This window comes from Phyllobates terribilis, unplaced genomic scaffold (genome assembly GCF_046119375.1).
Source record: "Phyllobates terribilis strain yellow unplaced genomic scaffold, ASM4611937v1 Scaffold_211__1_contigs__length_3443825, whole genome shotgun sequence".
NCBI lineage: Eukaryota > Metazoa > Chordata > Amphibia > Anura > Dendrobatidae > Phyllobates > Phyllobates terribilis.
In genome coordinates, this window is record NW_027362971.1 from 957,279 (window position 1) to 1,029,367 (window position 72,089).

General features: G+C 44.1%; 1 protein-coding gene across 1 annotated transcript; it reads left to right on the forward strand.

Moving 5' to 3' along the window:
• Positions 1-3,778: 3,778 nt before the first annotated feature.
• On the forward strand, positions 3,779-59,248 carry LOC141213730 (uncharacterized). The gene is made up of 4 exons (XM_073665318.1): positions 3,779-3,978; positions 50,376-50,595; positions 52,848-52,958; positions 54,868-59,248. Exons 2-4 carry the CDS (start codon positions 50,436-50,438, stop codon positions 56,220-56,222), a joined length of 1,626 nt encoding a protein of 541 aa, XP_073521419.1. The 5' UTR covers positions 3,779-3,978; positions 50,376-50,435; the 3' UTR covers positions 56,223-59,248.
• The last annotated feature ends 12,841 nt before the right edge of the window (positions 59,249-72,089 follow it).

The following is a 72,089-nucleotide window of genomic DNA, read 5'->3' on the forward strand; positions in this document are numbered from 1 at the left end:
GATTTCTGAAATCTCATTGACTTTGCTGGTACTATAAAAGTCAGCTTAAATTTTCATAAAAAAACTCAGCAAAAAACGCAGCAAAAACGCAACGTGTGATCAAAACCTTCGAGCGGGGGGATGTCAAACACACAGTGGGCCAAAATTAAAAACTTGGACTAAGTCGTGGGCCAACCAGTATACAGTATAATGGGTCCAACATAGTCCTCCATACAGAATAATGGGCCCCACATAGTCCTCCATAAAGTATTATAGGCACCACATAGTCCTCCATACAGAATAATGGCCCCACATAGTCCTCCATACAGTATTATGGGCCCCACATAGTCCTCCACACATTATAATGGCCTCACATAGCCCCCCATACAGAATAATGGCCACACATAGGAGTAGTGGTTCTGGTGCCACGGGCCAAATAAAACCATACTGTGGGCCAGATTTGGCCCACGGGCCAGAGTTTGACATGTATGCCTCAGGCCATGGCCCCACTATCATTATTTGGTCAGTATTTGGTCAGGATTTTTACTCAGGAGTGGGTGATAAATGCAGAATTGGTGACTTGTTTCTATTACACCTTTTCTCAGATTGCTCCTCACCTGGTTTTGACTCCCACTCCTGAAAAAAAATACTGAATACTGATAGTGGGGCCCTGGCCTTTGAGTGACTGTTGTTGCCTGCAAAGAATAAAAGGACACCCACACCCACCACCAGCCTGTGTAAATGGAAAGATAATTAATCGCGTTTTAAAGAGGACTCGTTCATGATTATCTTTCATTGTAAATGCAGCTTTAGACTCTTCCAGTAAATATTTTTGAGTAGATATAAATCTAGTGTACTGGCTAGATAACCCCTTTAAGTTTGTCTGGCACTTTTCCACTGATGTTCTATCCGTAGTATAGGTCATCAATATCTGATCGGCCGAGGTCCGACACCCCCGCCGATCAGCTGTTAGGCTAAGTGCCCACGATGCAGAAATGCTGCAGATTTTCTCCGCATCTCCCTGGCAGGAAAAACGCATGCGGATTTTACATGCGTTTTTCCTGGCAGGTAGAAGCGTTTGTCAAGTGTTTTTGCATGCATTTCTGCATGCGGGCTGTCAAGCGCTTTTCCAATGATTTTAGCATCACTTGGAAAAGTGCTTGACAACTTGGTCACACTATATAAATCCATGCGACCGGCATGGATTTATATAGTGTGACCAAGTTAATAGTTAAAAAAAAGAATAAAAATGGTAAAAAATAAACATTTTACTCACCTTCTGATGGCCCCCGGTCTCCTGTAGGCTGCGTCCGGTCTCTTGTACGGCTCGCGGTGGTGTAAAAGGATCTTTCATGGCGTCATTTAGTCATGTGACTGGTCACGCAACCGCCGACGTCAGAAGACGCGTGCCCTGTCACTTAACTAAATGACGTCATGGAAGGTCCTTTTAGACCATCGTGAGCTACCAGGGAGCCAGGACGCATCGCTGAGGAGACCGGGGGCCATCGGAAGGGGAGTATAATGTATATTTTTGTTTTAAATTCTTTTTTTTAGCGGCAAAAACGCTTGAAAAACGCATAGTGGGCATGCAGCCTTATTAGTGTTGGCGCGGACCGCCGTCTGGAAATACTCGCTGAGATGCTCTGTCTTCTGGTAATGGCCAAGACTGGGTACTACACATACGCCTCATACTCAAATAAATAGGAGGCGGATATGTAGTACCCTGCGGCGGCCACTATCAGAAGACTGAGCAGCTCCGCATTTGAGTACTTCTAGCCGGCGGCCGCCGCCAACACCAGTGACAGCTGATTGGCAGGGGTGCCGGACCCCGGCCGATCACACATTGATGACCTATCCCAAGGATAGGTTATTGATGAAAAGTAGCGAACAACCTCTTTAAAGATAATTATATAACTAATATAGTAGAATAAATGTCACATAAATATGTAAACTTAAGATAGTAAGCATATAGAGAATATGCCTTCCACTGTCATCGAACAAATTAATGTGGATATTTAATATGTTATTTGCTGAATACGTATAATTAACTACAAGCCATAGATTTAGTATCAGGACTCAGGAGTTATTTTAATATTCTTTCATTCATTTTGTATCATTATAGGCCACGCCCCCTTGGTAAAGACCCCAAAAAATATCTAAAAAAAATGCCCATATCTTGGTAAACTATATGGCGGATTTAAAAAAAAACACAACTGAAAATGCATTACTCAGGGAATAAAATAAGAGCATAAACTGTCCCCTTTCGACTTCATGCCAGGACCTCTTTAGGCTACGTACACATGATGACTATTTGATGTTGCAGATTTTCTGCATGTAAATGGCGTGTTTTTTTTGTCTTTTTGCTATGTCATGTTTTAAACAAAGCTACTTTGCTTTTGATACTTCCTGATATTTGGCTTTGACAAAAGTCTATTGACCGTCATATGTGGATTGTATGCAGCTTTTTTTTAAATTAATTTCCGCAGGGGAAATGCTCTTAAAACACGTGCGTTTTTTCTTTACCTGCAGATTTTCTGCATCTAAGGCTATGTTCACACTATTTTTTCAGCGTTTTTATGCAAATTTTCAGCTGTGTTTTACAGTACCAGTAAAGTCTATGAGAATTCAGAAATCAGTATTTTGTGGTTTGCATGTTTTTTTGGACAATAGAGCATGTCACTTCTTTCAGCGTTTTTTACCCATTGAAAGTAATGGGTGGTGAAAACCGCGTAGTGTGAACATAGCTATCAGGTTTTTAGTGAAAAAAAGCAAGTAGAGCAGTATGTGAAACTCATTTATTTTTGTGATTTTACCATCTTGTCTTGGTCACCTATGATGGCACTTTGGATTAGAACAGTTTAATTAAATTAGTGATGTGTAAAATGTAAACATTGGCTAAGTTAGGTGTGAGATTGAACAATACCTGTGGCCCACGGAGGTGTGAGATTGAACAATCTCTTAGCAACTCAATGGCAGACCATAGTGTTAAAGTAAATAGTGTCCTACAAACTCAATGCCCTGCCAGTGTCTTAAGTAAACTATTCCTGAACAATTCACCTCCCCCCACTGTTACATTTGTAACTCTGGTTAATATGGTTTCACATATGTCTTGCATTGGAGACCTGTGTTCATGCTTCTGTGCTGCAAGCAAAGCTGAACTTTGGGAGCCTGAAAAACGCACCAAAACCTGCGTTTTTGATGCAGCTTCTTTCCTGCCAAGAGATCAGATTTTGCTGCAGGAAAAAAAAAACGCTGAAAAAAAAACGCCTAGTGTGAACATAGCCTATTCGTAGCGCCACTCTGAAGAAAATTTCAACTGGAATTTGCTCCAAATATGACAGCAACTCAAAAGACTGCAAAACACCGCGCGGAAACGCTTCAAAAAACATCTTATGGGAAAAAAATACATATTTCTTGAAATGAAAAAAAACTCGTCAGATTTTTTCCGCCTCAGGACAGATTATTATTTTGATGCTTAGTGAGGCCGTTTTTTTTTTTGAAGAGGATGGATTTCTAAACCCACATAAAAAAAGAAACTGTGACCATAACCTAATCTACATTTCCATAATGATTTTTTTCCTGTCACCGAGTTTTTTCTCTTCTAATATTTACGCCCTATTATCGACAAACACAACTGGTGCTTAAATAAAAAACGTTCTCTGAGAGAAACCCCGAGGACGCCATTCCAGCTCGACCAACAGTCGCAGCCGCCGCAGTGATCACACGAGCAGTCGAAAAATCCGCGAATTTATAGGCGCAGAGCTGTGTCGGTCGTGACGTCAGCGCCCCGCCTCCTTCCCGCTCATGCATAGGAATGAGGGCGTGTCCCGGGTCGCGGCCGTGGTGGTGACGTTGCGTGTGCGGTGTCGCTGACCCGTTTTTTGTCACGTTGTCTGATTCACACACAGCGTCAGAGCACAGACTCCGGACTCTGCCTCGTGATGTGACGCCCGTGCTGCTCGCAGCCATCTCCATGAGCAGTTCCTCTGCCGGAACAGGGTGAGTAGTGACTGAGCTGCTGTCACTTGCAGTGGGAGGCATAATGCTTTGCATGGGTGGGAGGACTTCCTGCATAGAACGGGTTTCTATGGAAGATCCTTCTTCACAGGTGTGAATGGTGACCAGGAAACCTTCCCACTATGTCTCCTTACATGGGACTGCAGACACCATACATTCAGCATATCTGTGCCATGTTAGCCAAAACTTCAGAAGTTTGGAAAACTTCCAACTTTCATGGCGTACCTCCTGCAAATCTGCGAGACCCCTATATACTTGGGGCATGTGGGGGGCTGTGACTGTAACGGTTTATCCAGTCTATACCCTGAATGTGCAGGTGGACGGGCTCTGTCATCAGATCGAGCGTTGCGACGTCACACAGAAGAAGCCAACTAAATTTGGCAACTCTTCTAGGAATCTGATAGATGCCCCCCTTTTTCTCGGAGCGTCTTCCAGGGGTTTGGCAGATGTGCCCTACTAAATCTCTGATGTTAAAAAATCTGTTTCACCATAGGGATGCTTTTAAAATATTAAAGGGGTTTTTCCACTTTTCTAAAAGTGAACCCCAAATGCTTAAAGGGGTTGTCCAGGACTATTTTATTTATTTTTTACTATGTGATTAAGAACTAACAGGCAGGTAGTTGCTAAGTATTGGTCTCAGCGGTCACAGGCCACTTCCGCCATCGATTCACCGACTTCTCTTTTACTCTGTTCTGTTGATGGGGTGTGATTGGCGACGTCATACTAATTGACAGCCGGCTCCCCGCTGCCTAACTGCGGGGAGCCAGTTGTCAATCAGTATGATATCAGCAGTGACGACTCATCGACATAGTGGGAGAAGAAGAGGTGCTCTGTTGACGTAGAGAAGATGAATTGCTGGCAGGAGTGATTGGTGACTGCCGGGCACAACAGACAGGTAGTTGCCTCTATTAGCATCTACCTACCCGTTGGCTTATAATAAAAAAAAATAGTCCTAGACAACCCCTTTAAGTAACTCACCTTCTTGGGGTTCAGTGCCGTCTCCCAGTTGTTCCTTGGGACTGTTTGGTTGCATCGGTGATGTCACATCCACAGCGCGTATGAAGCTAATTGCTGAGTTTGGCAGCTGAGCCAAGGTTGACGGTACGAACCTCTGAGCTCAGTGATTGGCTACAGCGGTGGTGCACACTTTGAATGTGACATCCTAACTGCAATCGAAACACTGAAACCCGAACAATGGCAGTGAGCCGTCACTGGACCCCGGGAAGGTAAACACTTGCTCTGTTTTTTAGTTAAGGCATTTTAGAGTATTTGGGGTCCACTTTCCTATGTGAAAACCACTGTGGTCTGCACCAGGAGCTGAAGCGATGACCTCTCATTCTTCCTTCACCTGACCAGGATTGATAGCAGTGTTCAGGAGTTTTGGAACAAAGCATCGACATGGACAAATTTGATGACATGCCCAGTTCCAGTTACCTGAACGCTGCAGCCAATCACAGGCATCAGCAGTCAGATGAGTGAAGCATGGGAATGTCACTGCTGGCAGTCCTAGCACAGACCACCGGCGCGGCCTCTGTTGGATCCACTTGGGTAGCACTAGCAGCAGGTGAGTTTGGTTTCGTTTATTATTTTGTGCAGTTGCAAAGTTTTTTAACCGCCCCTTTACTACCTACGCTGCGGACTGGTCTTGGTCGCAGATTGCATTAGTTCTACATCACTTGAACTTACGCGCTAACTTTTGCCAGAGGAAAGCTCTTCAGGAAACGCTGATTTTTTTTTTGTGGCGTCTTTTTTTTTTTTCATAGTTTTCACCGGTGTTTATTTGTGGAATTTGGTATAAATTATTGAGCAGCTTCCAAGCAGAAGCCGCCCTGAAGAACAGTCACTTCTTTTAGCCACTTTGGCTCCCACTCCTGAGAAAAAATACTGACCAAATACTGATAGGTGGGCCGTGGCATTCAACTGGTTCTAGCAGATCTCAACTTTCTTCTCCTCCATAACATAAAAGTTGCATTTGTTACCTGTTGCAGACACATTAGTGATGTGAAAATGCAAAAGCTACTCCGTTGATGCATACAGCAAAAGATAATCCTCTGTGATATGCATCAATAGAGTGGCAAAAACTCGTTGGTTTCGACCACCTAAATAAAAAACTCTATGTGCACATTCCCTTATACCTTGTAACTTGTTTACCCTTTGATCTATTTCTTTGATGCTTTTTCACAGAGCTTTGATGTTCAGCACAGATTAGAGAGCCATTTTTAATACAAGAAGAAGTCTTTTTTTTTTTTTTTTCATAGTTTTCACCGGTGTTTATTTGTGAAATTTGGTATAAATTATTGAGCAGCTTCCAAGCACAAGCTGCCCTTGAAGAATGGTCACTTCTTTTAGCCACTTTGCAGCTTTTGAAGCCTAAAGCTGTTCAAAAAAGCTCAAAAAGACTGAACATATTCACAGAAAATCCATTTAGCTTTTTTTTTTTTTTAAGCGCTATTGCAGGCTGAATCTGCACGAAAAAGACATTGTGTGCACAGGCCCCTTGGTACTCTGAGGAGTTTTCACTCCAAAAAGTGCCTGGAAAAAAATTGCTCTAAAACAAAAAAGCGTAAAAAAATGTTCTTATTAATTTTTATTGTAAAACCAGATTGATGGTCATATGTTCAGTCTTTGGAGTGTTTTATTTTCCCACTTTAGATATTGCAAATCACCTTGGTGGATGAAAAGAAAGTGCATGTCACTTCTTTGAAGCTACTCCTGATGCAAACTTGAACTGTCCAATCAAAAAGCTTAAAAAAAAAATGTCAGGAAAAGGGAATCTTTAAAACTGATCCAGGAAATGGTTAAGGAAATAACCACCCCCTCCAAGGGTATGCGCATACGACATCTTTTCAAGGTGGGTGAATTCGCCATGTTTTTCAAGAGGGAGACGCTGGCATTTTTTGGGGGGGCTGCTGGTGTTTTGTTTTTTTTTTACTTTTTATTTAGAGAGCGTTTTTTTTTTTTTTTTTTTTAAATGCCATTTTTTGGACATTTTTTATAACTACATTCAGTAATGGTGAAACGCTGACAAAACACTCAAAAAGACGTCTGAGTGTATTCCGTGCGTCTATTGAGCTTTCCCAGTGATTTGCATTGTAAAATATAGAGCAGAAAATGCTTGAAGAATTGTCGGGTCACTTATTTTAACCGCTTGACATCTTTGGAGACTTGAAGCTGTTAAAAGACCCTTAAAAGACTAAACATATGCAAAGCAAGTAGTTTTAAGTTAGAAATGCGTATGTTCATTCTTTTGAGTATCTAGCTTGTGCTTTTTGACACGGACCCACCTGGAAGAGACTTTGTATGCACATATCCAAAATTTCTCCAAAGGAGCATTTTCCTGAAGGGTTTTCATGAACATCAGCATAGCCACAATGTGGTTACATCTTTAACTGGTTCTAGCAGAGTTCAATTTATTCCCCTCCTCCTCAACAGCAGTGCAAAGCTGTGTTTGTTGCCTGCTGCAGACACATCAGTGATGTAAAACTGCAAAAGCTACTCTGTTGATGCATATAGCAAAAGATAATCCTCTGTGATATGCATCAATAGAGTGGCAAAAACTCATTGGTTTTGACCACCTAAATAAAAAACTCTATATGCACATTCCCTTATATATTGTAACCTTTTTTCCCTTTGATCTATTTCTTTGGTGCGGTTTCACTGAGCGTTGACGTTCAGCACAGATTAGAGAGCCATTTTTGATACAGGAAGAAGTCGGCTAATCGGAGGATGGCATTCACTTTCTGCTAAATATTCTTACAGAACTGGTTTTGAAAATATCAAAGAAAAATTCACTACAAGTTTTTCCAGTTCCCCTACAAAGTCTGTGTTAGAATATCACACTAAGGGTGATGTTTTTTTTGTTTTGCTATATTTAATGTTGCTGTTACTTGCAACAAATGAATCTAAACTGTTTCAAGGAGGCTGATACATTTGTTGTAACTTTAAATACCTCTAGAAAAGTTTGTTCAGTTTTTACGCCAACTCCTTACCAGATTGAGATTGAACAAAAATGTGATATTTTTAGAGTTATGTTCATGATTAAACCATCCAGTTTTAAAAAGTGACATGCATGATGCAAATGGCTCTAAATTCTGGCGCAAATGGTTAAAACATACGTCTTACAGCAGACAGGACTTTATTTTGGGAGAAAAATCTGCCGCAAAATGTCACAAATACATGGAGAAAAGGTTTAACTATATGGCTGTATATGTACGGAATAGTGGCGTACATATAAATCATGGATCCCCATAGCAGAAGTTCTAATTGCCCCCACCCAAAATTAAAAAAATAAATATTTGTCGAGCGTCACAGAAGAGCAGATCTCACAACTTTCCAGCCTTTACATAGTAATTTTCCTCCTGCTGAAGTCTTAGATCCCTCTTTCATTGTCCTAATAAAGTATTATGCAAACAAAAGTGCCCCCCAAACACAGTATGATACCCCTGTGGTGAATTCCTCCACATGCACAGTATAATGAGCATACTGTACCCACCTCAGCTCCCAAGGCAAAGTATGGTGATCACAACACAGTATGATCGCCCACTCAGATCTCCATGCAGTATAATGGGCCTACATAATGGCTCCACACTGTATAATGGCCCGCATTAGCGCTCCACACAGTATAATTTCTTGCATACAGCATAATGGCCCCACATAGCCTTCCACAAAAATGCACTCCCCATGGTCCTCCACACAATATAATGCACTCCCCATGGTCCTCCACACAGTATAATGCACTCCCCATGGTGCTCCACACAGTATAGTGCTCTCCCCATGGTCCTCCACACAGTATAGTGCTCTCCCCATGGTCCTCCACACAGTATAGTGCTCTCCCCATGGTCCTCCACACAGTATAGTGCTCTCCCCATGGTCCTCCACACAGTATAGTGCTCTCCCCATGGTCCTCCACACAGTATAGTGCTCTCCCCATGGTCCTCCACACAGTATAGTGCTCTCCCCATGGTCCTCCACACAGTATAGTGCTCTCCCCATGGTCCTCCACACAGTATAGTGCTCTCCCCATGGTCCTCCACACAGTATAGTGCTCTCCCCATGGTCCTCCACACAGTATAGTGCTCTCCCCATGGTCCTCCACACAGTATAGTGCTCTCCCCATGGTCCTCCACACAGTATAATGCACTCCCCATGGTCCTCCACACAGTAAAATACAGCCCCACATAGGGTAAAATGCAGCCCCAGTCCTCCAGTATTATTGTTACCACGTGCTCACTGATTTAAACAAAAAATAAATACAATACTCTCCTCTCCCCCGCTGCTCTGGTCTCTGCAGCGCATCTCCTCACCTCAGTAGTTCCACTGTCTGACACAGCGTGGAGCATGATGAAGTAACACCATCGCGCCCGCTGTGTCAGAGGCAGAGGGAGAATGATGGAAGAGAGAGTGTCACATCTTACTCCCTCCTCCATCATTGCTTTCAACTGTATCGACATCTGCCGATACAGTTGAATGCGGGGCGGCGCTGGCTGGCCGGAGGGTTTGTGGGGGGAAGGGGTGGGTAGGCGTTGCGGGTGCTGACACTGGCCCCATAGCAGTCGCGTGGCCTGCCGCCATTGGCGGTACGCCACTGGTACGGAATTACAACAGGGCTCCCATGAAGGTGCGTGAACTGCTCACTATACCTCCTACACAGGTTTTTCTCTTTTGGCATGATTTTTTGTACTCCCTGTGCATGGATGTATTCACCCCGTGAAGCTTTGCACTTACTCTAAAAATCCATACTTTAAAATTATTGTCTAGCTTGCACAAGACACCTATTCTTCTAATGATAATCTCCATGCTGCGCTTTGTATAATTAGTCCCAAATCCATTTAAAGGGAATCTGTCATCAGGTTTTTTCTATGTAATCTGAGAACAGCATGATGTAGGGGCTGAGACCCTGATTCCAGCGATGTGTCACTTGATGGGCTGCTTGCTGTCACAGATTTATCTGCTGCAGATCTAGCAGTTCTCTGAATGCAGAGCTCTGTATAACCCCGCCCACACCACTGATTGGCAGGTTCCTATGTACACTGTGAGCAAGCAGCCAATCAGTGGTTGGGGCAGGGTTACACAGATTAGCTGGACTATAAGGCACGAGACACCTAGTCCTGCAGTAATAATCTCTTGATTGTATTGAAACTGCAGCAAGCTGCTGAGCAAGTGGCACATCACTAGAATCAGGGTCTCTGCCCCTACATCATGCTGCTCTCATATTAAATAGCAAAACGTTGGTGACCGCTTACCTTTGACTATAAATGCAAGTGCATCAGGCTGTGATTTAGTACACAAAGTATTACTAAAAATAATGTATTTCACGTGGTACGTATTTTATTGCAATGTGTTCTTAAGGTGGACAAATACCTAGACATTCATCCAGTCTGTGACCATTGGGCATCTACCTGTAGAGCGAACATGCCCGATAGTAGCCACAAAACCAATGTGTCCTTAGTCTCTATCCATCCGCATCTACATGCAGTGGTCCTAATAAAGCTTAAAGGGGTTGTCCCATCTTAAGATACAAGTTTGCAGTCACTCTATGCGACTGCAGACTTGTGAATCCTCACAGCATGTACAGTGCGCACTGTGAGGATTCTTCGGTGTCGGCACCAGGAGCAGGCGGTCATGTGACCGCAAGTATTTGATTTGCGTATTCCCGGCCACATTCCAACTAGACGTGCATGGTTTCGCTCAATGCAAGTGTATTGACTTAGGCCGGACACAGTCTAGTCGGAATGTGGTCAGGAGTATACAAATCACATACTTGTGGTCACATGACCACCAGAACCGGAGAATCCTTACAGCACGTAGGGCCGGACAGCACCTTTAATTTAAAGACACATATGCTTGCGACCAAGAAATGACTTCTATGAGCTCTCTTGGCCATTTTAGTAGAACAAAGGCACCAGAGTCCTGTTGGCTTGGGATTGTAGCTTCTGACTGGTCTTCAGGGTCGATTAGCAGATGTCATTACTCCCATAATTTAGCTGTAGGACATTTGTTAGAATCTTATACTACTGACAGGTTGCCCTTTTAAATGAGTGCAGAAAGCATAGCCAACAGACTGCAATCTCAATATCGCGGATGACTAATTATATCTTGTTGCAATAAATGAATCACCAAGCTCCAAAGTTTCATTTTCTTGGAGCATATTCAGAAGTACGATTTATGTTCTTGAATCTCTCCTCACCTTTTTAGCTAATTTTCAATTGCATGCAACTAATTTTACACTGGTGACTACCAGCCACCTCATTCTCTGCAAGCTTGATGTTTAAAGCGAACCTGTCAGCAGGATTTTGCTATAGTAAACTACAGGCAGTGTCATGTTGAGGCTGCTATACTGATTAATATGATGCCTGAGGTGCAGAAATCAGTCTTGTGGTTCTTGTGTAATCAGTGTTTGCAGTTTTGAGTTAATGAGATGCTCATGCTGCGGGGCGGGCCTGTAGGCAGGTCTTATCCTGGTGCTCTAGGCCAGATCAGCAAGAAGAGACCTGCCCACAGGCCGCCCCTTTCTCTCTGTTTGGCTGTCTGTATGATGAGGAACATGCTTGTGCTTCGGGCAACCTGTGGGCAGGTCTCTTCTTGCTGATCTGGCCTAGAGCACAAGATGAGACCTGCCTACAGGCCTGCCCCGGAGCACGAGCATCTCATTAACTAAAAACTGCAAAAAGTGATTAAACAAGAACCACAAGACGGATTTCTTCACCTCAGGTATCATATTAATTGTTGTAGAAGCCCCAACATGACACTGCCTCTAGTTTACTTAGCAAAATCCTGCTGACAGCTTTAAGCTTTATATTATGCATCAACAACAGGATATACAGTATAAATGGTGGATAAAAGACCTGCTGAATGTTACTGATCATAAATTGTGATAAAAGAAAGCCTGAGTATAAAGGCCATTATTGCCGGCGGCTCTCCTGACCTGAGCGTGATGGCTTCATGTATTTCTATGCAGCTGTCACGCACAGGTCGGGATAGCCGCCCGCCAGTCCGAGCATTGTGTTGCGATCCTCGTCCGAGTTTTATGGCCGTCTGGCTGTTCCCTAAGAATGAGACGTTCTAAAAAGCTCACTGAATCCTATTGTGTTCCTGTGGTAGGAGCCACCACTGTAACAAGGCAGTTCATGAAAATTCCCTCCTAAATATTCCACTCTCATCTATGGGTGGTATTATTGAACAGTGGTAACTCGTCCAAAAAGTAACAAAATGAGGCCACCATGTCGTTTTACAGTAGAAGAACTTAGCTCTCAAAAGGTTGCAGTGAATGATAACAAGTTTAATAGGCAATCCTTATGGTGTTAACGTTTCGGTCCTACATATGGGCCTTCACCAGAACTGATTGCAACTTGGAATATGAATGGCAGTCCGCCTATAGCAGTGCTATGAAACAGCACCTTCTTTATAGCGACGAGCGTCCATAACGTTCCATAGCGCTTCTCTACATGGACTACCATTCATATTCCAAGTGGCAATCAGTTCTGGTGAAGGCCCATATGTAGGACCGAAACGTTAACACCATAAGGATCGCCTATTAAGCTTGTTATCATTCACTGCAACCTTTTGAGTCCCAAGTTCTTCTACTATATTGACCAAGGGTTAGAACCTAACTTAGGCACCTCACCTCATCACCAGGAGTGCTGTATACGTATCTTTCACCATGTAGTTTTATGACACCTACAGTGGGTACTGAAAGTATTCAGACCCCTTTAAATTTTTCACTCTTTATTTCATTACAGTCATTTGGTAAATTATAAAAAGTTCATTCTTTTCTCATTAATGTACACTCTGCACCCCATCTTGACTGAAAAAAATAAGAGATGTAGAAATTTTTGCAAATTTATTAAAAAAAGAAAAACTGAAATTTCACATGGTCATAAGGCTGTGTGCCCACGTAGCGTTTTTCATGCGTTTATGCTGTGGAATTTCCGCAGCGGAAATGCTTGTAAAACGCTAGGTAATCCGCACCCCATGGTCCCCAAGGGGATTCCGCATGTTCTATGCACATGCTGCGGATTTTTCCGCAGCGTTTATGCTGCGTACAAAAATCCGCAGCATGTCCTTTAATTTTGCAGAAGCGCAGCGGAACTCCCGCCATTGACTTGCATTGAGACGCACAGAAACCGCGACTGTACATTTTTACAAGCGGCTTCTATGCGTCTCTATGTGCGGATGGTACCCAGTTCTGGAGGAGAGGAGACTCTCATCCAGACCTGGGTACCATTCTACCTGTAAAAAAAGAATAAAATAACAAATAAAGTTTATACTCACCTGTCCGGCGTCTTCTCTCTGAATGCCAGCAGCGCTGAAGGACCTTCGGTGACGTCACAGTCATGTGACCGCAGGCCCTTCACCGCTCTGTCTCGCGATATGCCGGCAGCCGGGAACCAGCCAGTAAGCAGCGCTGCAGCCACGCCGGGGCCTCGGGGATGAGTATAGCTTTATTTGTTTTAATTTTTACGGTTCACACTGTATAAATCCATGCTGTTTGCATGGATTTATACAGTGTGACCTAGTTGTCAAGCACTTTCCAAGTGATGCTATCGCCTAGAAAGTGCTTGTCAATCTGCATGCGGAAACGCATGTGAACCCGCATGTGGATCCGCATGTATTCTGCAGGAAAACCGCATGCACAATCTGCATGCGTTTTTTTCTGCCAGGGAGATGCAGAAATGCTGCAGAAATTTTCTGCTTCATTTCTGCATCGTGGGCACATAGCCTTAATATTCAGACCCTTTGCTCAGACACTCATAATTAAGTCACATGCTGTCCATTTCCTTGTGATCCTCCTTGAGATGGTTCTACTCCTTCATTGGAGTCCAGCTGTGTTTAATTAAACTGATAAGACTTGATTTGGAAAGGCACACACCGTTCTATATAAGACCTCACAGCTCACAGTGCATGTCAGACCAAATGAGAATCATGAGCTCAAAAGGAACTGCCCAAGGAGCACAGAGACAGAATTGTGGCAAGGCACAGATCTGGCCAAGGTTACAAAAGAATTTCTGCATTACTCAAGGTTCCTAAGAGCACAGTGGCCTCCATAATCCTTAAATGTAAGAAGTTTGGGACCACCAGAAGTCTTCGTAGACCTGGCCATCCAGCCAAACTGAGCAATCGTGGGAGAAGAGTCTTGGTGAGAGAGGTAAAGAAGAACCCCAAGATCACTGTGGCTGAGCTCCAGAGACGCAGTAGGGAGATGGGAGAAAGTTCCACAAAGTCAACTATCACTGCAGCCCTCCACCAGTCAGGCCTTTATGGCAGAGTGGCCCGACAGAATCCTCTCCTCAGTGCAAGGCATATGAAAGCCCTCATAGAGTTTGCTCAAAAACACATGAAGGACTCCCAGACCATGAGAAATAAGATTCTCTGGTGTGATGAGATGAAAATAGAACTTTTTGGTGATAATTCTAAGCGGTATGTGTGGAGAACACCATGCACTGCTCATCACCTACCCAATACAATCCCAACAGTGAAACATGGTGGTGGCAGCATCATGCTATGGGGGTGTTTTTCAGCTGCAGGGACAGAAGGACTGGTTGCAATTGAAGGAAACATGAATAGGCCAGGTACAAAGATATCCTGGATGAAAACCTCTTCCACAGTTCTCTGAACCTCAGACTTGGCCGAAGGTTCATCTTCTAACAAGACAATGACCCTAAGCACACAGATAAAATAACAAAGGAGTGGCTTCAGAACAACTCTGTGACCATTCTTGACTGGCGCAGCCAGAGCCCTGACCTAAACCCAATTGAGCATCTCTGCAGAGACCTGATAATGGCTGTCCACCAACGTTCACCATCCAACCTGACAGAACTGGAGAGGATCTGCAAGGAAGAATTGCAGAGGATCCCCAAATCCCGGTGTGAAAAACTTGTTCCATCATTCCCAAGAAGACTTATGGCTGTACTAGCTCAAAAGGGGCTTCTACTCAATACTGAGCAAAGGGTCTGAATACTTATGACCATGTGATATTTCAGTTTTTCTTTTTTAATAAATTTGCAAAAATTTCTACATTTTTTTTTTTTTTCCAGTCAAGGGGTGCAGAGTGTACTTTAATGAGAAAAAAATGAACTTTTTAGAATTTACCAAATGGCTGCAATGAAACAAAGAGTGAAAAATTTAAAGGGGTCTGAATACTTTCCGTACCCACTGTAACAGTCATAAAACTACATTTTTGCACCATAAAGGTTTTTTCCTTCGTGGGCAAACATCCATGTAGATATGCTAATCTTTGCATGGGTTTTACAACCAGCGATCAGAATCGATCCTATACCAAGGCAACTGTTAAGTGTGCACAACCGGGCCACTAAAAAGACGTATATCGGAACATGTTACCTATGTTACTAAAGTTGGCAATAAGAACTCCTCCTGTGCATCGAAACGCTTTGCTCAAGAACATGAAGGACGCACAAATGTTTTTCATGTTTGCGCCATTGAGAAAGTCAATAGACCTCCTAGAGGAGGTGACTGGCAATGCCCATTACTTACCAGAGAAGCATTCTAGATTTTCAATTTGGAAACCATTACTTCGATGGGAATGAATTCATGTAGGGACATGATGTTCATTATTGACACTCAGGTATTTGGAACCTTAATTTTTACTTTATCTCCTTCTTGGTGGTTGTATTTTATATGTGTAGATATTTAAGTTTGTTTTTGAGGTGAACATTGTATACCATGATTAAGAGCAGGTAAGCAGCTCGAAACGTGTAGGTTCACTTCTATAGCTCATTCTGCCTCCTTGGTCTCCTCCATGATCATGCAGTGCTGTCTACTCCATCAGAAAGATCTTGGTACACTCGTAGATTTGAAATGGAAATTTTGAAGTGGATTTTTTTCTGTTGGAGCAGATATGTGACACTTGCACTAGAAATTTTGAGAGTGCCTGTTTTATAATGGATTTGAAGATGCAAATAGATTCCCACAAAATGGCTAAATATAATAATATAGTTTGCTAAAATGACAATGGTAAATACATACAATGCAAAAACATACATGATAATAAAAGATAATATAAACAGTTAATAAAACAATAATAATAAACATGAATTATACTCAATCTCCATATCTGCACCTCCCCCACCCAACCCCTCCTATACAACTGAGGCCCAGATTGATGAGAGCAGATGTCCTCCTGCATCTCGCAGTCTCGCAGTCTCAATTGGACTCAGCATTTCTTTGTCTTATGTTAACTTTTTATGCCAATTAACTTCCCACTAGTGTTGATCAAGCACTGAAATGCTCAAGTGCTCGGTACCCGAATTCAGCACCTTGGACATGCTTGACTCGAGTAGCGAGCTTAATAGAAGTGTTACATTCAACAGTGGCACACGTGAACTTGTGGACCCACTGTGCCATAGGGCTGGGCCTGCCTATGTAGGGACGTAGCTAAGCGGCTCCTTTGTGTTCACTGGAGCTCCTGATGGTGGAGACAGACTGAGATGCAACTAGTTGCCAGATACCACTCCTAGGCAGAACCCGGTACTGCAGCAGCATGTTTGTTACTATGCTAATTGCATATTGTATTAAGGCTAGCTAGATGTTTATTTACAAGAGCCTCCTGCTATACCAACTGTGTAAATTGATTAAAGGCTCAAACAATGAGACCTGAGCCCTGTGGAATAATACCCTCCCTAACCCTTGCCATGTGGATGTGTACTTGAAAGAACAAATGTGAACTATTTAAGGAACATATGCCTCTGTAGCTGCTGACCCCAGCGGTCAGGTTAGCCGACATTGATTAGGGCTATGTTTAAACACACTGGCCTAGGATATTGGACCGGGGAACAATGTTCAAACACTGGCCGTACTAGGACCAGGGGACTTCGAGAACAGGACTGGCCGCACCATGACCAGGGCACAGTGTTCAGACACTGGCCACACTGGGACCAGGGGACTTCGGGGACAGGACTGACTGCATCAGGACCAGGGGACAATGTTCAATCACTGGCCGCATTGGGACAAAGGTAGTTCGGGGACAGGACTGTCTGCACTAGGACCAGGGGATAATGTTCAGGCACTGGCCGCACCGGGACAAGGGGACAATGTTCAGGCACTGGCCACACACAGAACAGGGCTTCAGGTTCGGGACCTGGCCACACCGGAACCAGTGGACTTCGGGAACAGAACTGGCTTCACCAGGACCAGGGGACAAAGTTCAGGCGCTTGCCGCACTTGGACAAAAGGACTGGCCTCAACGGGGCCAGGGATTTGGGTTCTGGACGCTGGTCGCACCAGGACCTCCCCTGGTTCCCCTACTGAACAACTGAACTGGTAGAACACCACACTGCCTAATGCCTAAACTCGTTGCTTGGGGACTCCCTAAGGGGGAGGGAGTCTTGTATACAAGATTCCTCGCAGCTATTGGCTGAGAGCCATCTTGCAGGTGTACTAATTATACTAAATGCCTCTCGGCTACAGGCTGAGGGTATTTACTGTAAGCACGCTGCCCCTTTAAGAGCAGAGGAGCGCGTGAGCACCAGGTGCTGTCCGGAACTGTGGCATGCATAGCAGCAGAAGACAGTGAGCTCAGCAGGGACCACGCTGAAAGCCAGAGTGGTGAGTAAGCCGGTGTCCCTGCATGGAGGGAGAAGGGGACATCATGCAGGGGCGCCGGCCATTGCATTACAAGAAGTGAATATGAAACTCGAGCATTTTTTTGATGGACTCTCTCTCTCTCTCGAGTCCTACAGCTCACAAAGAGTCCGGCTGACAGAGGAGTCTTTGCACTCCCAGCAGGGGAATACCCCGCTTCAGTGCGGAGCGTGGCTCAATGATTCAAATGAGCGTCTTACGAGGACCGAACCACTTGACCACCACTCTATAATCGAGCACCCGGATGCTCGGTCGAGCAGTGCCGAGCATGTTTGCCCATCATTACTCCCCACCCAAAGTAAGATCAGCACAGGCATTTCTATACTCAAAACAAGTCTTTGTGTTGATCGTATGTCCTAAGGTAACGAGTGTAGTTAGGAATGTTCTAGTACATGTCGGTCATTGGTACCTCCCTTCCCAAGGGCTAAAACATAGCTGAAACAATCAATTTTAAAGTGATAGAATAAAGCCAAATTGTTAAATTCTATCTAAAAAAAATAAACATTTCTTCATAGGGAAAACACCTGTAAGGTGAGGTAAAAGGTTCCCCTCGCCCCCTGTACATCGCCCCTTACATTGACAAGTTGTAATAAGAACACAACATCTATAATGGCCCTTAGGTCCTTCCAGTAATTATATCCAGGAGAGGGTCCATGAGTAGTACACATCAAATAGGCAATAAAAAATGAGGGTAGGAATAGCTGCTTTATCTTCAGACATTCATGCTCAAAATAGAAATTAATATATAAATCATCTAGTGATTGAGAGGTCTACGCATTTTCAGGGTCTCACCGACCCCTTGTCCTGACAAAGGGGTCTGTGCGACCCTGAAACGCATAGACTATTCAATCTTTTATTTGTATTTTAAGCATGAATGTCTGAAAATAGCCCAGCTACTACTACCCTCATTTTTTTTTACTGCCTATTTGTTGTCAACCCTTGAATTAACCCCTTACAACACAGTACATCACATTGTCTTATAGTGTATCATTAGGATACACCAGGACAATTAAACCTTGGAGGTCTGACCCCTGGAAACTCCGTCTGGACAAGGGATGTCAAACTCAAACACACAGAGGGCCAAAATAAAAAAATTGGACAAAGTTGCAGGCCAACCAATATACCGTATAATGGGCCTCACATAGTCCTACATGCAGAATAATGGGCCCCACTTAGTCCTCCATGCAGAATAATGGGCCCCACATTGTCTTCCATACAGAATAATGGGCCCCACATAGTCCTCCATGCAGAATAATGGGCCCCACATAGTCCTCCATGCAGAATAATGGGCCCCACATAGTCCTCCATGCAGAATAATGGGCACCACATAGTCCTCCATGCAGAATAATGGGCCCTACATAGTCCTCCATGCAGAATAATGGGCACCACATAGTCCTCCATGCAGAATAATGGGCCCCTCATAGTCCTCCATGCAGAATAATGGGCCCCACATAGTCCTCCATGCAGAATAATGGGCCCCTCATAGTCCTCCATGCGGAATAATGGGCCCCTCATAGTCTTCCATGCGGAATATTGGGCCCCTCATAGTCCTCCATGCGGAATAATGGGCCCCACATAGAGGAGGTTGTTCTGGTGTCGTGAGCCAAATATAATCACACTGCTAGCCAGATTTGGCCAACGGGCCAGAGTTTGACATGTATGGTCTAGACTAAGTGGGCAACGTGAATGTATTCAAGTTATTTGGGAAAACAGTGAACTAGCACAGCCTTCTTCATACTGAAGACTTGATAGATCCTGGGAGTGAAATCTCCACCGCTCACTTGGTGATGGCATGTCCTTGCTATTAGAGATGAGCAGATCATTCGCGGGACTCCGGTCTAGCGTCCAGATCAGTGGTAACTGGCGACTAGACAGGGAGGCCTACGAATCTCTTCCCTTCCGGTGTTTCAGCACGGCTTTTGATTAGCCAGGGCTGGCGCAACGTCATCTGTCATGTCTCCCAGATGACGTCGCGCCAGCCCTGACAAATCAAATTCCACGCTGGAAAGTAGGAGATTCTCAATCCTCTCGTATAGATGCAATGCACCACTGACCTGGACACTGGACCGGAGTCCCGAGAATTGATCTGCTCATCTCTACTTGCTTTATGTTATCACTTGTTTGTGATAAGTTTGGAGAATCAGAAGTCGATTGTAACGATATGAAATCCTGTTATGTCTAAGATATTGTGCAAATTATCTCTTCAGAGAGGAAGAGGACTAGAACTCTGGTTGCCACCTACAGGAAGTAGCGATCCTAAAAGTCAATATCGACTCTCTAACGAGCCTTGTCACATGACTTAGGATAAAATCCAAAACCAGAATCTCAATTTGCAGACAGTGTTTCGAGCTGCACTGATGAGGGGCAGCAAAGTGTGAGATCTGGTTTGGCTGGGATCCAAGGGGTAACGTTTCTCCTTGCGGAGAGTGACATTTAAGCATGTCAAGGTGAGGAGACTGTTAAGCCTCAATCCTCCTCTTAAGATATTGAGCACAGCAATTCTGTTATATCAAATGATCTCCACATCTGTGGCTTACACCGCTCATATTCATTGTAGCCATTATAACAAGAAGGCCATTGTTCTCCCATAATTCTGACTATAAAGAACAATGTACAAAGAGTTCCTCTATGATCCGCAGAATCGGAGTGACACCCTTTTTGTTTGTGGCTTCTTGTTGAAAATTTTTTCCGATTTGTACATTTCACGGTTTTTTCATAGCCTTTTTTTTTAATTCTGAGAATTTTGGCCAAAAAAAATTGCATTTCATTTGCAAGTGGTCAAAAAGGTCACGGTTAGACGTCTAGATGATACCATCGATGTGACACTGTGTTCATACAAGACGAATATTGGAATTATTACTTATTATTGGAAATTGTCCAGTTAGTAACACCATATTTATATTCTACTATTCTATCAGAATTGGTTCCTTCATAATCCAGTAATAGGGTTGAAGTCTGCTGGGAATTCAGATTTCCCTCTATTACCCTACAAGTTCCTTAAATGGTTGTCTCAGGAAGAAAACTCCTTTTTTTAACAAATTAGGTGTCTATTAGCTGTCATGAAAGAAGGAATCTGATCAAGTCACACATTTCTACTGCTATAAATGTTCCTTCACACATCTGTGCGGTTCTGTAAAATGTCAGATCGCAACGCACGGATTGGCTGCAGCTCTCCCGACCCGAGCGTGACCGCGTCCTATATTTCTATGAAGCCGTCACGCTCTGGTGAGCTGCTCAGTAGACCGGCTTGTGGGCTCCCGTGTCACAAATCATGGATGCATGTGATGGAGCATTGTCCTGCATGAAAATCATGTTTTTCTTGAACGATACCGACTTCTTCCTGTACCACTGCTTGAAGAAGTTGTCTTCCAGAAACTGTCAGTAGGTCTGGGAGTTGAGCTTCACTCCATCCTCAAAGCAAAAAGGTCCCACAAGTTCATCTTTGATGATACCAGCCCATACCAGTACCCCACCCCCACCTTGCTGGCTTCTGAGTCAGAGTGGAGCTCTCTGCCCTTTACTGATCCAGCCTCTGGCCCATCCATCCGGCCCATCAAGAGTCACTCTCATTTCATCAATCCATAAAACCTTTGAAAGATCAGTCTTAAGATACTTCTTGTCCCATTCTTGACGTTTTATCTTATGTTTCTTGTTCAGAGGTGGTGTTTTTTCAGCCTTCCTTACCTTGGCCATGTCCCTGAGTATCGCACACCTTGAGCTTTTTGATACTCCAGTAACGTTGCAGCTCTGAAATATGGCAAAACTGGTGGTGAATGGCATCTTGGCAGCTTCACACTTGATTTTCCTCAATTCATGGGCAGTTATTTTGCGCCTTTTTTGCGACCCTGTTGGCTATTTGCCATGAAATGCTTGATTGTTCGGTGATCACGCTTCAAAAGTTTGGAAATTTCACGACTGCTGCATCCCTCTGCAAGACATCTCACAATTTTGGACTTTTCAGAGCCCGTCAAATCTCTCTTCTGACCCATTTTGCCAAAGGAAAGGAAGTTGCCTAATAATTAAGCACACCTTATATAGGGTGTTGATGTCATTAGTCAACACCCCTCCTCATTACAGAGATGCACATCCCCAGATTTACTTAATTGGTAGTTGGCTCTCAAGCCTATGCAGCTTGGAGTAGGACAACATGTATAAAAAGTATCAAAGTGATCAAAATACTAATTTGCCTAATAATTCTGCACGCGGTGTAGTGTGATTTGATTTTCTTGGATGAGAAGAAGATGGAAAAAAATTCTCCTTCTCCATTCTGTCAGTCTGTGAAAATCGGACTGCACTCAGATGCCATCAGAGTGCAGTCCAATTTTTTTTCCCCACGGACTCATTGATCTGCTTGGCCGAGTGCGATCCAATTTACAGTTGCAAATCGGCCATGCTGTGATATTTTTACCTTGGACAGACTCGGTCCAATTACAAGGACAAAATCGGACATGTGCAGGGCCCCATAGATCAACATTGGTCTGGGTACAATGCAATGTTTTGCACAAGGCCCATAGAAGCCCATAGGAAGTACATATATTGACTACTGCCCACTTCTGACATTTTGGAAGATGGTGGGGTCAATTTAAAAGGGAATTTGCAATGGTGATGATTTTTTTTCAACGACTACTTAAACCTACTTATTTAAGACGGTGGTAAAACCCTTTAAAGTGCTCCAGAATCTAAACAAAGCAATAGCGATGGTTGGATAACTGTTTTTTTGTAGCTGACGTGCAGTAGCCTCAGTCGTGGTTGCATAAAGCTTCTTGCTGCTGCACATTGTAGAAGGCATTACTGTCTAGAGCAGGGGTCTCAAACTCGGCTGGGTATATGGGCCGCACACAGAAAAAAAAATTAATTTGGGGGGCCGCATTCTTTGCAGGACAAAGTGACATTTTTAGTGATACCATTTTTTTTCTATACACCTTTTGAACATTTTTTGTTTTATTTTTTATTTTATTTTTTATAGCTTGGGCCGTTATGGATGTGGCGATAAAAAGCGTGCACTTTTAGTTTATATATAAAGCAGCATTTTTAGTGGCAAAATATTTTTTCATGCTTTATTTTGAAGTTTTTCTGGCAAAAAACTTGTAGTAATGTGCCCCACCCTAATTTGCATCTTGTAATGTCCCCCATCTTGTCGTAATATTCCATACTGATCCCCATCTTGTTGTAATGTCTCCCATCCTGGTCCCCCTCTTGAAGTAATGTGCCCATCCTGGTCCCCATATTGTAGGAATGTTCCCATCCTGGTCCCCATGTTGGAGGAATGTCCCCATCCTGGTCACCATGTTGGAGGAGTGTCCCCATCCTGGTCACCATATTGTAAGAATGTCCCCATCCTGGTCGCCATATTGTAGGAATGTTCCCATCTTGGTCCCCATCTTGTAGTAATGTGCTCATCCTGGTCCCCATCTTGTAGGAAGGTCCCCATCCTGGTCCCCATATTGTAGGAATGTCCCCATCCTGGTCCCCATCTTGTAGGGTGGTCCCCATCCTGGTCCCCATATTGGAGGAAGGTCCCCATCCTGGTCCCCATATTGGAGGAAGGTCCCCATCCTAGTCTCCATCTTGTAGGAAGGTCCCCATCTTGTAGGAATGTCCCCATCCTGGTCCCCATATTGGAGGAATGTCCCCATCCTGGTCCCATATTGTAGGAAGGTCCCCATCCTGGTCCCCATGTTTGAGGAATGTCCCCATCCTCGTCCCCATCTTGTAGGAAGGTCCCCATCCTGGTCCCCATATTGGAGGAATGTCCCTATCCTGGTCCCCATCTTGTAGGAAGGTCCCCATCTTGTAGGAACGTCTCCATCCTGATCCCCATATTGGAGGAAGGTCCCCATATTGGAGGAATGTCCCCATCCTGGTCCCCATCTTGTAGTAAGGTCCCCATCCTGATCCCCATATTGGAGGAATGTCCCCATCCTGGTCCCCATGTTTGAGGAATATCCCCATCATGGTTCCCATATTGGAGGAATGTCCCCATCCTGGTCCCCATGTTTTAGGAATGTCCCCATCCTGGTCCCCATCTTGTCGGAAGGTCCTTATCCTGGTCGCCATATTGTAAGAATGTCCCTATCCTGGTCGCCATGTTGTAGTAATGTTCCCTTCTTGGTCCCCATCTTGTAGTAATGTGCTCATCCTTGTCCCCATCTTGTAGGAAGGTCACCATCCTGGTCCCCATATTGTAGGAATGTCTCCATCCTGGTCCCCATATTGTAGGAAGGTCCCCATCCTGGTCCCCATATTGTAGGAAGGTCCCCATCTTGTAGGAAGGTCCCCATCCCGGTCCCCATATTGTAGGAAGGTCCCCATCCTGGTCCCCATATTGGAGGAAGGTCCCCATCCTGGTCCCCATATTGGAGGAAGGTCCCCATCCTGGTCCCCATATTGGAGGAAGGTCCCCATCCTGGTCCCCATATTGTAGGAAGGTCCCCATCCTGGTCCCCATATTGGAGGAAGGTCCCCATATTGGAGGAATGTCCCCATCCTGGTCCCATATTGTAGGAAGGTCCCCATCCTGGTCCCCATGGTTGAGGAATGTCCCCATCCTGGTCCCCATGTTGTAGGAAGGTCCCCATCCTGGTCCCCATGTTGTAGGAAGGTCCCCATCCTGGTCCCCATGTTGTAGGAAGGTCCCCATCCTGGTCCCCATGTTGTAGGAAGGTCCCCATCCTGGTCCCCATATTGGAGGAATGTCCCCATCTTGTAGTAATGTGCTCATCCTTGTCCACATCTTGTAGGAAGGTCCCCATCCTTGTCCCCATATTGGAGGAATGTCCCCATCCTGGTCCCCATCTTGTAGGAAGGTCCCCATCTTGTAGGAAGGTCCCCATCCTGATCCCCATATTGGAGGAATGTCCCCATCCTGGTCCCCATGTTTGAGGAATGTCCCCATCATGGTCCCCATATTGGAGGAATGTCCCCATCCTGGTCCCCATGTTTGAGGAATGTCCCCATCCTGGTCCCCATCTTGTAGGAAGGTCCCTATCCTGGTCACCATATTGTAAGAATGTCCCCATCCTGGTCGCCATATTGTAGGAATGTTCCCATCTTGGTCCCCATCTTGTAGTAATGTGCTCATCCTTGTCCCCATCTTGTAGGAAGGTCCCCATCCTGATCCCCATATTGGAGGAATGTCCCCTTCCTGGTCCCCATGTTTGAGGAATGTCCCCATCATGGTCCCCATATTGGGGGAATGTCCCCATCCTGGTCACCATGTTTGAGGAATGTCCCCATCCTGGTCCCCATATTGGAGGAATGTCCCCATCCTGGTCCCATATTGTAGGAAGGTCCCCATCCTTGTCCCCATGTTTGAGGAATGTCCCCATCCTCGTCCCCATCTTGTAGGAAGGTTCCCATCCTGGTCCCCATATTGGAGGAATATCCCTATCCTGGTCCCCATCTTGTAGGAAGGTCCCCATCTTGATCCCCATATTGGAGGAATGTCCCCATCCTGGTCCCCATCTTGTAGGAAGGTCCCCATCTTGTAGGAAGGTCCCCATCCTGATCCCCATATTGGAGGAATGTCCCCATCCTGGTCCCCATGTTTGAGGAATATCCCCATCATGGTCCCCATATTGGAGGAATGTCCCCATCCTGGTCCCCATCTTGTCGGAAGATCCCTATCCTGGTCGCCATATTGTAAGAATGTCCCCATCCTGGTCGCCATATTGTAAGAATGTCCCCATCCTGGTCGCCATATTGTAGTAATGTTCCTTTCTTGGTCCCCATCTTGTAGTAATGTGCTCATCCTTGTCCCCATATTGTAGGAAGGTCCCCATCCTGGTCCCCATATTGTAGGAATGTCCCCATCCTGGTCCCCATATTGTAGGAAGGTCCCCATCTTGTAGGAAGGGCCCCATCCCGGTCTCCATATTGTAGGAAGGTCCCCATCTTGTAAGAAGGTCCCCATCCTGGTCCCCATATTGGAGGAATGTCCCCATCCTGGTCCCCATATTTTAGAAAGGTCCCCATCCTGGTCCCCATATTGTAGAAAGGTCCCCATCCTGGTCCCCATATTGTAGGAAGGTCCCCATCCTGGTCCCCATATTGGAGGAAGGTCCCCATATTGGAGGAATGTCCCCATCCTGGTCCCATATTGTAGGAAGGTCCCCATCCTGGTCCCCATGGTTGAGGAATGTCCCCATCCTGGTCCCCATGTTGTAGGAAGGTCCCCATCCTGGTCCCCATATTGGAGGAATGTCCCCATCCTGGTCCCCATCTTGTAGGAAGGTCCCCATCTTGTAGGAAGGTCCCCATCCTGATCCCCATATTGGAGGAATGTCCCCATCCTGGTCCCCATGTTTGAGGAATGTCCCCATCCTGGTCCCCATCTTGTAGGAAGGTCCCTATCCTGGTCGCTATATTGTAAGAATGTCTCCATCCTGGTCGCCATATTATAAGAATGTCCCCATCCTGGTCGCCATATTGTAGGAATGTTCCCATCTTGGTCCCCATCTTGTAGTAATGTGCTCATCCTTGTCCCCATCTTGTAGGAAGGTCCCCATCCTGATCCCCATGTTTGAGGAATGTCCCCATCCTGGTCCCCATGTTTGAGGAATGTCCCCATCCTGGTCACCATATTGTAGTAATGTTCCTTTCTTGGTCCCCATCTTGTAGTAATGTGCTCATCCTTGTCCCCATCTTGAAGGAAGGTCCCCATATTGGAGGAATGTCCCCATCCTGGTCCCCATGTTGTAGGAAGGTCCCCATATTGGAGAAATGTCCCTATCCTGGTCCCCATCTTGTAGGAAGGTCCCCATCTTGTAGTAATGTGCTCATCCTTGTCCACATCTTGTAGGAAGGTCCCCATCCTTGTCCCCATATTGGAGGAAGGTCCCCATATTGGAGGAATGTCCCCATCCTGGTCCCTATCTTGTAGGAAGGTCCCCATCTTGTAGGAAGGTCCCCATCCTTGTCCCCATATTGGAGGAAGGTCCCCATATTGGAGGAATGTCCCCATCCTGGTCCCCATCTTGTAGGAAGGTCCCCATCTGAAGACTTAGGCAAGAAAGTGAAAGAATTGGGAGCGCAGGTGGTCTTCTCATCCATCCTCCCAGTGGATGGCCATGGAACAATGAGGTGGAATAAGATTCTACAGGTGAACAACTGGCTACGTCGATGGTGCCGTCAACAAGGATTTGGATTTCTGGATCACGGAATGAATTACCTATACGATGGACTACTTGCTAGAGATGGGGTGCACCTTGCGAAGACTGGAAAACATGTATTTGGAAGTCGCCTTGCTACACTCATCAGAAGAGCTTTAAACTAGAACAATGTGGGAAGGGAAGCAAAAGGCCAGAAAAAGCCATACAGCTGACAAATACTATTGAGATCTCTGCTACTGGAAGTGGAAAAGAAGAACAAAGACAAAACAATTTAAATAATAAAAATATGGGAGGAAGAGAAACCAATCACAAACTAAAATGTTTTTATACAAATGCACAAAGCATGGGCAACAAACAAGGAGAATTGGAACTACTAATGCAGGAAAAGGAATATGATGTCATTGGAATCACTGAAACTTGGTGGGACGATACACATGATTGGAATAAAAGGCTGAAAGGATACAACTTATTTGCAAGAAACAAACTTGATAAACAAGGAGGAGGTGTTGCATTGTATGTTAGAAAAGCCAATATCTGCACAGAGATTGAAGCTTCAGAGACTGGGAGTTCTGTGGAAACTGTTTGGGTAAGAATACAAGGAGAGAACAATGGAAAAGACACCATTGTAGGCATTTACTACAGGCCACCTGGGCAAGCTGAAGATATGGATGAACTCTTTATGTATCAAATGACCAAGTTCTCCAAAAAATATGACGTAGTGGTCATGGGAGATTTCAACTATCCAGACATTTGTTGGGAATCTCTCTCAAGTAAAACTAACAGGTCAAGCAAATTCTTATCCTCTCTTGCTGACAACTTTATCTTCCAAAAGGTAGGGGAGAAAACAAGGGGATCTGCTACTTTGGATCTAATCCTTATAAACAGGGAGGAAATGGTTGAGGAGGTAAAGGTGGCTGGGACCCTAGGAGGCAGCGATCATGCTATTCTAGAATTTTGGATAACTAGAGGAGGAAGACATGTGAAGACTAGTGTTGAGCGATACCTTCCGATATCAGGAAATATCGTATCGGATTGGATCGGGCCGATACCCAAAAAGTATCGGATATCGCCGATTCCGATACCGGAAACCAATGCAAGTCAATGGGACACAAATATCGGAATGAAAATAAACCCTTTCTTTCCTTGTAGGTTAATTCTACATGAAGGAAAACAACTAAGAATAATGTAGAATGACATGAAAAGCCGGCAATTCATCAGCGGCATACACCGGTACCCGACAATTTACAACAGAAAGAATAGAGCTTCACACATAGATTAGATAGATAGAAACATGTCAGTCACATATATATGAAGTACAGTGACAGTGTTGCTTACTGTACTTGTCATTTAGTGTAAAGGATTTATTAAAAAAAATATTAGTGTTTTCGTGCACCGTCTCTTTAAGAAAGCCGGCCGGCAATTCAGCAGCGGTACCCGACAATTTATAACAGACAGAATAGAGCTTCACACATAGATTAGATAGATAGAAACATGTCAGTCACATATATATGAAGTACAGTGACAGTGTTGCTTACTGTACTTGTCATTTAGTGTAAAGGATTTATTTAAAAAAATAATAGTGTTTTCATGCACTGTCTCTTTAAGAAAGCCGGCCGGCAATTCAGCATCTGTACCCGACAATTTAGAATAGAAAGAATAGAGAATCACACATAGATTAGATAGATAGAAACATGTCAGTCACATATATATGAAGTACAGTGACAGTGTTGCTTACTGTACTTGTCATTTAGTGTAAAGGATTTATTAAAAAAAATATTAGTGTTTTCGTGCACCGTCTCTTTAAGAAAGCCGGCCGGCAATTCAGCATCTGTACCCGACAATTTAGAATAGAAAGAATAGAGAATCACACATAGATTAGATAGATAGAAACATGTCAGTCACATATATACGAAGTACAGTGACAGTGTTGATTACTGTACTTGTCATTTAGTGTTAAAATAAAGGATTTATTTAAAAAAAAAATTGGCGTGGGGTTCCCCTTAATTTTAGGCTCTAGCGGAGGTTAAGCAGACGGCTGGGGCAGATGTTTGAAGCCTGGGAAGGGGGTAATACCCACGGAGCTTCCCAGGCTACTAATATCAGCCCCCAGCTGAATACCTAGCCTTTACTAGCTATTAAAATGGGGGAACCCCCCCAAAAAAAATAACGTGGGGTCCCCCCTGATTTAATAGCTAGCAAAGGCTAGGCAGACAGCTGGGGGCTGATATTAATAGCCCAGGAAGGGTGCCATGAATATTGGCCCCCTCCCAGGCTAGAAACACCAGCCGTCAGCCGCCCCAGAAATGGCGCATCCATAGGATGCGCCAATTCTGGCACTTAGCCTCGCTCTTCCACGCTGCCCTGGTGCGGTGGCAGGGGGTAATAGGGTTGGGGTTGATGTCAGCTTATAATGCCAGCTGACATCAAGCCCAGGTTAGTAATGGAGAGGCTTCTATAAGACACCCCCATTACTAACCCCATAGTCAAAGTTAAAAGAAAACACAAACACCCAGAATAAAGTCCTTTAATTGAAATAAAGACACAATTCTTTATTGTTCTAAATTAAACCATACTTACCATCACGCCCATTCCAGCTGAAGCCAACGATCTCCTGCAATAAAAGTAAAATAATAAAGCAACATCATCCTTACCTTTCCATGGTTCCCACGACAGCTTCAGCTCTGCTACATCGAGATGACAGGCTGGACCGCAGCAGAACGCTGCCATCCAGCCTGTCATCCCGCAGACACTGAGAAGCGCAGGCATGCTTGCGCTCCTCAGTGTCTCTCTGTGACGTCATCCAGATGAGCCGAGTTCATGTCCAATGAACTCAGCTCACCTCATGCACGTCACTGACAGCGTGGGAAAATTCTCCTGCACTCAGCGCTTCAGCGTGAGAATTCTCCCACGCTGTCAGTGACATACATGAGGTGAGGTCATGTCCAATGAACTCAGCTCACCTCATGCACGTCACTGACAGCGTGGGAAAATTCTCACGCTGAAGTGCTGAGTGCAGGAGAATTTTCCCACGCTGTCAGTGACGTACATGAGGTGAGCTGAGTTCATTGGACATGACCTCGGCTCATCTGGATGCCGTCACAGCCAGACACTGAGGAGTGGAAGTATGCCTGCGCTTCTCAGTGTCTGCGGGATGACAGGATGGATGGCAGCGTTCTGCTGCGGTCCAGCCTGTCATCTCGATGTAGCAGAGCTGAAGCTGTCGTGGGAGCCATGGAAAGGTAAGGATGATGTTGCTTTATTATTTTACTTTTATTGCAGGAGATCGTTGGCTTCAGCTGCAATGGGCGTGATGGTAAGTATGGTTTAATTTAGAACAATAAAGAATTGTGTGTTTATTTCAATTAAAGGACTTTTTTCTGGGTGTTGTGTTTTTTTAAATACTTTACTAGAAATTCATGGTGGTCATGTCTAATATTGGCGTGACCCCATGAATTTCGGGCTTAGGGCCAGCTGATAATGCCAAGCTGGCCTTAACCCCTTTATTACCCAGTGAGCCACCGCACCAGGGCCCTGGATGAGTTGGGTACAGCGCCAGAAGATGGCGCTTCTATGAACGCGCCATTTTCTGGGGCGGCTGCGGACTGCAATTTGCAGCGGGGGTGGCCCAGAAAGCTTGGGTCTCCCTGCGCTGCGGATTCCAGCCCCCAGCTGCCTAGTTGTATCTGGCTGGGCACAAAAATAGGGCGAAGCCACACGCATTTTTTTTTTAAATTATTTCATGAAATTCATGGAATAATTAAGAAAAAAAGGGCTTCCCTATATTGTTGTGTCCAACCAGGTACAAATAGGCAGCTGGTGGTTGGGGGCAGCCCATTCCTGCCTGCTGTACCTGACTGGACACAAATATAGGGCGAAGCCCCACGTCAATTTTTTTTTAATTATTTCATGAAATAATTTTTTTAAAAAAGGGCTTCCCTATATTGTTGTGTCCGGCCAGGTACAAATAGGCAGCTGGTGGTTGGGGGCAGCCTGTTCCTGCCTGCTGTACCTGGCTGGACACAAATATAGTGCGAAGCCCCACGTCAATTTTTTTTAAAATAAATCCTTTATTTTAACACTAAATGACATTTGAGGAGTTAATAAAGATGCAGTCCCTAAATTATTATTTATTTTTTAATTAATTTTTCCCAAAACTTTTGACGTGAGCTTCGCCATATTTTTGTATGCCAGCCAGGTACAGCATCCAGCTTCTATGAACGCGCCATTTTCCGGGGTGGCTGCGGACTGCAATTTTCAGCGGGGGGGGGCAGAAAGCTTGGACCTCCCTGCGCTGCAGATTCCATCCCCCAGCTGCCTAGTTGTACCTGGCTGGACACAAAAATAGGGAGAAGCTTCACGTATTTTTTTTTTTTTTAATTATTTCATGAAATTCATGAAATAATTAAGAAAAAAAGGGCTTCCCTATATTGTTGTGTCCAACCAGGTACAAATAGGCAGCTGGTGGTTGGGGGCAGCCCGTTCCTGCCTGCTGTACCTGGCTGGACACAAATATAGGGCGAAGCCCCACGTCAATTTTTTTTTAAATCATTTCAGGAAATTCATGAAATAATTAAAAAAAATTGATGTGGGGCTTCGCCCTATATTTGTGTCCAGTCAGGTACAGCAGGCAGGAACGGGCTGCCCCCAACCACCAGCTGCCTATTTGTACCTAGCCGGACACAACAATATAGGGAAGCCCTTTTTTTCTTAATTATTCCATGAATTTCATGAATTTAAAAAAAAAAAACGTGGAGCTTCGCCCTATTTTTGTGTCCAGCCAGGTACAACTAGGCAGCTGGGGGCTGGAATCTGCAGCGCAGGGAGACCCAAGCTTTCTGGGCCCCACCCGCTGCAAATTGCAGTCCGCAGCCGCCCCGGAAAATGGCGCGTTCATAGAAGCGCCATCTTCTGGCGCTGTACCCAACTCATCCAGGGCCCTGGTGCGGTGGCTCACTGGGTAATAAAGGGGTTAAGGCCAGCTTGGCATTATCAGCTGGCCCTAAGCCCGAAATTCATGGGGTCACGCCAATATTAGACATGACCACCATGAATTTCTAGTAAAGTATTTAAAAAAAACACAAACACCCAGAAAAAAGTCCTTTAATTGAAATAAACACACAATTCTTTATTGTTCTAAATTAAACCATACTTACCATCACGCCCATTCCAGCTGAAGCCAACGATCTCCTGCAATAAAAGAAAAATAATAAACCAACATCATCCTTACCTTTCGATGGTTCCCAGGACAGCTCCAGCTCTGCTACATCGAGATGACAGGCTGGACCGCAGCAGAACGCTGCCATCCAGCCTGTCATCCCGCAGACACTGAGAAGCGCAGGCATACTTCCACTCTTCAGTGTCTGGCTGTGACGGCATCCAGATGAGCCGACAATGAACTCGGCTCACCTCATGCACGTCACTGACAGCGTGGGAGAATTCTCCTGCACTCAGCGCTTCAGCGTGAGAATTTTCCCACGCTGTCAGTGACGTGCATGAGGTGAGGTCATGTCCAATGAACTCGGCGCACCTCATGCACGTCACTGACAGCGTGGGAAAATTCTCACGCTGAAGAGCTGAGTGCAGGAGAATTTTCCCACGCTGTCAGTGACGTGCATGAGGTGAGCTGAGTTCATTGGACATGACCTCGGCTCATCTGGATGCCGTCACAGCGAGACACTGAGGAGCGCAAGCATGCCTGCGCTTCTCAGTGTCTGCGGGATGACAGGATGGATGGCAGCGTTCTGCTGCGGTCCAGCCTGTCATCTCGATGTAGCAGAGCTGAAGCTGTCCTGGGAACCATGGAAAGGTAAGGATGAGGTTGCTTTATTATTTTACTTTTATTGCAGGAGATCGTTGGCTTCAGCTGGAATGGGCGTGATGGTAAGTATGGTTTAATTTAGAACAATAAAGAATTGTGTCTTTATTTCAATTAAAGGACTTTTTTCTGGGTGTTTGTGTTTTTTTTAAATACTTTACTAGAAATTCATGGTGGTCATGTCTAATATTGGCGTGACCCCATGAATTTCGGGCTTAGGGCCAGCTGATAATGCCAATCTGGCCTTAACCCCTTTATTACCCAGTGAGCCACCGCACCAGGGCCCTGGATGAGTTGGGTACAGCGCCAGAAGATGGCGCTTCTATGAACGCGCCATTTTCCGGGGCGGCTGCGGACTGCAATTTGCAGCGGGTGGGGCCCAGAAAGCTTGGGCCTCCCTGCGCTGCGGATTCCAGCCCCCAGCTGCCTTGTTGTACCTGGCTGGACACAAAAATAGGGCGAAGCCCCACGTATTTTTTTTTTTAATTATTTCATGAAATTCATGGAATAATTAAGAAAAAAAGGGCTTCCCTATATTGTTGTGTCCGGCTAGGTACAAATAGGCAGCTGGTGGTTGGGGGCAGCCCGTTCCTGCCTGCTGTACCTGACTGGACACAAATATAGGGCGAAGCCCCACATAATTTTTTTTTTAATTATTTCATGAATTTCCTGAAATAATTAAAAAAAAATTGACGTGGGGCTTTGCACTATATTTGGGTCCAGCCAGGTACAGCAGGCAGGAACGGGCTGCCCCCAACCACCAGCTGCTTATTTGTACCTGGTTGGACACAACAATATAGGGAAGCCCTTTTTTTCTTAATTATTCCATGAATTTCATGAAATAATTAAAAAAAAAAAAACGTGGAGCTTCTCCCTATTTTTGTGTCCAGCCAGGTACAACTAGGCAGCTGGGGGATGGAATCTGCAGCGCAGGGAGGCCCAAGCTTTCTGCCCCCCGCTGAAAATTGCAGTCCGCAGCCGCCCCGGAAAATGGCGCGTTCATAGAAGCTGGATGCTGTACCTGGCTGGCATACAAAAATATGGCGAAGCCCACGTCAAAAGTTTTGGGAAAAATTAATTAAAAAATAAATAATAATTTAGGGACTGCATCTTTATTAACTCCTCAAATGTCATTTAGTGTTAAAATAATGGATTTATTTTAAAAAAAAATGGCGTGGGATCCCCCATAATTTTAGTCTCTAGCGGAGGTTAAGCAGACGGCTGGGGCAGATGTTTGAAGCCTGGGAAGGGGGTAAAACCCACGGAGCTTCCCAGGCTACTAATATCAGCCCCCAGCTGAATACCTAGCCTTTACTAGCTATTAAAATGGGGGACCCCCCCCAAAAAAATGACGTGGGGTCCCCCCTATTTTAATAGCTAGCAAAGGCTAGGCAGACAGCTGGGGGCTGATATTAATAGCCCAGGAAGGGTGCCATGAATATTGGCCCCCTCCCAGGCTAGAAACACCAGTCGTCAGCCGCCCCAGAAATGGCGCATCCATAGGATGCGCCAACTCTGGCACTTAGCCTCGCTCTTCCACGCTGCCCTGGTGCGGTGGCAGGGGGTAATAGTGGTGGGGTTCATGTCAGCGCCAGCTGCCATGAAGCCCAGGTTAGTAATGATGGGCGTCTATAAGACACCCCCATTACTAACCTACAAAGTGTTAAAAAGAAAAAACACACTACACCCAGAAAAAAATAATTTATTTGAAATAAAACACACAATTTTATTTAATTCTTAGTTTACTAAAAATAATAGTTACCTGTCCACGTTCCTGCGCTGATCTCCCATGCACAGCTGTCACATCTGGAGATGGTGACAGCTGTGCATGGCTGCTGTCAGCTCACGCTGCCGGGAACACGTCCGCTCCCGGCAGCGGGAGCCACTGACTGAGGTCACCGGAGTGCATTCAGGCAGCGCAGCTCCGGAGACCTCCTTTACGGCACTGCTGTACCGTGGGAATTTCTCACGATACAGCAGGGCCGTGAAGGAGCTAACCGGAGCAGCGCTGCCTGAACTCCGGTGAACCCTTACGGCCCCGTCATTCTAGCGGCGGCAGCGGTTCAGAGCGGTCACATTCTATGTGGCTGCTCTGAACTGGAGATCTTCGTGGGACACTCGTGGACTGCTACGGAGGGGTAAGGATAAGGTTGTGGTTTATTATTTTATATTTTATTACAGGAGATCGATGGCTTCGGGGAATTAGGTGTCTTGGTGAGTATAGGTGTAGTTTTTTATTTTTTACTTTATTTTAGGTGGCGATCGGCGGGGACAGGTAATGTATGAACTAATTTCTTTTAGGTAACCACTGGCCACCAATGACATGTATTTAACATTTATTGGGGACACAGTAGGGCAATTTAAATAGCAGGATCAGTCTGATGGGAACTACTGCTCCCATCGAGCTGATCCTGCTGGCAGGAGTGGACGGGGGACAGACATAGGCCGATGGGAGTAGTAGTGTCACATCGGCCTATGTCTGCCTGCACGCACACACCCGCACACACACCGCACACACCCGCACACATCGCACAGACACCGCACACACCCCGCACACATCGCACAGACACCGCGCACACCCGCACAAACATCGCGCACACACCCCGCACACACACTAATCATGACCGGTCTGATCGTCTGGGAGGTGAGGCTGACCTGTGCGGCCGTGGGAAAGTTCATGTGAGTTCATGCAGTCAAGCATGAACTCACATGAACCCTCTGAGGGCAACGCGGCGACTTCAAATGAACAGCTGATCGGCATCAGCTGATACCTCAGCTGTTCATTTGAAATAACCGGCGGGAAAGCGCAGCACAGAACGGGAAAGCCGGCGGTGAAGTCTTTTCACTGCCGGCTTCCCCGCCCGGGTCCTTCGCTCCCCGCTCCTTGGAGCTGCGCTCCCTGCCCGGTCCTAACTTACGATCGGGATGGGAGGTGGCGAGGGGAGCGGAGGATCGGGGTGGGAGGCTGCGGGGAAGCAGTATGGGGCTGTGTGATTGTTTAAAAGCCGGCGGGCGGTATAAAGAATAAACAATCAGGAGAATTCTCCCCCGCTGGGATGGCATTCTGATGACAGGCTGGATCGCAGCAGAGCGCTGCCACCCAGCTTGTCATCCTTCAGAGACACTGCAGAGCGCAGGCATTATGGGAACTTCCGATTCCGGTATCCGATATTGTAAAAGTATCGGAATTAAGTATCGGAATTCCGATACCGCGAATATCGGCCGATACCCGATATTACAGTATCGGAATGCTCAACACTAGTGAAGACTCAAACTTCAAGGTTAGATTTTAGAAAGGCAGATTTTAAGAGACTCAGAAAGAGAATAGGAGGGATCCAATGGCTGGATGTCCTTAAGGACAAAAATGTCCAGGAAGGATGGGAAATTTTTAAAAATGAGATTCTCAAAGCACAATCGTTAACAATCCCGAAAAGTAGGAAGAATGGGAAGCATTTAAGGAAACCAGGATGGATGAACACAGAACTTAAACACATGCTAAAAAGAAAGAAAGAAATGTTTATTAAATGGAAAGAGGGAGGCATATCTAAAGAAGATTATAATGCAGTCTGCAGATCCTGCAGGGCACGTATCAGGTTAGCTAAAGCTGACAATGAATTAAGGCTTGCAAGAGATGTCAAAAGCAATAAAAAAGGATTTTGGGGGTATGTCAAAAGTAAAAGAAAAGTCAAAGATGCTATAGGATTTTTACAGGATGAAAATGGAGAAATGGTAAGAGAGGATGTTGAGAAGGCCGAACTTTTTAATTCCTATTTTGCATCGGTTTTCTCTCAGAAAGAAAATGTAACATCAACTGATCTTCACTGTCCTTTTAAAGGAATAGAGGAATCCAAGTTATCTGTAAACAGAAAGATTGTGAGGGAATATTTAGCTAACATAAATGAGTTCAAGTCTCCAGGTCCAGATGAATTACTGTTAGAACCTTGCTCTTAGGTTTTTTCCTTTGCTGGTCACATGACCTTGTTGGCCTATTTAATCCTGCTCCGCCCTTCTGGCTTTGCTGGACTTCATTGTATAACTACTTTCTAGCTAGCCTGTGCTCTGTATCTAACTCTGTTAGTTTGCTTGGTCTACGGACCTCTATGTTCTATATATTTTGTTTGTTCGTCTGTCTGCTACTATTTCTGTTAGGAGGTGTCCCATTTTCCTCCCAGTCCTTAGTACTTGTAGGGATTCCTTCCCCACATCTATAGGTCTCCGTACAGACTAGCTTAGGACTTTAGCAGGTCTGATCGCAGGATCAGGTTCCCTGTTACATCGTAGGGATTCAGCTGAGTTCTATCGTAGGGACAGATCTCCTCTCTTTCCTTAGCTCTGGTAGCAGAACATAACAGTAAGTCCAGCCTGCAAATTCTCTAAGGAAAGATTTTTCTGTTCCATCATGGTGTCGGTTCAGGATTTGGCTCATCGCCTGCAGGGACTCTCTCTGGAGGTGGCCGAGCTCCGTCAGCACGTGAGTAACTGTCCTGGAGCACATTTCTTGGAGCCTAAGGTATGTTTGCCGGATTTATTTTTTGGTGAACACCGAGAATTTTTTTCATTTAAAAATGCTTGCTTATTGTATTTTCGTTTGAGACCCAAGTCCTCTGGGGATGAATCCCAGCGCATAGGGTTCATAATGTCACTTTTGCGCAAAGAGCCTCAGGAGTGGGCCTTTTCTTTGCAACCTAGTGATACATGCTTCAGATCAGTGGATAGTTTTTTTTCTGCTTTGGGACTATTATATGATGATCCTGACCGTGTCGCATCAGCTGAGACTGAGTTGAGACGTTTGAAACAGGGATCAGGTAATGTGGAAAAATATTGTACTCATTTCCATCGATGGTCTACTCAAACAGGGTGGAACGATTCTGCTCTGAAAAGTCTATTTCTTGCTGGGCTCAATGAAAGGGTTAAAGACCTGCTAATTGCTTATCCTACACCTGAAGATTTGCAACAGGCTATGCAATTAGCTATACGGGTGGATAGGAGACTGCGTGCAAGGGTTAATGAGAGCAAATCCTCTGCTATGTCAGTTTCTGGTTATGAGAATGTGTGTACTAACAGTGGTGAACCGATGGAGATTGGATCGGTGGCACCTCGCTCTCAAGAAAAAGACCGTAGATTTTCTGAAGGCTTGTGTTTCTATTGCGGAAAATCTGGTCATTTGATTAAAGGCTGTGAGCTTCGTATGAAGAAAGAAAAAAAAATGGTCAGTCATGCCCGTATTGCCTGTTTAAATTCCAAGGGTGTATTTTTAGCTGCTTCCACGATTGCTCAGGAAAAATTAATGGAATTTCGGGTGTTTGTTGATTGTGGGTCTACTCTGAATGTAATTGATGGGGGATTCTTGGAAAGACTCAATTTAAAACCCGAACCTTTATCATCCCCCATTGCTGTGGTTTCTGTGGATGGTTCCCCTTTGAAGAATATTACTCTCAAGGTCTGTGAATTTCCTCTCACTATTAATGGTGTTCACCATGAGAAATTGGATTTGGTAGTTTTGAATAACTTGCCTTCTCCAGTAATATTGGGATTGCCCTGGTTAAAATTTCACAATCCTGTACTGGATTGGTCTACCAGTGAAATTAAATCCTGGAGCCATAAATGTTATGACAAGTGTTGTAACGGGCGTATTGCAGCTTTGGATAGGGGAGAATTGCCTGTTCCTATTCAGGATTTTTGGAGAGTTTTTTCTGAGAAGGAATCGCAGGTTTTGCCTCCCCATAGAGACTATGATTGTTCTATTGAATTTGTCCCTGGAGCGACTCTTCCTAAAAGTCGTTTATTTAACCTTACTATTCCTGAGAGGAAGGCTTTGGAGGAATACATACAGACAAGTTTGGCCGCCGGTCACATTAGGCCCTCTAAGTCTCCTGTGGCGGTTGGATTTTTTTTTGTAAAAAAAAAAGGACGGCGGTTTACGTCCTTGTCTGGATTTTCGTGAGATTAACAAAATTACTGTACGCAATCCTTACCCACTGCCATTGATTCCTGATCTGTTTAACCAGTTAATGGGGGCCAAGTGGTTCTCTAAAATTGACCTTAAGGGGGCATGCAATCTGTTGCGCATGAAGGAGGGTGACGAATGGAAGACTGCTTTTAACACTCCTGTGGGTCATTTTGAGAACCTGGTTATGCCTTTTGGTCTTACTAATGCTCCTGCATTTTTTCAGAATCTTATTAATGACATCCTTAGACCTTTGATCGGCAAAAATGTGGTTGTGTATTTGGATGACATTTTGATTTATTCGCCGGATCTGGAGTCTCATTGGCGGAGCGTACGTGAGGTATTACAGTTATTAATGGACAATTCGCTTTTTGCTAAGCTGGAGAAATGTGAGTTCGCTGTACAGAGAATTAGTTTTTTGGGTTACATTATCTCCAGCGAAGGTTTTGAGATGGACCCGGTTAAAGTTCAAGCTGTACAGGAATGGCCTAGGCCTATTGGTTTGAAATCGATACAGAGGTTTTTGGGTTTCGCCAATTATTACAGAAAATTCATAAAAAAATTTTCTAGTATTGTCAAACCTCTGACCGATCTCACCAGGAAAGGTGCTGATGCGGTTCAGTGGTCTTCTGAGGCCATTGAAGCTTTTGTGTATCTCAAGGAGAGGTTCACCTCTGCTCCCATCCTTATGCAGCCTGATGTGACTAAGCCGTTTTTGGTTGAGGTTGATGCTTCCTCTGTGGGGGTTGGCGCAGTATTGTCTCAGGATAACGGGGATGGATTACATCCCTGTGCCTTTTTTTCAAAAAAATTTTCGGAGACTGAACTGAATTACGATATTGGTAATCGGGAATTATTGGCTATTAAACTCGCATTTGAACACTGGCGCCACTTCTTGGAAGGTGCGGAATTTCCCGTTCAGGTTCTTACAGATAATAAAAATCTGATATATCTTGATGCTGCCAAGCGCCTGAATGCCCGTCAGGCTAGGTGGGCACTGTTTTTCTCGCGGTTTAATTTCTCCGTTACTTACATCCCTGGTACTAAGAATGTTAAGGCGGATGCCTTGTCTCGCAGTTTTTCTCCCATAGTCGGTGCTGAGAAAGAGGAGAACATTTTACAAGAAGGTGTTGTGATAGCTGCTTTGGACTCCGTTTTGGAAGATGAGATTCTTAAAGCACAGGAGAATGCCCCATCTAACACTCCTCATGGGAGGTTGTTTGTGCCTGGGACCTTTAGGAGAGATTTGTTTGTTGAGTGTCACGAATCTCGGTTGGCAGGTCATCCCGGAATCTCTGAGACCAAGAGACTGGTGGGTCGCAGTTTTTGGTGGCCTGGATGGCAGAAGGAAGTCATTAAGTGGGTGCGTCAATGTACTATATGTGCTAGATCTAAGTCCTCACATACTCCTGCTGCGGGGTTGCTTTGTCCTTTGGAGGTTCCCAGTGCTCCTTGAACACATTTGGCTATGGACTTTATAACTGACCTTCCCCCCTCTGAGGGTTTTACTGTCATCTGGGTGGTCGTGGACCGTTTTAGCAAGATGTGTCACTTGGTTCCCTTCGTCAAACTGCCCTGCGCTAAAACTCTCGCTAAGGCCTTTGTCAAGGAAATTGTCAGACTTCATGGCGTTCCTACTGACATTGTTTTTGATAGGGGTCCTCAGTTCGTGGCTCGTTTTTGGCGTGCCTTTTGTGACAGGTTGAGAGTTCATTTGTCGTTCTCGTCCGGATATCATCCTGAATCTAATGGCCAGACAGAAAGGAAAAACCAGGATGTTGAGCAGTTCTTGCGTTGTTTTGTGGCAGACAATCAAGAGGGGTGGTCTGAGTTTCTGCCACTTGCTGAATTTGCTCTGAACAATCATACATCTTCTTCTGCTGGTTGTTCGCCTTTTTTTTTGTTGTTCTGGGAGACATCCGTCGTTTGGGTCGTTCTCCAAGTTGGGATCTGCCGTGCCTGAGGAGGAGAATTTTTCCGGTGATTTGGAGAGAGTTTGGACGGATGTGCGTGGTAATCTTCAGGAGGCCAACAGAAAATCTAAAGACTACTTTGATAGGAAACGACAGGAGGTTTTGTTCGCTGTTGGTGACATGGTTTGGTTGTCCTCTAGGAATCTGCGGTTGAGGATTCCTTCTAAGAAATTGGGTCCCAAGTTTGTAGGGCCCTTTAAGGTGCTTCAGGTTGTCAACCAATCTGCTGTTAGGTTGGAGGTTCCTACCTCCTGGAGAATTAATCCGGTATTTCATGTCTCTCTGTTAAAAAAAGCTGTTGTGTCGGATGGTGACGCCTCTGCCTCTGTTCCTCCGGTGGTGGAGGACGGGGAATATGAAATTTCTCGCATCCTTAACTCTAGACGATATAGAGGTTGTTTGCAGTATCTTGTGGCCTGGAAAGGTTTCGGACCCGAGGATAACTCTTGGGTGAGGTCAGATGATGTTTCCGCGTCCAGACTTATCAGAGCGTTTCAGAGGAGATTTCCTGATAAGCCTGGTCCTAGGGGATCCGGAGGATCCTCTTAGAAGGGGGGGTACTGTTAGAACCTTGCTCTTAGGTTTTTTCCTTTGCTGGTCACATGACCTTGTTGGCCTATTTAATCCTGCTCCGCCCTTCTGGCTTTGCTGGACTTCATTGTATAACTACTTTCTAGCTAGCCTGTGCTCTGTATCTAACTCTGTTAGTTTGCTTGGTCTACGGACCTCTATGTTCTATATATTTTGTTTGTTCGTCTGTCTGCTACTATTTCTGTTAGGAGGTGTCCCATTTTCCTCCCAGTCCTTAGTACTTGTAGGGATTCCTTCCCCACATCTATAGGTCTCCGTACAGACTAGCTTAGGACTTTAGCAGGTCTGATCGCAGGATCAGGTTCCCTGTTACATCGTAGGGATTCAGCTGAGTTCTATCGTAGGGACAGATCTCCTCTCTTTCCTTAGCTCTGGTAGCAGAACATAACAATTACACCCCAGAGTACTGAAGGAGATCGTAGAAGAAATTTTAGAACCACTCTCCATAATCTTTGAAAATTCTTGGAGAACAGGAGAAGTCCCAGAAGACTGGAGAAGAGCAAATGTTGTTCCTATCTTCAAAAAGGGGAAGAAGGTGGACCCAGGGAACTATAGGCCGGTGAGTCTGACTTCTATACCAGGAAAGATCTTTGAAAAAATTATTAAACAACATGTATGTAAGTACATGGATAAGAATGAAGTGATTAACCAGAGTCAGCATGGGTTTGTAACTAACAAGTCATGTCAGACTAACTTAATTTCCTTCTGTGACAGAATCACTGACTGGGTGGATCAGGGAAATGCTGTAGATATAGTATATCTTGACTTCAGCAAAGCATTTGACAAAGTATCTCACACCATCCTTATTGAAAAAATGACCAAGTATGCAATGGACCAGGCAACTGTTAGGTGGATTCATAACTGGCTTAGTGATCGGACTCAAAGGGTGGTTGTAAATGGCTTCACATCCAGCTGGATGAATGTCTCAAGTGGGGTACCACAGGGCTCCGTCCTGGGACCTGTATTGTTCAACATCTTTATCAATGATTTAGATGAAGGAATTGAGGGTAAACTGATTAAATTTGCTGATGACACAAAGCTAGGAGGGATAGCTAATACTAGAGAAGAGAGAGAGAGGATTCAAAAAGACCTAAATAAACTGGAGCAGTGGGCAGCAACCAACAGAATGGTTTTTAACAGGGAAAAATGCAAAGTACTACATCTGGGCAATAAAAATGAAAAAAGCATATACAGAATGGGAGGAATAGAGCTAAGCAACAGTACATGTGAAAAAGACTTAGGTATACTAATAGATCATAGACTGAACATGAGTCAACAGTGTGATGCAGCAGCAAAAAAGGCAAATACAATTCTGGGATGTATTAACAGAAGCATACAGTCTAGATCACGCGAAGTCATTATCGGTCTTTACTCCTCTTTGGTCAGACCTCATCTGGAATACTGTGTACAGTTTTGGGCACCACATTTTAAAAAAGACATAGACAAACTGGAGCAAGTTCAGAGAAGAGCGACCAGAATGGTGACTGGTCTGCAAACCATGTCCTATGAGGAACGGTTGCAGGATTTGGGAATGTTTAGCTTGCAAAAAAGAAGACTGAGAGGAGACTTAATAGCTGTCTACAAATATGTCAAGGGCTGTCACATTGTAGAAGGATCATCTTTATTCTCATTTGCACAAGGAAAGACTAGAAGCAATGGGATGAAACTAAATGGGAGGAGACACAGATTAGATATTAGAAAAAACTTTTTGACAGTTAGGGTGATTAATGAGTGGAACAGGCTGCCACGAGAGGTGGTGAGTTCCCCTTCAATGGACGTCTTCAAACAGAGGCTGGACAGACATCTGTCTGAGATGATTTAGTGAATCCTGCTTTGAGCAGGGGGTTGGACCAGATGACCCAGGAGGTCCCTTCCAACTCTACCATTCTATGATTCTATGATCTTGTAGGAAGGTCCCCATCCTGATGCCCATATTGGAGGAATGTCCCCATCCTGGTCCCCATGTTTGAGGAATGTTCCCATCATGGTCCCCATCCTGGTCCCCATGTTTGTGGAATGTTCCCATCCTGGTCCCCATGTTTGAGGAATGTCCCCATCCTGGTCCCCATGTTTGAGGAATGTCCCCATCCTGGTCCCCATGTTTGAGGAATGTCCCCATCCTGGTCCCCATATTGGAGGAATGTCCCCATCCTGGTCCCCATGTTTGAGGGATGTCCCCATCCTGGTCCCCATCTTGTAGGAAGGTCCCTATCCTGGTCGCCATATTGTAAGATTGTCTCCATCCTGGTCGCCATATTGTAAGAATGTCTCCATCCTGGTCGCCATATTGTAGGAATGTCCCCATCCTGGTCGCCATATTGTAGTAATGTGCTCATCCTTGTCCCCATCTTGTAGGAAGGTCCCCATCCTGATCCCCATATTGGAGGAATGTCCCCATCCTGGTCCCCATGTTTGAGGAATGTCCCCATCATAGTCCCTATATGGGAGGAATGTCCCCATCCTGGTCCCCATGTTTGAGGAATGTCCCCATCCTGGTCCCCATGTTTGAGGAATGTCCCCATCCTGGTCCCCATGTTTGAGGAATGTCCCCATCCTGGTTCCCATGTTTGAGGAATGTCCCCATCCTGGTTCCCATGTTTGAGGAATGTCCCCATCCTGGTTCCCATGTTTGAGGAATGTCCCCATCCTGGTCCCCATATTGGAGGAATTTCCCCATCCTGGTCCCCATGTTTGACGAATGTCCCCATCCTGGTCCCCATATTGGAGGAATGTCCCCATCCTGGTCCCCATGTTTGTGGAATGTTCCCATCATGGTCCCCATATTGGAGTAATGTCCCCATCCTGGTCCCCATGTTTGTGGAATGTTCCCATCATGGTCCCCATGTTTGAGGAATGTCCCCATCCTGGTCCCCATGTTTGAGGAATGTCCCCATCCTGGTCCCCATGTTTGAGGAATGTCCCCATCCTGGTCCCCATATTGGAGGAATGTCCCCATCCTGGTCCCCATGTTTGAGGGATGTCCCCATCCTGGTCCCCCATCTTGTAGGAAGGTCCCTATCCTGGTCGCCATATTGTAAGATTGTCTCCATCCTGGTCGCCATATTGTAAGAATGTCTCCATCCTGGTCGCCATATTGTAGTAATGTGCTCATCCTTGTCCCCATCTTGTAGGAAGGTCCCCATCCTTGTCCCCATCTTGTAGGAAGGTCCCCATCCTGGTCCCCATGTTTGAGGAATGTCCCCATCCTGGTCCCCATGTTTGAGGAATGTCCCCATCATAGTCCCCATATGGGAGGAATGTCCCCATCCTGGTCCCCATGTTTGAGGAATGTCCCCATCCTGGTCCCCATGTTTGAGGAATGTCCCCATCTTGGTCGCCATATTGTAGTAATGTGCTCATCCTTGTCCCCATCTTGGAGGAAGGTCCCCATCCTGATCCCCATGTTTGAGGAATGTCCCCATCCTGGTCCCCATGTTTGAGGAATGTCCCCATCCTGGTCCCCATGTTTGAGGAATGTCCCCGTCTTGGTCCTCATCTTGTCGTAATGCGCCCCGTTTTGGTCCTCATCTTGTTGTAATGCCCCGTCCAGGTCCTCATCTTGTCGTAATGCCCCCCGTCCAGGTCCCCATATTGTGGATATGTTCCCTGTGCCGTTCTTCACATACATATCAGAGAAAAAAAAAGATTCTTCTCACCTGTCCTCGGTTCCCTCGGCGTCCTTTCTGCACCTGCGGCCCGCTGGCACCATAGACCCCTTGACGATCGCGTCCCGGTCCAGGAGCTGCCGACATCAGCGCTTTAGTTGAGTGCATTGCTGCGCAGAGACCGTCTCTCTGCACAGCCTTACCAATGCCAGCCGCCGGCCTATCATCTGCGCATGTCAGTGACGTCATACTCCGCTGCGCTGGGACACAGATGTCTGCTGCTGGCCTCTGATAGGCCGGTGACTGGCATTGGTATTGCAGAGAGCCGGTCTCTGCACGGCAATGCACTGAACTAAAGCGCTGATGTCCGCTGCTCCTGCACCGGGCCGCGATCGGGGTCTATGGTGCCTGCGGGCCGCGTGTTTGAGGCCCCTGGTCTAGAGGGAATAATATCATAATAATTTTATTTATATAGCGCCAACATATTCTGCAGCACTTTACAATTAATCTGTCCAATTAATATGAGTAAGGGCAGGACGCAGAAGACCTTATTTTCAGCCCGAGTGTGATCCGACAAAACGATGGATCCCACCTCAGAACAATATTATTCGGTGGAGCCGTGCACATGTCTGATTTTTTTCCTCGGACTGAGAAAAAATCTCAGCATGCTAAATTTGCGTCCGTAAATCGGAATTGCACTCAGCCATGCAAGTAAAAAAAATCGCATTGCACTCGGATGACATCTGAGTGCAGTCCGATTTCCACACACTGACTGAATGGAGGAGATGGAGAATTATTTTTTTCCCATCTTCTCCACATCTGAAAAAATTGGATCAAACTCTGATAAGTGTTTGATCAGAGTGTGATCGGCCAATTCTCTCAGAGAGAGAAAATACGGTGGTCTGACCGCAGCCTTGGTGGCATACAGGTCCTGGTGTCTCCTCCATGACACTGCTTACTCCACCAGAATAATCTTAGATCGCATCGGCCCCCAATAACTGGAAAGCTGGGTATAAGCCTCATAATTTTTTGCTTCTGGAGAAGAATAGAGAAGCCCAAAGTAAATGTGAAGAATGTGTACTGTCCATGCAGATGTCCGCCCAAGACCCCAGCGCTGCAGACAATCCTCTCTGCCCCCTGCTATTAGGACTAGTGCTTGCTCATATTTGATGAACCTTCTCCGTTTTGTTTTTTTTTTGCTTTGTGGAACTGAAGTTGCTGCTTATTTGCCTTGTAGGTAGAATGGGTTTGTCAGGGTGTGATCATGTACAAAGTAAACAGAGACATGGCAAAGTAGTGAGAAGTGAAGACCTGGCACTCGCTGCTCACCGGAGCAGATTTCTAGTTGCAGCTCAAAGAACTTTGATTGAGAAAATCTGCTACATCTGAACGTGGCCCCATTGGGTTTAAAATGGGTTTTCTCAAGATCATTCTTCACGAGAACATCACTTCTTCCTGCTTGACGGGTGGTGTTCTCTTAAATACCCGTTCGGTCCGGCGCCATGTTTGAGCCGCCATGTGCGTTCTCCAATGCTGTAAGCAGAGATGGATATCCTCTGCAGCATTAGAGGTGTGCAGGGGGGGCTGAAGCTGGCCAAATCCAGAGATCCGGGCAGTTTTTGGAAGCTTATTGCATAGAGCTTGCAAGTGCAGCGCTCCTTGCCGAGGAGACCGGCCACCTCTTATAACCTGCAGAGATGACCTGTAACCTAGGCCATGAGTGTTTTTTTTTCTCTATGATTCTATTGGTGGTCAACGTATAGGATCCAAGCAGAAAAAATTCAGGAGCTGCCACTTTATCTACTACACGGTGAGGCTTTCCTACGCATATACTTTTTTTTTTAGGCAATAAGTGGTAAACTCTAGAATTAAGCAATTGAGAACATGTAAATTGCTAGTTTTTACAAGTACTTTGCAATATTAACCATTTATCATGGTGAGACACCCCTTTAAAGAGAATCTGTCAGCAGGTTTTTGCTATGTAATCTGAGGGCAGCATTATATAGGGACAGAGACCCTGATTCCAGCGATGTATCACTTACTGGGCTGCTTGATGTCATTTTGATAAAATCACTGATTTATCTTCTGCAGATCTACTAGTTCTCTGAATGCTGTGCCCTGTATAACCCCGCCCACACCACTGATTGGCAGCTTTCTGTGTACACTGTGAGCACACAGCCAATCAGTGGTGGGGGCGGGGTTATAGAGAGGTCACGAATATGGAGGACCCCATGGCAGCAGGTTTACTTAGTCCCCTACTGATGATCACCTGCTGAGAAAAATGTTATCAAAACTTCAACAAGCAGCCCAGTATGTGACACACCGCTGGAATCAGGGTCTGTGTCTCTACATTATGCTGCTGTCAGATTAGGTGGCAAAAATCTGGTGACAGATTCACTTTAAGTGCAACTGCTGTAATTTGTAAAGGACTTTTCAGGATTTTTTTTTTTTTTTTTTTACATTTGGCAAAACGGTAGAAGATTGAGCCTACTGGTATTACGCTGCACCTAATGCAAACCCTAGTGGTTTTCAATGTTTGCGGACAATGGCAAATATATAAACGTGCTATGTGATATTTAAAGATGCAAAGTAGCCCAGATATACCACTAGAGGGCGCACAAAGATCAGTCTAGTGCTACATTTCTAGTATATATATTCGCAATGTCTATAGGTTACCAGTGACTGAGATCAGAGGTAAAAACCTGAATTTGTGCTCTCAGCCCATCCTATAACTGCACAGTGTATGTGGTCGTTTGTGTTACGATACAATCATTGCTATCGGAGACGATGTAACACTCTGCATTCACTATAGACCATTGGCAGTGGAAATCGTGCCACCAATGGCTCTATCCCAGCCATAATCAAGGTCCAGACAAAAATATCTTCAGTGTTCATTTATATTATTATTTCAACACATATATTACATCTTCAGTGCCAACGCAATATACAATAATCCACCAGCAGATTCACCATGGTGGGATCAATCCTAGGTCGAGGTTTCCATATAGATCCTGTTGAATAAGGTAATGGAGAGACACTAGAGATGGAAAAGCAGTGTCCGCTCCAATAGCTTTTTTTTTTTTCAAGCTATGCTATGCTTCGATCTATACTGTAAGGACTTGTTCACACGTTGCATTTTTTTCTGTTTTTTTTTTCAAAACATAGCATTTTACAGTACCAGCAAAGTTAATAATATTTCCGAAATCTCCTGCACATGCTAGGTATTTTTTTCCTTGCAGATTTGAACCATCGAAGCGTTTGTTTTGCAGCATAAAGTAAAAAACGCTCATATTTTACTCAGCGTTTTTCTTGCCAACACAGCGGGAAAATCTGCTGCAGACACTAATCATGAACACATGTCATAAAGGGAATCTGTCTCCAGGTTTTTTTGCCACCTAATCTGAGAACAGCATGATGTAGAGACAAAGACCCCGATTCCAGTGATATATCACTTACTGGGCTGCTCGCTGTTACTGTTTTATCAGCAGGAATTATCACTTGAGGACTAGTAACCTGCAGCCATGCAGCCAGCCATATTCATGAGCTCTGTATAACCCTGCCCACACCACTGATTTGGCAGCTTTCTGCCTATACACAGTGAACACAGGAAGCTGCGAATCAGTGGTGTGGGCGGGGTTATACAGAGCTCCGCATTCATAGCTCAGCATTCAGAGAACCGCTAGATCTGCCGCAGAAAAAACAGATATAGTAAAATTAAAAAAAGTTTAAATGAACATCTTTGGTATCACCACATGTACTAATAACAATATGGTTATTCCTTAAAGAAGCACTCCTCCTCCTCCTCCAATCCAAGTTTAATATATTGCAGTCATCATATTATATAGCACCGTGTACTTACAATTGCTCATTTTGCCTTTCTACCCAGATAATTCTTGTCTTTTCTCTGCTTTATGTAGAAACAAGAAGTCTTTTTTTCCATGCATGAGTCATCCCCCTCTTAATCTCCTGACCCAGCTGCTCCCCCCCCTCTGCCAGGGACTTTTGCAGTGATGACTCACGTAGGGAAAATTGACCTCCTGTCCCTACATAGAGATTAGAAGGATTCAGCTGGTCAGTTTTTCATAGATAATGTCATAGACCTAATGGAAAAGAGAAGAATTAGCTGGGTAGAAAAGCAAAATGAGCAATTGTAAGTACACAGTGCTGTATTATATGATGACTGCAATATATTAAGAGGATAAAAAGTCTGATCTATCAAAATATACAATTAATTAACCAAATCAGTAAACCTAGTAATTTTGTGAAGGTTTCCTTAGGTTTTAATTGTCAAGGGCGGTAACGATAAGCCTGATAAGTTGGTTATAGAGTGACATTTTTCTACAGCGACATGTTCTCTGCAGACAGCTGTCCCACAGGAGACGGTTGTGAAAATATGTGTGACCTTCATTGTGTTTTTATTCAGATGAATTTAGACCATCCCAAGGTCTCCTCCACTTCTCACTTGGCCAGATCCTAATCGTCATGTTGTGATGTTCTAATGCTAATTTGACGGTGCCCAGTGATCCTGCACCAAAGTTATCAATCCCGGAGTCACCTACATTTACTTCCTGACATCAAAGCCTCATACAGACGTCCATTTTTCACATTCATGTTCTATCCGTGTGTTTCCCAGATACAACGTATATCCATCATATAGCATGTGCCACGTGTCCATTTTTTTTTTACCAATTTTCTGTCTTATAAAAAGGACATATGTTAGTTATTGAACAGTTGATCCAGCAGGCACATATATGTCAGCGCGGGCTCACCCAAACAGATTACAGTCCTTTCTTCCTGAGCAAACTTTATACAAAGAAGTGGTACGGTCCTTCCAGTCTCTGTATCCCCTTCAGCCTTTCAACGCCAAACAGAAGTGTTCAACTCTGGGCACAGTTCACACTGAACAGGCTGCTTCCACACGTTCCCTACAACTCCACCACACAGGCTGTTCAGCTTTCCTAGCTGACCCAAGCAGTCTCCATTCAGAGAGAGACTCTGTCTTGTCTCTTTCCCACTTACAGCTCACATTTTGGCTGGCCACTCATCAGAAGCACACTCCACGCTGTTCAACCCCCAGTAGACTGACACAAGGTGAACCCATTTCCTGGTTCTTAGTCAAAGCTAGCCATGTGCATCTAATCAAGACCTGCAGTGCTACGATTTAACCCAGTCTTACCTGGTTTTAAATGGCATGTCCATCCCAGGTGAAATTTTTCAGCCATTGCTGCAACTTGCCCAATCCTAACGTTGCATAATGTACAACACCAGTAAGATTCGGCTCCGCCTGTTGGTTCCAGTGGTCACACGTGAACACAAGTATTTGATGTGCCGACTAGAGTCTCAGCCGCATTAGAAAATAATGAGACGCTTCTGAGACGCTCATCGGCACATTACTGAAGCATGCAAATTGCTGGAATCCTAACTGCTGATGCATTACACGCTTTTGGAATTCAGAAAGCTTGTTTGCTTGATAAAGATTTCACCAGGGATGGACAACCCCTTTAAATGATCAGATAGGCTTGCAAAAAAAATTTTTTTGAACACTAGAAAAACAGATGCCGCACTGATGGTATAAACAGAAACAAGACCAATAATGGATGAACATCAGATCTAGTGCACTAGAAAATGGTCTATTGTTTTCTTATATGCAAAACAACAATGCGACGTCTGAATGAGGCCTAATAGTGTGGTATGATCAGTGCTGGTCTCAATATATATAATTGCTTCATTGTGTCGTTGTAGGTTCATTATGCTGCTCTGAAACGGACGCTTGCCGTGGATGACCGTCTACAGATTCCCACCATGATGTGGAAGACTGTCGTACTGGTGTGGTCAGTGAACCTGTGCCTATCTGATAGCAGGGTTGTATCGGCAGAGAATGCGGCGGTGCGTCTGCCGGAGGTGTCTGAGATCAGCAATGAGGTGGAGTGTAGACAAATCTGCAGGGAGAGCCTGTCCCCGGGTAAGTGATCATGATGTCCCGATTCTCGATTATTGCAGCACATTTGCACTGGATGTCTTTTCTCTGTGCCGGTGTTTGTGAGATAGAAATGAATTTCTGAACATTAAATGAGTGATTTGTTTCGCCCAGACATAAATGACACTTCTTAGTTCTCATTCACACTTAATTTTTTTTTTCACATACGAGAATAACGGACCAAGTTTCGTCATCGCGTTTCATACTAGTTTCATCAGAGTTCGGTCCACGTGTCATCAGTTTTTCTCGTACATGAAAAAAAACAGTTTTTCCACTTTCTCCGTTCTAACAGACCTAGAAAATCGGACTGCACTCTGATGTCATGCGAGTGCTCTCGGATTTTTTTTTTTAACGGACCCATAAACTTTCACTGTCGGTTTTGATGCAACACTCAGACCAAAATCAGACATGAATGGGCACAATGTCACAATACCTGTAACCTGGACAACTTCAGCTTTTTCAGTTGGACCATCCTCTTTAACATGCTGTTTTTACAGTTGTTTTGTCTTATTTTGTATATGTGTTTTTTTAATACACGACTGTGATCATTATTTTCTTTTAGTAAGGTTGTCAGTAATTTCAGTTTTCCGACATGCCTCAGTGGACTTGACTTTTCTTTTAAAAGGAATGTCACCAAGTTTTTGCTGCCTCGTCTGAGAGCAGCATGATACAGGGGCATAGATCTTGATTCTGGTGACGTATCGCTTACTCTACTATGTGCTGTAGTTTTTATTAAAAACTGATTTATCTGCTGCAGATCTCGCAGTTCTCTGAATTCTGCACTCTCTATAACCCCGCCCACACCACTGATTGGCTGCTTTTTGTGTACGCTCTGCATAAACAGAAAGCAACCAATCAGTGGTGGGGGGCGTGGCTGGACTACCTGGCAGCAGGCCAAATAGTCTTCTATTGATAATCTCCTGCTGATAAAACAATGATTTCATAAAAACTACACTAAGGAGCCCAGTAAGTGATATATCGCTGGAATCGGGGTCTCTGCCCTTACATTATTCTGCTTTCAGATTAGGTGGCAAAAACCTGGTGACAGATGCATGGTAAGATTTTTATTAAAATGCTATTTATTTTTCAGTGCTTTACTATGTTCTTCCGCGCTAAAAGAACCACACTGTATAAAATGACAAAGAGAAATAAGGTATAAGGACACACTAAAAAATAAAATTCAGCTCCGCGGTACCTTTCCCTCTTGTTTTATTGTTTACTTTTAACAGACTGGTAGGTTTGCCAGCAGCTTTGAGTCTGACAGCCGTTAGTGGGTACTGGTGTTTTTACTTCTTTATTGTTCTCATTACTATGTTTTATTTTGGTATACAGTGCTAAATGTTGCACCTCACATACTTGTGTACAAATTGCATTTGCGTGGCATTGCGTCATTACATGTATAGCCTGCGCTGTATGTGGATATTTCTAATCTGTATCTGTCAGATATATTTACTTTTACTAAATGCCCAATTCCCAGTCTCACTCTGATTGTACACCAAGGACATTTTAGTAAAACGCGATGTGAATGTGTTTGGGGCTGAAGAAGTCGGCATCTGGCATATCTAATGATGATGGATTATATTGCGCTGCTTTATGAAGACATTTTACCTGTTTATACCGCAGCGCCCTGTGAGATGTTTTTACAGCTTGTATTATATCGTTTGCAGCAGTCTACACTAATTACATTGGCTCAAGATGTCGAAATGCCATCGACATCAATTCTGACTTCTTTTTTTTTGTAATTATTGAAAAAATGGGCCGGCACGCCCAGTAAGTGCACATTCACACAGACAAAACCTAGGATAAATACTCTGCAGTAAGTAAGTAATTAGTAGTAATACATGTAAATAACAGAGGGGACTTAGTTGACACTGTTTTGTTAAAAAGAAAAGCATAAAAGCCATCCCACCACGACAAGGTGACCCAATCAGGATGGTCCCTCAGTCTATTAGGTCACCTTGGCCGAGTGCGATCCGAATATCGAATTAAACTCGGCCATGCTGCCATTTGTTTCCCTGGACCAATCTCTGTTCAAGGAAAAAATATGACAAGTGCACGGCCCCTTAGAATAACACTCGTCCAGGTTTGATCCGATGTTTTGTCGGACCGAAAATACACTGTAGCCTTTTCAAACTATGAGATCAGTCAACTGCTTATTTAAACTGAGGATTTGGGTCCCTTTAAATTGGAAAATTTGTTTAATTTATAACATTTATGTCTGTCATTTTTTTCCCCAGATAATATTAACTGCAGCAAATCTTTGCTACTCAACAAGTGGTGTGCAGCGTTGCTTTGTAACCGATTATGCCGCACACCTGAAGATAAAGTGATCACAGATCCACCTTTAGGTAAGTTTGGGGCACTCTACACTTAATAATACATATGTTAACCTTCACAATCCAGCTAATGTCGGCCAAACCCGCAAATATCAACAGGTTCGGATGACAGTCTGTTTGTAAGGTCCCTGGACAATTTATTGTTTGGGGAAATATCAATCTGGCAAATCTGATTTCGGACTGGCGATTGTAGTGGCTCCCAAAGATATGTCTGGCGATGGGACTCTCAAAGAGAACACAGGGGGCTTTCAGGAAGAGCCAGCTGAGCGTGCTACCGGCTGAACGACCCATTGTTTGGCCTACAGCCATCTGATATGTATGATCGGATTAAAGGGAATCTGACAGCAGGATTTACCCCTATTAATTAATTACACCGCTGCAATAGTCATTAAACACTTCTTTCAAGCAACCCCAATGTTAAGGGAAAGTTTCTAGAAAGTAATATAAAAAGTTTGTAGATACAGCTCACCCCATTCAATATATGTATGTATGTATGTATGTTTGTTCAGTCTGGTTTCCCGAGCAATCCACTCCAATATGCACGAATAAAGCTTGTGAGATTGTCAAGCAGCTTCGTTCAAAGTTGTAACAAGAGGTTTTTCAATCCAGCAAGGCGAATTAAAAGCAAAAAATAATTTATTATGCCTTCTTTAAAATAGTAGCATGGGTATAAAAAATATATATATATCTGACGCGTTTCGAGTCTATCTGACTTTTATCTACAATTAAGACTCGGCTAGGCTCGAAACGCATCAGTTTATTATGACTTCATTAAAATAGTAAAAAATATAACTGACGCGTTTCGAGTCTAGCTGACTCTTAATCGTAGATAAGAGTCAGCTGGACTCGAAATGCGTCAGATATATATATATATATATATATATATATATATATATATATATATATATATATATATATATATATATATATATATATATATATATATATATAATTTTATTTTTTATTTTTTTTTATGCCCATGCTACTATTTTAATGAAGTCATAATAAAGTATTTTTGCTTTTAATTCATTTTGCTGGCTTGGAAAAAACTCTTTTCACAACTTTGAAAGGAAGTTTCTAGCGTAATCGTAAAATCAGCATTTTAATCTTTTGTTCCTGCATATGATACTTAGGTTGACTAGTCGTAGTGGCGTATACTTGGTGCTGAGCAGTCCAGCCCAGTCAGCCGATATCACGCCCATAGAGGCGCAGCTATAGTCTCTGTAGCGCCCCTTTTCTTTCCTCCCAGCATACTATATCACACAAATCCCCGGTGGCCACTGTGATTTTGGGTATGCACAGTGATCTGCCTATGTGCCACTGCCATGACGTCACACTGTACACCCGAAGTCTGACCGGCCGAGCGCTTCCCCCTGCAACCCGTTATAGTGTTGGCCCGGGAGGTAGTGGCTCGTACAGTTAAGAACGAACAAATACAGCTATACTCACCCTCCGTAGGTCAAGTGCTGCCTCTCCACTGCTGCTGCTGCATTTACTGACAGACTGCAGTGGTGCTGTCTCAACTAGAGCGCAAGTTACCACTACAGCCAATCACTGGGCTCTGTAACTTGTTCCATCTACATTGGCATTACCGCTGAGCCCAGTCATTGAATGCGCTAGTCATGTGAAAATGTAGTCATCATGTCACCGCGGCAGAGGAGAAGCAGCGCTGATCCTGGAGAGGAAGCGTGTAGCTCTTGCATTTATTTTCTACCGCTGAAAACCTATGGATAAATAAAAATTAATTAATACTGGACATCCCCGTTAAATCTCAGAAGTTAGGATGTGTTCAATTGTGTCAGTGCCAACATCTTCCCGTTCTGACCTGGTTCCTAGGCTAGGATAATATTTGACTTATTATTTTGTTGCTGAATTTTAAAGCAGATTGGTAATTTTATTCATTTTTTTAACCATCGAACAGATCTAAATTTTTTAAAGAAAAGAAGAAAAAGAAATACAGAAAAAAAAATTAAAGACAAGAAAAAACATGTTGCAAAAAGGACTGTGGCAAATAAAGTGACCCCAACTCCTTCTGTACCCGCAATAACCTTCGTAGGACCTACACCAACAATAAAAATGAATAAAAAACAAATGAAAACCCAAGATGCAACAATTAAACCAACAACAGCCACCACTAAATCTGTGCCTCCTACTACCAAACAACCAGAAATACCAGATGCCAACACAGTAAAAGCAATAACTACTTTAAAAACATCTACAACGGCAGCACTCATGACAAAAACTACTACTGAGCCCACAACTAGTACAAAACAAACTACTACAAGCACCGAGGAAATAAAAAAATCTAATCCAACAACCTCTAGTACAGCAGAAATCACGACAACTGCTGAATCCACAACTAGTACAACGATAAAAAGTTTTCCAAAAAAAATTGAAATAGTAACTACCAGCACAGAAGCAACTACAAAATCTATTCTCACTGAGGAGCCTGAAAACACAACAGCAAAGGCAACAACAAAATCTATTCTCACTGAGGGGCTTAAAAACACAACAGCAAAGGCAACAACAAAGCAAAATATTTTAATAACTGAGAAAGAAAACCCTAAAGAAAAAATCCCTGATACAGTTACAGTCATGATTCCAACGGTTATCGAGAAAACTGAGCCAATAGTTTTGACGAAAATATTACCCATGACAACTCCACTATCGGCTATAGAGGATATTATCACTACGAGTCGATACGAAACAACAGCCAAACCTGAAACCACCGCTACAACAGTGACTACAAAGCAAATCATCAATACTCCAACAGTGACTACAAAACAAATCATCAATACTCCAACAGCGGCTACAACGCAAGTCATCACTTCAAAGGAAAACGAAAAATTAAGCACCACGATACAACCAAATACGACAGCGCCGAAAACGACAAACCCCGTACCTACAAAGTTGCCTGAGACCTCTTTACCTACTGTAACCAATTCTACGACCATGCCAGGAACTCTATCACCCAGCAGTAACCCAACCACAAGCAAAACTTCTACGCCAGTCTCTCACGTCTTGCCGCCTACCGTGTCTTCTTCTACGGATGGAAACCAACAGAAAGATGATGCCAGTATCGTTATTATTGCCGGGGATTTAACGAAACGCGTCCAGAATACCAGCTTTCTGCTGGCCGTACTGCTCTTAGGAAACTTGTTCTTTTTAGCTGTAATAGTCCTCTTTATACTTCAGGCTTACGAGAGCTACAAGAAAAAAGACTATACTCAAGTAGATTATTTAATTAATGGGATGTACGCCGATTCTGAAATGTAAACAAATTGTGTCAAATCGGACTCTATTAAGGATGGTAACTTTTTTGCTTTTTTTTTTTTTTTTATTCTCTTTTACCACCATCGGTGCATTTGTGATGACTTCTTGTGCATTAAGTAACTGAAGTATTTTGCTGCCAATTACGCACTCCGGATAAGTGCAATCTAAGCAGAAGTAAAGGTCTAATTTCATATGAGGATAACGGCGGAGACTTAAACAAACATTTACCTTTTACTCCTGTCCTTCAGGTTAATAATAATAATCTTGTTCTTTTGCACATTTTTCTAAATGTATTTTATAGAGAATTAACACGAAAACACCTTCAAGGGCAATAATAATAATAATATGCTATGCATTGCCGAACTCATTACCATCATTAAACAGCACAAGACATCTCTGCTTCAGCCAATTAAAGCTGAAAATGTCCATTATTGATTTGAGACGTCTTCTCCATCTGTAAGAACTCACAATATTTCCGTGTGTATTTTCTTAATTTTCATTTTTTTCTGAACTGTGCAGCAATTTCTCATTTTTTTCACTGCTGCTTTTGCGTTCTAATCTGACGCCTATGTAAGTCTTGTTTTGGAAGCATATGGATGATTTCACTCTATATGATACTTTGACTAATACCGCATAAAAAATTGCACCAGAATGTGAAGCTGAATTCACGTGCCATTTTTGTGTGGTTGTTTTTTATGCAGTTTTTTTTTCTTTTAAGCCAAAGCCTTTAGATAGAAGGAAAAGTCTGAAACTTGCAATATTGAAAACTGTGTGCTTTTTTTTTTTTTGTATTTTCCAATGGGAAAGCTGAAAAACAAAAGGGCAACATAAGGGCTTACGCATATAGATGATGGAAAAATAGGTGGTGCAGGAATGTGCTCACCTGGCAGGGTTGTGGGACCACAGCTCCATAAAATGCTTGAAACAACGGCTGCTGCTGATCTAAGAGTTTATTCTAGGAAGGGAGATAAACAGAAGATGGACCCTTTTTGCACTGCCAAAGACACAAATAATGGTTTCCACAGATGGCGATGAAAGAATCCAGGAGGCGACGTGTAGAGAATTGCGGTTTTATTGTCAACGCGTTTCAAAGTTCACAGACTTTTTCATCAGGACAAACCACATGTGGACCAATCACATCGCCTGATGGATTCTTTCCTCACCATCTGTGGAAAGTTCACAGACTTCTTCATCGGGATCAGCCACATGTGGACCAACCACATTGCCTCCTGAATTATTTCATCGCCATCTGTGGAAAATTCACATACTTCTTCATCAGGGCCAACCACATTTGGACCAACCACATGTGAACCAACCACATCACCTCTTGGATTCTTTCATCACCATCTGTGGAAAGTTCACAGACTTCCTCATCAGGACCAACCTGATGTGGACCAACCACTTCGCCTCGTGGATTGTTTCATTATTATCCGTGGAAAATTCACAGACTTATTCATCAGGACCAACCACATTGCCTCCTGAATTCTTTCATCGCCATCTGTGGAAAATTCACAAACTTCTTCATCAGGGCCAACCACATTTGGACCAACCACATGTGAACCAACCACATCGCCTCTTGGATTCTTTCATCACCATCTGTGGAAAGTTCACAGACTTCTTCATCAGGACCAACCAGATGTGGACCAACCACATCGCCTCCTGGATTCTTTCATTATTATCCGTGGAAAATTCACAGACTTATTCATCAGGACCAACCACATTGCCTCCTGAATTCTTTCATCGCCATCTGTGGAAAATTCACAAACTTCTTCATCAGGGCCAACCACATTTGGACCAACCACATGTGAACCAACCACATCGCCTCTTGGATTCTTTCATCACCATCTGTGGAAAGTTCACAGACTTCTTCATCAGGACCAACCAGATGTGGACCAACCACATCGCCTCCTGGATTCTTTCATTATTATCCGTGGAAAATTCACAGACTTATTCATCAGGACTAACCACATTGCCTCCAGGATTCTTTAATCACCACCCATTATTGGTGTTTTCGGCAGCGCGTAAAAAGGTCCACCTTCCGTTTATCTCTCTTTTTTTTATTTGGTACTTCTGGAGCTATTTTTATGCAATGAACAGCACTGTGAATTGTGCAATTGAAAATACCAGCGCCAATTATACTGAACCAGTAAGACTACAAGAGTAGTGTAGCATCGGAGTTTGCAACTTTGGTACTATTACCGTGAAACGGCACATGTAGGGTTAACAGTTTACTAAACGTCAATTATTATAAACTCCTTGCTTGCATTTTTTTTGCTGCTTAAAAAACCAAAATAAAATTATTGACGGTTTGTATTTTTTAATTTTAGTATTTCTTTTATTGACTTGAATGATTTAAAGAAAGAGAAACACATTTTTTTTGTTTAGGCTACGTTCCCACGTTGAGCATTTTGGTGAGTTTTTGATGTTGCGGATTTTCTGGACCTATTATCTGAATTAGGTGACGTGTTTTTTTTTCAATACATTTTTTAATTAGGTTTTTTTTTTTTACATGCGTCTTTATCTCGTCTTTGACGCTGTGCCTTTTGTCTTTGTTTTTGATATTTCCTGGTATTTTGGCTTTGACTAAAATTTCTTGGCACAATCCTGTGTGGATTCCGTGCGAAAGTGTCAAAAACTCACCGTGGGAACTTCACCTAACTTTCACAAAAAAAAACATACTGCAAAAATTCTACTTATGAAACTCTATTGTAGCTTGATTTGAAGTAAAATCCCATTCTGTTTTGTATTTTCTGATAAAACATTAGATATATTAAAAAGAGATGATTTTTTTATTATGTATGAAATGTGTTCAAAAAAGTTATTTTCCTGGTAAAATATTTGCCAACTTTAAAAACTATAAAGACCATTAAAATAAAGACTTGTTCTGATTTTACTAAAAACTCTTCAACCTCCCAGCTTTCTGCCGTCTGTTTGATTCTAATGTCTAAATTGTGCCACTACAAGCCATATGTATTATTTTTCTATGTTCTAAAGAAATAAACAAAATAAATTAATAAAATTAGACAAAATATTCTGACGATTGTTATTTCACTGTCCAGTTCTGTTCTTGCAATATCCTTCACAGGGTTTGAGGACAGACTACTGTCTGAAGAATAAGGGTATGTTCAAACTTGGTGTTTTTGCCACATTTTTCCAGTTTTGCCACAGAAAAAAATTGCAGTGTTTTCATCCACGTTTTTCCTGTTGTTTTTTTTTTGCTGCAGAAAAAAATGCCACGTGTGAAAATACCCTTATAGAGGCGCTGTGTTTTTGCAGTAAGGGAACTGGTTATTTTCCCCAGAAATAGCATCATTCCTATTCAGCCACATTTCCTCTATTTTCTTACCTAGACAGGGTTCAGAGTAAAGTAAACTACACATCTGAACAGAACAGTAATATTTTGGATGCAGATTGTCTTCAGATTTGGATTTGAAAGCAGAATTTGCAGCCAAACTTCACGTTAAAATCCGACATGTTTGAGCATACCCTTACAGACAATACGGATATACTAGGGAAATGCTTCTTGATTTTTCCAAAAATTTGAATACAAATATGTGAAATAAAATAAAATTACGTTGGTATCTCTAAGTGAGAATCTGTTCTCAGGTTTCTGCTATGTAATCTGATGTAGGGGCTGAGACCCTGATTCCAGTGGTGTGTCACTTACTAGGCTGTGTGTTTGTTGTTTCAATAAAATAAGTATTTTATCAGCAGGAGATTATCACTACAGGACTAAGTGTCTCATGCCTCCTAGTCAACTGCTTTGTGTAGTCCCGTCCCCTCCACTGATTGGCAGCTCTTTATCTATGCACAGTGTACACAGAAATCTTCCAATCAGTGGTGTGGGCGGGATTATACAGAGCTCAGCATTCCAATCAGTGGTGTGGGCAGGGTTATACAGAGCTCAGCATTCCAATCAGTGGTGGGCGGGGTTGTACAGAGCTCAGCATTCCAATCAGTGGTGTGGGCGGAGTTATACAGAGCTCAGCATTCCAATCAGTGGTGTGGGCGGAGTTATACAGAGCTCAGTATTCCAATTAGTGGTGTGGGCAGGGTTATACAGAGCTCAGCATTCCAATCAGTGGTATGGGCGGGGCTACACAGAGCTCAGCATTCCGATCAGTGGTGTGGGCGGGGTTATACAGAGCTCAGCATTCCGATCAGTGGTATGGGCGGGGTTATACAGAGCTCAGCATTCCGATCAGTGGTGTGGGCGGGGTTATACACAGCTCAGCATTCAGAGAACTTGTAGAGAAAAAAACATTGATTGTATCACAACTGCTGCACCCAGTTAAGTGATACATCTCTGCAATCAGGGTTTCTGTCCCTACCTAATTCTGTCTGATGGGGTAGCAAAAAGCTGCTGACAGATTACCTATCAGACTGGAAAAGCCCTTTAAACTACTCCCCATCAAGCATGCACTAAAGTGATGGGATTGACAGAGTTCTGAGCCTATTACAGTTGCGGGAAATGGAGGTCATATAGGTAAAACCCAAACTTTTCAACATGTAAATATAAAAAGTACATAATACCATATCAGGAACAAAAGTTTGGAAACAGACTGGACATTTTCTAATTAGGATTCATGCTGTAATATAAGTTATGTCCTTGTAGTAGCCTGCGGCTCCATGGAACGTTCTCAGCAGTGCCTTCCAGCCCCTGGCTACTTCCAGTTATAATAAAGACTTTTTTTGCAGCCAGTTCTCATTTATTTGTATGAGTCGGCACATCCTTTCCAGACTCCCTCTGGCGGATCTTGTTCTCCAAAATCCATTTTCCTTTATAAAAAGAAGCCCTGTTATAAAACATCCAGCTGAGCTGCCCCTAGGTTTTTTTGACAACAATGCATGAAAGTAACCACTAACCCAAACTATCCTAAATGTTTGAGTTTCCTATGGATTCTCGTCAATGATTCTTATTTAAACAATAGGAAGTTTAATGTTAACTTGTATATTATTTTAATACCATGCAGGAATTTTATAACAGTTTTGCTCCAATTTTTGAATTTGCACACTTTTGAGCACCCCGAATTTGCACTAACTTTTGTAACTTTCTTCTCTTCCTGGCACTTTGCAAAAGTGAGGAAATGTGGGTGGTATTGTGCAGGAAAGGGGCATGGTGAAACATTTTCTGGTAGATTTTAGCAAAGTTAAAAAAAAAATGGTGCAAATTTAAGCCTGTTCATAATTTTCTGTCTTCTTTACAGCCTCTTAATAAATTTGCAATTTATTACAATGGAATTTTAAGTGTGACCAATCTGCCATATTAGTTTTTGGGCTTCAGCCTGCACCAAGCAGAGCAGGAGCCACTCTATGTAGTGGTACTCCACACTTTGTATTGGTCCTCCACGCTTTGTAGTGGTACTCCACTCTATGTGATTGTTCTATGTACCTCTGTGCAGACTTGGGAGTACTAGCAGTGAGCTAGTTTGGTCTTTGTGCCCTTGGAGGACAGTTGGCGTTATCTCTCTGGTGTCTGCTCAAGCTAAGGATATCCCCTTTGTTTTTTTACCTTGTTGTCTTTAGTTTGTAGTGGGGCCTGACTAGTGCTCACCCCGTCCCCTCCCTATCTTTCCTGCTCAGCGATAGGTGCAGAACCTATATAGTGAGGGTAGGGTAAGCAGGGTGTTATTAGATCTGCCTAGGGGTCTCCACTCCCCCTTTCCCTAGTTGTTGGGCTTCCTCACCCCTCTTCCCGTCGTTGTACACTTATTCCTTCCCTCGCCTTACGTGACTATTCTTCAGGCATTTTCTGCTGTGCAGACACATTATACTTTATAAGAAAAGCCAATGGGAAGGCTGAAAAGAAGTGTATTTTTGAGCGTTTTGCCAGTTTTTGCTTCAAAAACTGCTAACCGTTTCTTCATCATTGATTCATGTAAAAAAAAAGTCCAGAAAACAGTAGTAAAAAAGACACGCAGAAAACACTGGAAAACTACTACTAAAAAAAAAAAAAAGCACTGGGGATCAGAAACAGAAAAACTCTCAGGAAACAAAGAAAAAAAAACACTAGGAAAGACTGTTCAGGATGAAAAACTGGTGTTTCCTGAAGCGTCTTCTTGTTGAAAAATTCAGCGGGTTCACCACCCTGAAAAAGATGACCTGTGCACATAACCTTAGAGGGGTTTCTTCTCTATGACATCCTATTAGGCTATGGTCACACAAGCGTATTTTCTCTCATCCGAGAGAAACAGGTCGATTATTCTAATCACACTCTGATCAGAGTGTAATCCGATTCTCTCGGATGAGAAGATGGAGAAAAAAAATCCTCCATCTTCTCCATTGTGTCAGTCAATGGAAATGGGACTGCACTTAGAAGTCATCCGAGTGCAGTCCGATGTTTTCCACGTACTCATTGATTTGCATGGCTGAGTGTGATCCACATATCGGATCAAACTCAGGCATAGAGCGGCATTTTTTTTTTCTTGAACCGGCTGAATCCAAGGAACAAATTGTGCATGTGCACGACCCCGTAGACTAACATTGGTCCAGGTGCGATCCGATGTTTTGTCGGATTGCGCTCGGACTGATAATACAGTCGACTGCATGAGCACTTAGGAAATATGGGAAGGGGTTGTCCCCTAATCCTTTTTTAATATCTCAACTGAGCCTTGTTTCAGAGGCCATTACCAGGCTTAGTTTTTATGACACTTAAAGAAGTTGTCCACTACTTTTTCGTTAATGCCCTATGCGTAGGATGGAGCATCAATGTCTGATCGGCTGGGGTCCCGCACCCGGCACCCCCACTGATCAGTTATCGGTGCCAGCAGCAGCACCCGGCCGGAAGTGCTTACCTGTGGAGCTTGGCCGTCTAGCTGTAGTGGCTGCCGCAGGGTACTACACATCCGCCTCCCATTGACTTGAATAGGAGGCGAATGTCTAGTACCCCGCGGCGGCAACTACAGCTAGACAGCCAAGCTCCACAGGTAAGCACTTCCGGCCGGGAGCCACCGCCGGCACTGATAACAGCTGATTGGCAGGGGTGCCTGGCCGATCAGACATTTATACCCCATCCTACGGATAGGGCATCAAAAAAATAGTAGTGGACAACTTCTTTAAGGCCATGGCCCTGTGACGCCTCTACTTCGGAAAAACCCTTTCGTTTACCCTGGGTGTTGAGGGACTCGGTGTCGGGTCCTGTGATGGAGAGATGGGATGCAGCCGTGGCCCGTACCCAACCCGTGCTCAGGGCCGTCACATGAAAAGGAAGATGTTGTGGGCTCATCCGGGTTGAGTGGCTTATTTAACGACTACGCCACCTGTGGTGCCTGGTGAAAGGCCACCAGCGTCGCTTCAGTCCGCCGAGACAGGCACGATGGAAGAAGGTGGGGGGTAGCAGTAGCACGGGGAGTACGGGCACCGCGTCGCGTGGTATGGCGCATAATGAACAGTCCGGAGGCCATAGGGGTGAACTTCCAATGCTTTACTCACTTAGCGATGACAGCGGGAAAGCGACTCCCTGCTCCTCGCGGAGTCCTGCGGCCACCAGGGACGGGGGTCCGACTACCTCCGAGAAAGTCCAGTGTTCGGTAGCGACCCTCCACCAGAGTGTTCCTGCGCTACAGACTTCACCCTTTTCCGTCTGTGTGTGTGTAGATATGCCGGGTCTCCCTCTGAGCTCCTCTCAGAACTAGGGCATGGGTGGCAATTCCTCTCCATCCGATGCCCAGTGGGATCCTCAGGGGCTAACCGGGCTTTCCCGTTCAGGACATGGAGTACAAGGTCGGGTGTCAGGGGCCGATACCCCTCTTGCAGCCGGAATCCCTCTGAATAGATCAGGTAGGCGAGGACAGGTGGCGTACTCCGCTCCGTCTGCATCCTCCCCGGGATCCATTTTCTGGGGAGCCAAACTCTAAAGCTCCCGGGCCTTCTTGAGCAAGGGGACTTGACTGGGATAGAGACACTGTTAACTCATACCCGCTCCTCGTGTCAAGGTCAGAGCACGAGGACCGTGCATCTTCAGTACACTGCAGGCTCCTCCTGTCAGCTGCAAAGACCACAATCAAAGAACCTTGTGCTTATGATGGCTGGCTATTATATATTAAATTATGTGTGTAAACTAAAACTGTGTTCTACCCTTCACCCACTACATGGTTCCCCTAATTTTTGGTTCCCCTCACTTGTGATCCTGCTGAAGCAGCACTATGGTGCATACTTGCCTCCCATAGGTCAGGAGTTTGTAGTGTTGAATGTAGATTCAGGGTCCTGACCAGTGCACCTTCCTTACCTGGGTGAGGAGACACTACACCTGCTGACAGGCTGCAGTATCCCCCCTTGTGGCGACCGAACCCTCAGGGGCGCCACAGCCCCACTATCATTATTTGGTCAGTATTCGGTCAGTATTTTTTCTCAGGAGTGGGAGCCAAAACCAGGTGAGGAACAATCAGAGAAAAGGTATAATAGAAACAAGTCACCAATTCTGCATTTATCACCCACTCCTGGTTATGGCTCCCACTCCTGAGAAAAAATACTGACCAAATACTGATAGTGGGGCCGTGGCCTAAGAATCAAAAACGTATTGTGCAGGTTGAGATTAGACATTGGACAGACACTGTAGGTAAATTAGAATTTTTTTTTTTTTTTTTTTGGGGGGGGGGGGGTCTGACATTTTTCAAAAATACTCATCAAAACATAAGCTTGATGATAAAAAGTAACCATTTGGACAATGATGTATACAATTTTATCATAAAATCTAAAAAAATAAATACACTACACTGCTCAAAAAAATAAAGGGAACACTCAAATAACACATCCTAGATCTGAATGAATGAAATATTCTCATTGAATACTTTGTTCTGTACAAAGTTGAATGTGCTGACAACAAAATCACACAAAAATCATCAATGGAAATCAAATGTATTAACCAATGGAGGCCTGGATTTGGAGTCACCCCCAAAATTAAAGTGGAAAAACACACTACTGGCTGATCCAACTTTGATGTAATGTCCTTAAAACAAGTCAAAATGAGTCTCAGTATTGTGTGTGGCCTTCACGTGCCTGTATGACCTCCCTACAATGCCTGGGCAAAGAAATGCCACTCCACATCATTACTGACCCACTGCCAAACCGGTCATGCTGAAGGATGTTGCAGGCAGCAGATCGCTCTCCACGGCGTCTCCAGACTCTGTCACGTCTGTCACATGTGCTCAGTGTGAACCTGCTTTCATCTGTGAAAAGCACAGGGCGCCAGTGGCGACTCTGCCAATCCTGGTGTTCTGTGGCAAATGCCAAGCGTCCTGCACGGTGTTGGGCTGTGAGCACAACCCCCATCTGTGGACGTCGGGCGCTCATACCAGCCTCATGGAGTCAGTTTCTAACCGTTTGTGCAGACACATGCACATTTGTGGCCCGCTGGAGGTCATTTTGCAGGGCTCTGGCAGTGCTCCTCCTGTTCCTCCTTGCAGAAAGGCAGAGGTAGCGGTCCTGCTGCTGGGTTGTTGCCCTCCTACGGCCCCCTCCACGTCTCCTGGTGTACTGGCCTGTCTCCTGGTAGCGCCTCCAGCCTCTGGACACTACTCTGACAGACACAGCAAACCTTCTTGCCACAGCTCGCATTGATGTGCCATCCTGGATGAGCTGCACTACCTGAGCAACTTCTGTGGGTTGTAGAGTCCTTCTCATGCCACCACGAGTGTGAAAGCACAACCAACATTCAAAAGTGACCAAAACATCAGCCAGAAAGCATTGGTACTGAGATGTGGTCTGTGGTCCCCACCTGCAGAACCACTCCTTTATTGAGTATGTCTTGATAATTGCCAATAATTTCCATCTATTGTCTATTCCATTTGCACAACAGCATGTAAAATTGATTGTCAATCAGTGTTGCTTCCTAAGTGGACAGTTTGATTTCACAGAAGTGTGATTTACTTGGAGTTATATTCTGTTGTTTAAGTGTTCCCTTAATTTTTTTGAGCAGTGTAAATAAAAATAAGTAGAGAATGAGGGCTTACTTTTGGATCTACAAATTAGGCCCTGCTGCAAATCCCTCTACTGTGCCTAAGGCTGCGTGCCCACGATGAGGATTTAATGCGTTTCCGCGGCAAAAACGCATTAAAAACGCATGTTAAATTGTCTGCTGTGTTTCCCAATGATAATCCGCATGTGCTGTCACATGCTGCGGAAATTTCCACTGCAGATTATCATTGCATAAAAATCCGCAGCACTAGCATTAATTTTGTGGAATTGCAGCGAAATCGTCGCCATTAACTTGCATTGAATCGCATAACATCCACATGCATACAAGTATGCATGCAGATGTTATGCAATTCAATGCGAGGATGGTACCCGGGTCTGGAGAAGAAGAGACTCTCCTCCAGACCCGGGTACCATAATACCTGTAGTTAAAAAAGAAGTAAAATAAAAAAAAAAAAAAAACATATACTTACCTTCTGATCGCCCCGTCTGCTCCCGGTGGTGCTGCTGGCTCTTCGGCTGCTCGCGATGGTGTAAAAGGACCTTCCATGACGTCATTTAGTCATGTGACAGGTCACCTGTGGTTCCCGGTAATGGGTACCGGCGCTGCTGCAGACCTCTGGAGCAGGTGTTAGGGCAGCTGGGTTGGTGCGGCTCTCCACAGGCAGAGCACAGCTCCAGGGCAGTGTAGGTGCAATGGTGATGCTGGGCGTTGTAGTGCAGGAGCGATAGCGTGGTAGAAATAACTGACCGAAACAGTGGGGTGCAGTCATCCAAGTTTACTCACAGTTCTTTAGGTTCCTCAGGTGCACTATACAGGTGTCAGCCTCCCACGTCGCGCTGCGTTTACCAGCCTCCGGTTTTCCAGCCGAGACTTGAAGTAACACGGCTGGTCCAGGGACCCGTTCCCTTCCTGCGGCCTGATCCCTCTGACACTTGGCTGATTCGGGCGTACGGGTGCCGTCCTGCACTCACCGTATCCCCTGGGATCCCTTCAGTTACTGGAGCCTTCCTCCTGCTCCCACTCCTCTCTCCTTCTTGTGCATGACAGGCCGAGCCTGCCTCCCGAGCAGAGCTCACGCAGAGCCCCTGCTCCTCTCACTTCTCCTCCTCTGACTTACTACTGACTGAATCCCCCCTACACATGATGGCTTCCCTTTATATATCCCTCCTATTCAAGTGCTCCCCTGGTCTGCGTCCTCCACCCACACCCACTACTGGTTCCCCCTCACTTTTGGTTCCCCCCACTCCAGCCAGGGACGGGGCAGCAAAAGAAATGCATAATGCCCTTCCAGCCGGCCTGGAGTAGTGTAGTGTTGAATGCGGGTGTTGGGGTCCCGGGCAGTACTCCATCCTTACCTGAGAGAAGGAGATGCCACACCTCTGGGTGAGGTGCAGTACCTCTGTGGCGACTGAACCCTCAGGGGCGCCACATAACCATGCCAAAGGAGTTGAAAAGAAAAGTCTTGAGTGAGGAACAGAAGGGCTCAATTCTGGCTTTACTAGCAGAGGGATACAGTGAGCGTCATGTTGCCTCCATCCTTAAAATTTCGAAGACGGCAGTACATTACAACAAGGTCAAGCAGCAGACATTGTGGACAACAAAGCTACAGACCGGCAGAGGGCGAAAGCGACTCTCCACTGACCGGGATGACCGTCATCTTATTCGAATGTCACTCAGCAACCGCAGGATGGCATCAAGTGACCTACAAAAGGAATGGCAAATGGCAGCTGGGGTGAAGTGCATTGCAAGAACAGTTGGTAACAGGCTCCTAGAGGCCGGCCTCAAGTCATGTAAAGCTAGAAAAAAGCCTTTCATCAACGAGAAGCAAAGTAGAGCCAGGCTGAAGCTTGCCAAAGACCATAAGGATTGGACCATAGAGGACTGGAGTAAGGTAATCTTCTCTGATGAGTCTAATTTTCAGCTTTGCCCAACACCTGGTCGTCTAATGGTTAGACGGAGACCTGGAGAGGCATATAAGCCACAGTGTCTTGCACCCACTGTGAAATTTGGTGGAGGATCGGTGATGATCTGGGGATGCTTCAGCAAGGCTGGGATTGGGTAGGTTAATCTTAGCGAAGGACGTATGAATCAAGCCGCATACAAGGTTATCCTTGAAAAACACTTGCTTCCTTCTGCTCAGGCAGAACTCGGAGGACTGGTTTTTCCAGCAGGACAATGCCCCATGCCACACAGCTAGGTCAATCAATGTGTGGATGAAGGAGCACCACACCAAGACCCTGTCATGGCCAGCCCAATCTCCAGACCTGAACCCCATTGAAAACCTCTGGAATGTAATCAAGAGGAAGATGGATAGTCACAAGCCATCAAACAAAGAAGAACTGCTTACAATTTTGTGCCAGGAGTGGCATAAGGTCACCCAAAAGCAGTGTGAAAGACTGGTGGAAAGCAGCCAAGACGCATGAAAGCTGGGATTAAGAATCATGGTTATTCCACCAAATATTGATTTCTGAACTCTTCCTGAGTTAAAACATGAGTATTGTTGTTTCTAAATGAATAAGAACTTATTTTCTTTGCATTATTTGAGGTCTGATGTTTCTTTTTTATTATTTTGACGATTTCTCATTTGCTGCAAATAAATACAAAATTAGCTTTGAATTTCGGACACATGTTGTCAGTAGTTTATAGAGTAAAACAACCATGTACATTTTACTCAAAAATATACCTATAAAGAGAAAAATCTGAGAAAATGAAAATTTTGCAGTGGTCTCTTAATTTTTGCCAGAGCTGTATATCAGAATAAACGGAGCACTGGGGACTTGGGATCAAATCCCACCAAGGACAACATCTGCAAGGAATTTGTATGTTCTCTCCGTGTTTGCGTGGGTTTCCTCCGGGTTCTCCAGTTTCCTTCCACACTCCCAAGACATACGGATAGGTAATCTAGGTTGTGAGCCCCAATGGGGACAGTATTGAAGATGTTGTGGAATATGGTGGCACTATATAAGCAAAGCATAATAAATAAAACCTGCATAACTACGGTGGGTACATGGGTTCCAGTTGCACCCTGGTACCGGAGGCTAAGGGAGCACAAAAGCTCAAACTCGCCAATGTAAGTCCATGGTCCCATGTTAAAAAAACATTAAAAAAAAAAGATAGTAGATGGATGTCATCTATGTAACTATTTTGCTGTTTAATGGGTAGGAGAAACTAAGAATTTTTTTTGAATTTCATTCAAGAGAAATGGATGCAACAAGAATTGTAAAAATTGACAGATGGCCCAAAAATTGATCCAGCGCCCTGAAAAAAAACTGCGACCAATGATAAAGGTATCATAATAGATATTTCCTGTAGCTGCAAGAATACATGATTCCCCTAGGTGGCGCTATAAATCCTGTGTTGATGTTTCTCTGTGTCATTTGGTTAATTGATCGCGTGATTGCAAGTTTTCTCATAGAGGCACAAGAATTGTAAAGTCACAAAAATGCAACAAAACCACTGTGGATTTAGGTGTCCATGGGGGTAAAACACAGCATAGCAGCAGATTAAAAAAAAACACCTTAGTCAGAGCGTGCTACGTTTTTATAGAATAGACTGGCTGCAAACTTTTTTGGCAAAAAAATGCATTTTCTGCTTTTTAAAATGTTTCTTTTTAATACTGTACAAAAAATGCAAAAAAGGGGAATAAACTGTAATGGTCTACGGGTGAAAAGTGCAATAAAGGTGGCTAAAACACTGCGATATACCTATACCATACTACAAAGTAAAAATCAAAAAAATACACAATCACAAAATACTGAAAAAATAATGCAGGATAAGTCTAAAGTTTGATTTTCTATTGAAAAGCATTTGACTCCAGTGTTGTGTGGGCCCCAAAAAGGCAGGAACAAAGCAAACAGAAACACCACCAAAATGTGATAGAAACTTCTAAAGCACAGTACACAGGTGCCTTTTTTCACTTTACTTGGGTCTCTTGTGATTGTTTCTTTTTTTTAAAGCACTATGCTTTACAACTGGCATTTTTTTCCTAACTTTTTGTAGCATTTTCCTAATAATACACAATATTTTTAATTGACTAAGCATATTTTATTGTGACTTGCATTCTTGACATTGCAACATAAGCAACTTAAAAAAGTGCATCAATAAATGAATACTAAGACATATTATTTAGCAAAAATTCCACACAAAAAAAAATTGTGTGAAAAATTGAGGCTTTTATGCATTACTTTTACAGAAAAAGTACAGTATGTGTGAAGATTAACTTTGGGAAAATTCAAACACATTCTCTGCTGCAGATGTAGCAGTTCTCTGAATGCTGAGTTCTGTATAACCCCGCTTACACACTGATTGGCTGCTTCCTGTGTACGCTGTGCATAAGCGGAAAGCTGCTAATCAGTGGTGAGAGCGTGATTGGACTAGGAGGCACATGACACCTAGTCCTGTTGTGATAATCTCCTGCTGATAAAACACTGATTTTATTGAAACTGCAACAAGCAGACTAGAAAGTGACACATCACTGGAATCAGAGTCTTTGACCCTACATCATGCTGCTCTCAGATTACATAGCAAAGGCCTGCTGACAGATTCCCTTTAAACAGTACAACTGCCCCAGCACTGCAGTAAAATGCCACAACATCAGGTGTGTGATTAGTTTTCATAAATACATTATTATATTACCAAGCACACCTCCAGACTATTTGTAGGAAGTTTGATGCTGGCAGCATGGGATAACTTAGTCTTCACAGTCATCTGACATATCCTATAGTTATAATTTGATTATGATGTGTTCATTATAACCCCTGCATGGTGTTGGTAAAGCTTTCAAGGTTCTTTTCTTTATGAAGTTAGTTGATAGAATATCAAGTGGTCAAAGCTCTCACTAAGTCAAAGAACAGCGACTAAAATATGTTTGAATAATTTACAATTGTTTGAAAATATGCAAAAGAGTAAAAAAATTAAGAAATATTATTATGAATTGGGATTTTAAAAACTTTTGACTCGCTGTGTGGCTATTTCAAATGGTAAAGCTGACATATTTTTGGGGACCCCAAGTACAACTCTTACCTCTTTCAAAGGGATGCACATGACAGTCAGCGACAGGACGAAAGGCATAACATACATATGTATGAGATATTGGCACAGGGATAATAATGTAAGAATGTGCCAATGTATCCTGTATTAAGAAAGTAATTTTGGCTATTGATTTCTCATATTCATTTATTGTTAAAGGGTATCTTTCATTAGGATCACCCCCCCTAAGTTGTCTACATGAGCATGTAGATCATAGGAAGCCGAATAAAATGATACCTTGATATCTGCAAAGAAATCCATGGTTTTCTTAATATGTAAATGAGCTGTTAAGATCTATGGGTCGGACATAGATCTCCCTGAGAATCTGCCTCCAGAGATTATTTGAAATTAAAGTTAAAGGGGGTGTTACCAGTGTGAGACATGTAATGACTGACAGTTTGATCTACATGCCCATGTAGATGGCTTAGGAGGGTAGATCCTACTGACAGATACCCTTTAAAAAAGCAATACATGCAACAAAATGCCCAGAATACATTTTTAAAATTGTACAACGGGTCCATCAGAATTAGAAAATGATGCATTTAAAGAGAATCTATCGATAGCATCAACCCTCCTAAGCCGTCTATATAAACATGTAGGTCATAGGAAGCTGATTAAAATGATACCTTGATATCTGCAATCAGATGTCTTATTCCCGAGCAATCCACGTTTTTCTTAATATGTAAATGAGCTGTTAAGATCTATGAGCCGGACACAGATCTTAACTGCTCATTTACATATTAAGAAAAACATGGATTTCTCTGGAATAAGACATCGGATTGCAAATATCAAAGTGTCATTTTTTTCGGCTTCCTGTGACCTACACGCCTATATAGACGGCTTAGGAGGGTCGATATTAGTGACAGATTCCCTTTAAGTCTTGTCTGCGCCTCAAATGGCTTCATAATGTAACATCCATTTGTATT

Excerpts from the sequence above, each read along its gene's own strand:
- LOC141213730 (XM_073665318.1), top strand. The coding sequence starts at position 50,436 with ATGATGTGGAAGACTGTCGTACTGGTGTGGTCAGTGAACCTGTGCCTA. Across the intron at positions 50,596-52,847 it reads CAGGGAGAGCCTGTCCCCGG|ATAATATTAACTGCAGCAAA; the intron begins GTAAGTGATCAT and ends TTTTTTCCCCAG. Across the intron at positions 52,959-54,867 it reads GATCACAGATCCACCTTTAG|ATCTAAATTTTTTAAAGAAA; the intron begins GTAAGTTTGGGG and ends ACCATCGAACAG.